Source organism: Salmo trutta, chromosome 14, assembly GCF_901001165.1.
Source record: "Salmo trutta chromosome 14, fSalTru1.1, whole genome shotgun sequence".
Taxonomy (NCBI): domain Eukaryota; kingdom Metazoa; phylum Chordata; class Actinopteri; order Salmoniformes; family Salmonidae; genus Salmo; species Salmo trutta.
Window position 1 is genome coordinate 61,327,685 of NC_042970.1, and position 70,660 is coordinate 61,398,344.

At 43.8% G+C, this 70,660-nt stretch overlaps 1 protein-coding gene across 2 annotated transcripts; it reads left to right on the plus strand.

Moving 5' to 3' along the window:
• The first annotated feature begins 17,645 nt into the window (after positions 1-17,645).
• Positions 17,646-49,270, plus strand: LOC115208522 (protein jagged-1b). 2 transcript variants are annotated; one of them, XM_029776650.1, is made up of 26 exons: positions 17,646-18,040; positions 18,494-18,796; positions 24,912-24,969; positions 27,191-27,448; positions 28,267-28,327; positions 29,597-29,727; positions 30,065-30,184; positions 32,213-32,326; positions 34,420-34,533; positions 35,805-35,918; positions 36,655-36,701; positions 37,307-37,480; positions 38,221-38,371; positions 39,272-39,436; positions 40,497-40,610; positions 41,686-41,799; positions 41,962-42,075; positions 42,451-42,567; positions 42,913-42,940; positions 43,336-43,421; positions 44,239-44,352; positions 44,752-44,861; positions 45,006-45,239; positions 45,450-45,581; positions 45,830-45,980; positions 46,269-49,270. In XM_029776650.1, exons 1-26 carry the CDS (start codon positions 17,969-17,971, stop codon positions 46,808-46,810), a joined length of 3,738 nt encoding a protein of 1,245 aa, XP_029632510.1. In that variant the 5' UTR covers positions 17,646-17,968; the 3' UTR covers positions 46,811-49,270. The 2 variants fall into 2 exon arrangements, with proteins under 2 accessions (XP_029632510.1, XP_029632511.1); XM_029776651.1 differs by having other exon boundaries at positions 32,216-32,326.
• The last annotated feature ends 21,390 nt before the right edge of the window (positions 49,271-70,660 follow it).

Consider the following 70,660-nt stretch of genomic DNA (forward strand, 5'->3'; position numbering starts at 1 on the left):
CAATTGACTCAACTGATGTCAATTAGCCTATCAGAAGCTTCTAAAGCCATGACATCATTTTCTGGAATATTCCAAAATGTTTAAAGGCACAGTCAACTTAGTGTATGTAAACTTCTGACCCACTGGAATTGTGATACAGTGAATTATAAGTGAAATAATCTGTCTGTAAACAATTGTTGGACAAATTACTTGTGTCATGCACAAAGCAGATGTCGTAAACGACTTGCCAAAACTATAGTTTGTTAGCAAGACATTTGTGGAGTGGTTGAAAACCGAGTTTTAATGACTCCAACCTAAGTGTATGTAAACTTCCAACTTCAACTGTATATGCTTTGACTGAAACAAAAAGAGGCCTACTAGTAAGGCTAGTAGTTTGTTAACACCATCTACACTAATTCGCTCACAAAACAGTAATTCAAGAAGATCTAAATGCATATTCCCATAAAACAAAGTGAGATCAATTGATGCAGTTTGGACATTTCACCGGTAAAACATGAAGACTTATCATTCACGTTTGACAGTGATGATGGCCTATTTTGAAATTAGGTATGCCTAACTTGATATTTGGGGGTATTAAAAATATAACATTTTCTTGGAATTCTATAAATAGGCCTATTCTACAATGATATTCAATAGGCTACATCTGTCAGTTCAAATGTTGATTGAGAAATTATGTCATAAAAAATAAATAATAATTTCCTCCCTCACCTAAAAACATAGCACTACACCACTGGTGGTTTTCCCTCTATCCATGCAGCTCTCCAGTTTGTACGAATGGAACAAGGTCGACCATCCCTATTCAAGTCTGAACTAGTAATGCTCCACCACTCACATGCGACTTTTATCAAGAATTTCTGGGAGAGATTCCCTGATCCTGTTCTTTTATTGGCTCAAGACAATGGATAACTCCCGCACTTTGAATCGGTTCCAACAACACGATGGTCACATTAAAACCCTGCATTTTTTTTCATCTTCTCGCCACTCAACTCTGCTCCTTTCTCCACCTTTGCTGGAATGACCAAGCCGGCAAGCTGCCGTAATGTGTAGCCATACCAGGTTCCCACACAAGTGGATGGTTGATCATGTGATTCTTCACGGTGCAGCTCGGAGACACAGAGAGGGGGCTTGTTGTTTCACGACCCCCCCCCCGTTCCCCCTTCTTATTGAGTTTTTTTTAAAAATGGCCACTTGCCACCGAATGCCTCTCCGTATAGACCATGGAGGGGGAAAACCCGGAATAGTGGCATGAGACGAGGAGAGAAGTTGGTAGGGGAAAGAGACCCATCTGCCAAGTTCAGAGAACGACCCTTCTTGAGTGCCTCCTTTACTCTTGAAATGAGAAGCAACATGTTGGCTAAGAATATTGCTCTCTACCTTTATCTCTCCATCTCACATTGACAAACCTTAAAGACCCTTAGGACATTTACAGTTGATTGCACCTCTTATTAGGTCATGCCACAACATCCAGGGCGTATATTATGGGAAGACTCAGTCATCCACATGAGATTGTTGAGTGAAATACATTGACAAGGCCAATTGAGAGAAACTGCCATGAAAGAAAGAGAATCTCAACAAACTGGATTAAGCTCCATTTCATTAAAGTATTACAGACGTCGGATCTTAACTTGATCACACTTTTGTCATGGATAATTTTCTTGCTGCATCATGATATTGCAAATGAGCCTCGTGAGCACTGAAAAATAGCAGTTCTCTTTCTCTCCATGCGGGGCAGTAAAGTCATTGCGATTAGGACGTGCAATCAAAATAATCTTCTCTCTCGCTCGCTCAAACGCTAGGCCTAGGTCCTATTACTGCAACATTCAAATGTACAAACATTTATCAAATGCAGCCATACATGTCAACAACCGTTGTTTTATATAGCTTAATAACACAAGATAGATAGATATTGGTCTCCACCAGGCTACGACATACAAGTGCCAAGTGCACGCTAAGGTCAACATTTTGTTCAATTGTGGCCTGGGGTGGTCTAGCGGCATGGCTTGTATGGCTCCCTGGGCGAATCCCCCTTCAGCGCCCCCCCCACCAACAAAAAACAAACCCACCATTCTGCACTAACTGTAAATATATAAAAAAATAAGACTCATCATATCAAAAAGTAGTAACAAGGACAAATAGAAACACATTTGTGTTGATTTGGCAATCGAGCATCAATAAATTACCCATCCCCCAACACTGTCAGCCAAGATTCAAGACTAAACCAATTCACCTTGGTGGTGTGCAGAATGGTTTTATATTATTCTTATGATTTTGCACAAACCACAAAAAAATGCAACTATGTCTGTGAAACTATATATTCACAGTATTATGAGTGAATTGTGGTTTATTTGGTAGCATTTCCTAGTGTGATTAATTTGACTAATTGCATTAGTACTGTACAAAGTTAGAGGTGCACTATTTGATAGATTCCCCCGCTCCCCCTACCTTGGGCTTCCAGTGGGGAGACCTGAGGTCAACCTACCCCCACCCCCCTCCCATTCTCGTACTTCTGAGTGGGAGACCTTCCCAGGCAGTAGCCTGCCTAGCTCACAAAATAGAAACAGGGCGCCCACTCCGACAAGGTTAATTGACCCACAGTCCCACACGGTGACATGATATCATTGACGTGACGTGCAAATGAGCGATAGCAAATGTCACCATTCCAAAAAAATTTGTGCAGGCCCCCGGCAAGACGCCGCACTGGGCGGCTGCCCATGTCGCCTATACCTAAATCCGCCACTGTCTAGTGGTTAGGGCTGCAGCCTTCAGCGCTTACAGACGGAAAAGACCTACCGTGTCAGCGTGGATTCGATTCCGGCCCACGCCCTTCCGGCACAAACAACTCAATCCCCCCGATTGACTAGATTTATTTACACATTTCAAATATGGACAGTCCAGGGATATTTTACCCTCGATCTTCATAAAAAATTACATACCAGACTTTTGGATAACATAAATAGGAAAATAATAAAATAATAATAGTCAGTAGGCTACACCAACATCAGTTTCCATTCATACAAAGTGTTGGGTAAATTGCCACAGTAGATTTGCCATGGTAAACAAGGTAATACTTGATTTCTATTGTTAGCTATGGAATGTTTGTCAACTAGATAAATCACCCTTAGTCTGTTCAAAAAGAACAAAATTGTTCCGATTAGAGGTGACCAATAATGGTTGCAATTGAGTTTACCTGTGCGGGTAAATTTAGCGTGTATTGATGGTTTAATGAGACATCAGCAGGCGATAATCTAGTGCCATTGATGGTTGTAATAGGCCCCTTGTTATTTGATTATCTTCCAATAGGCTACATTCTGTAGGTTAACCATTAGCCTATCCATTGTCACATAATGAAGGGTGTGAAAACCGATAACAGGCTACTGTTTGTGTTTCCCTGGCTGGGTTGAGCCATCAGTTGATTGACAGATATAGACTTACTGTAGTACGATAAACTGTCCTCCAGTGTGGATGCTCGTTCACGTTTTATAGTTAGGCTATGAATAATTTGTCAATTTAGTTCTGCTCTTTGGCGTGGATTGAAAGCCTGTATTGTGTGGCTTTAATATTTCATTTCGTAAAGCTGTCAAGATGTTTATGCATTTGAGCCTATCCAAAGACGATTTAGTTGTGCTGAGACACTTTTCTTTGATGGGTAAATGATCAGACTATTTGTTTTACTTCTTGAAAACATTAAAATAAATGCAATTAAATTGTGGACCTAATATAGGCTCGGGCTGGTCACTATATCGCCCAGCACTGGGAACAAACTCATGAGGTTCAGAGCGGACTGCTTAGACCACTGCGCTAAGGCAGTTCACAATGCTCTAGCAAGCACTAAGAATACTATGAACAATGATGACAAAGGCGCGTTGTTTTTTTATTATTTTGTTTTAACCCTTCCCCAAACCATAGCCCTAACCTTAGCCACTCGGAATTAATGGCTAAACTGTTAACCTTTGAGTTGTTTCTGATTGAACCCTGTAACCACGCGGAATTAACCATGTAACCATGCAGAATTAATGCGTCAAAAATAGACAATCATCCATGAGTCAAAGGGCAGTGGAACGGATTCAAACCCATGCCAACTCTGGAATATGTGTGCCGAGGTCAGTGACTGTAACTGCTGGACCACACAGGTACTGAGGAAGCCAATACTTTATTCTGTCTATTGCTTGCCTTCAACATATAATAAAACAATTCATCTAAAAAAAAAAATAATATGTCAATTTATTATAATCCACAGAAGAATTCACAGAAGCAGCCCCATAGCGGTGTCTCTAAATATTTCTTCAGATATTCAAATCCTCCTGCTACAGGATTATTTTCCTCCTGCGACGAAAGGGGTCCAAATAAGATCCAACATCTGTAGGAGGAAGTTGACATCGACAACGAAGGGCGACATCTTACAAGTTCCAACCCAACGTAGCTATTTATTGACCTTTTCGAGTTTATCTTTACTATTTTTGTGCAGAAATGTCATACCATTATCACAAATGACAGCCAAGCACTTCTGGACATCAGATCAATAGTTACTAACCTTGATTTCGACTTCAACTCCGACTCAACTGTTCCCTTGTTCATACCGGACCCCATTCCTTTGTTTCATGGGCTACCATAACGCTGCAGGTGTAGACCTGGTACACGAGCCGGCATCCTGGTGAAATTGAGACAAAGAGAAAACCGACCGGCACTCCCCTCCGTTCTATTGGCAAAACCTTCCCAGCTCTGCAGATTTTGCTGGGAAAAGACAGATTCATTAGATCATTTGTTTTGCTACTTTCCATATGTAGCTTGTCTTTGGTCGCCGGTTCAGGAATGGCTGAAGAATTGCAACATTTACCGGGAGCTAACTCTGCAAATAGCACTGCTGGGTGATTTGAAAATGCATAGTCAATCGATTAATATGATAATAATACTTTTAGAAGAAAAAAAATCTTTAATTTACAATCTGTAGAAACTATGAGAATCGAAAGGAATCACAACACAATTGAAAATATATGGCAAATAGAAATCAAAACTGGATGGTGTTCATGATAGATGGGAGGGGTTGAGTGGAGCTGGAGGATGGGATTAAAAACAAAGAAAAGATAATTATTCTAAAATACACTGTGTCCGTAAAATGTATATAGTATTTATAAGCTTGAAGTAGAAACCTAAGTGTTGTATTCTATTAGTTTACTCCAATTAGGGGAGGTAAACATTTATTTTTTAATTACGAAAACACATCTCCTGCACCACAGAAACACATACAAGGCCCTCGCTTTTCTCCCATCCGCAAATCTGACCATGCCTCTATTCTCTTGGTTCCTGTTAGCAAACAAAAGTTCTAACATGAAGTAGCAGTGACATGCTCGCGTCTGATGAAGCAGACGCGAGGCTACAATAGTGTTTTGCTAGCACAGACTGGGATATGTTCCGGGATTCATCCGATAGCATGGAGGAGTTTACCACGTCAGTCACAGGCTTCATCAATAAGTGCATAGACAACGTTGTCCCCACAGTCACTATACGAACATATCCAAACCAAAAACCTAAGTGTTTCAGCGCTTGGCTAAAGGCCGCTTACGACCTTGGACGAGACATCAAAGATGCAAAAGGACAAAATAGAAGGAAGGTGGAATCCGCCGATACTCGTCATATGCGGCAGGGCTTGCAGACGATAACGGATTACAAAGGAAAAGCCAGCCGTGAAATGCCCACTGATGCCCACTCCCAAATGTGCTAAATGCCTTTTATGCTAGCTTCAAGGAATACAACACTGTCTTGCATGAAAGCCCATGTTGTTCCAGATGACTGTGTGATCTCTCTCCATGGCCGATGTGAGTAAAACCTTTAAACACTCACAAGGCTGCTGGGCCAGAAGGAATACTAGAGCGCGTTCTCAAAGCATACGCAGACCAGCTGGTAAGTGTCTTCATGCACATTTTCAATCTCTCCTTGTCCAAGTATGTAATCTCAATATGTTTCAAGCTGACTACCATTGTCCCTGTTCCCAAGAACTCCAAAGTAACCTTCCTAAATGACTATCGCCCTGTAGCAGTCACATCTGTAATTACGAAGTGCTTTGAAAGGTTGATCATGACACACATCAACACCATCATCCCAGATACCCTGGACCCACTCCAATTCGCATACCGCCCCAACAGATCCACAGATGACGCGTTCAACACCACAGTCCCCTCCAAGCTCATCACCAAGCTGACTCCCTATTCACCCACGACTGCATGGCCACGCACGAATTCCACACCATCATCAAGTTTGCTGATGACACGACTGTGGTAGGCCTGATCACCGACAGCGATGAGACAGCCTACAGGTAGGTCAGCAGAGTGGTGCTAGGACAACAACCTCTCCCTTAACGTCAGTAAGACCAAGGAGCTGATCATGGACTATAGGAGAAAGAGAGGAGAGCACGCCCCCATCCACAAATACAATTACATCAACGGGGCTGTAGTGAAGCGGGTCAAGAGCTTCACATCACTAAGGACAAAAAATTGTCAAAGACTCCAGCCACCCTAGTCATAGACTGTTCTCTCTGCTATCGCACGGCAAGCGGTATTGGAGCACCAAGTCTAGGTCCAAGAGGCTTCTAAACAGCTTCTACCGCCAAGCCATAAGACTCCTGAACATCTAATCAAATGGCTACCCAGACTATTTGCACTACAGAGGGGGGTGCAGACAGCCCAGTACATCCCTGTGTCCGAGCTCCCTGCCATCCAGGACCTCTAAATCAGGCATTGTCAGAGGAAAGCACACACACTATTACACTCATCATATGCTGCTGCTACTCTGTTCTTTATTTTACTCGTATTATTATCTATCCTGATGCCTAGTTACTCTGCCTTCATGTACATATCTACCGCAAATACCTCATACCCCTGCACATTGATCTGGTACTGGTACTCCCTGTATATGTTGTTGTGCATTTAATTTTATTCCTTGTGTTCATTTTTTAAAAAACATTTTTTAACTCCGCATCAGCAAGCATTTCACACTAAAGTCTATACCTATTGTATTCGGCACATGTGACAAATACAATTTGATTTAATTTGATTTACCCTACATTAAGCTCCATACAGTATGTCATCCTATGTTGATACCATGAATACAGTTACATCAAGAACAATCCAAATTAGATCCAACAGCATCCATTTGGTTAATAACGGTTCCAAAGGAAACGTTTGGATTCTGTAATTCCCCCCTTTCTTTTTTAATTGGGGATTCTTAGTTCTGGTTACCAGATGCCTCCGTTTTTGAAGTCTCTGCTGCTCCGGCTCATCTTTTCCTCGTGTTTATTGTCTACAGCAGGCTAGCTTAAATCCTTTAAAAGGCAGGATAATAAGAAGAAACATGTTACGCCTGATCTGATTATTACAGATCTGGCCGTTTCTGTAGACTTACAAAGATAAGGCATCCACACAGTATTTCACACAAAAAGAGGGAAAATGCATCCTCTGGCTCGGAACCAAGGGGTCTGCATAATGACATAGATGGTGTGTCATGACAAAGATAATTTAAAGAATAGGAGTGTTGTGCCTCTTACGCTTTCCATTCCCTCATTAGGTTTCAACAGAGTAAACCTGGATTCTAGCTAGCGTTGCGGCCATCTGCACATCAGCAATGAGTGAAATTGAACTGGCTCAATATGTGAGTCAGTGGCACCCAAAATAACTATTTTGTTTTGTCCCTCGCGTGAATCTTTGAAGTGGAACATCTTGACTTTTTCCAGCATGAGTCTCTTCGCAAACAGACTTCGCAAGACAAATAAAGTAACCTACCCAACTAGAGGCCTTGCTGCTGTGTGTTTCGATACATCTCATTGACCATGTTGACGAAATCAAAGATACATAGTACAGTACTGAACATACCAAGAGAGCAAGGCGCTTAAATGCAAAAAAACAATTTGAGAAAATCTGTGCATCAAGTGTCTCAAAGTATCTAATATCAGGTGATTCGATTCTAGACTGGCAGTGTCCCAGACACCAGAAGATAAAGGACCTCAGACTGTCTCAAAGACACATACAGTGCCTTCAGAAAGTATTCACACCCCTTTTTCCACATTTTGTTGAATTACAGCCTAAATTTAAAATTGATTAAACACATTATTGAGTACCACTCTACATATTTTCAAGCATAGTGGTGGCTGCACAATGTTTTGGGTATGCTTGTAATCATTAAGGACTGGGGAGTTTTTCAGAATAAAAAAGAAACGGAATGGAGCTAAGCACAGGCAAAATGCTAGAGGAAAACCTGGTTCAGTCCATTTTCCACCAGACACTGGGAGATTAATTCACCTTTCAGCAGGATAATAACCTAAAACATAAAGACAAATCTTAAATGGAGCTTCTTACCAAGAAGACAGTGAATGTTTCTGAGTGGCCGAGTTACAGTTTTGACTTAAATCTACTTGAAAACCTATAGCAAGACCTGAAAATGGTTGTCTAGCAATGATCAACAACCAATTTCACAAAGCTTGAAGAATTTTTAAAAGAACAATGGTCAAATGTTGCACAATCCAGTTGTGGAAAGCTCTTAGTGACTTAGAAAGACTCACAGCTGTAATCGCTGCCAACGGTGCTTCTACAAAGTATTGAGTCAGGGATGTGAATACTTATGTAAAAGAGATATTTATGTATTTCATTTTCAATAAATTTGCAAACATTTCTAAAAACATGTTTTAATTTTTTCATTATGGGGTATTGAGTGTAGATGAGCGAGAATTATATATTTTTTTTAACCCATTTTGAATTAAGGCTGTAATAAAACAAAATGTAGAATAAGTTAAGGGGTATGAATACTTTATGAAGGCATTGTAGCTAATTCAAATGGCCCCAGGCACATTTGTCACCAGACATTCAAACAAACTGTGGGCTCCCTCTGTTAATGAGCAAGCTACACCAAGAGGGACTGATGTCACACACTAACATGCTGACCACACCACTCGTGTCACGTGCGCTCGCGTTGCTAAATAAATTTACACATACATGTTATTCAAACATTGGACCCACACTGCTCACCCACGTCTGCGTAGCAAGGCGCTAAAATAGAACTCTGTTCTATTTGTGACGCTTAGCACACTGCAAGTCCCACCTCTCCCATCTCCTCATTGGGTTTTAGGAGCATATACCCACGTGGGTGACTGAAAAAGCCCTTTGGGCCCTGGTCAAAAGTGTTGTCACTAAACATACTTGCCTCTATTTATACTGTACCAATACAACCGGGAAACCAGAGTACTATGTTATACAAAGAGTTGTCATTAAACAGATTATTTTATATACAGTGGCTTGCGAAGTATTCACCCGCCTTGACATTTTTCCTATTTTGTTGCCTTACAACCTGGACTTAAAAAAACATTTTTTTTGGGGGGGGGGGGGGGGGGGTTGTGTCATTTGATTTACACAACATGCCTACCACTTTGAAGATGCAAAACATTTTTTATTGCGAAACACACAAGAAATAAGACAAAAACTGAAAAATGGAGAGTGCATAACTATTCACCCCCCAAAGTCAATACTTTGTTAGAGCCACCTTTTGCAGCAATTACAGCTGCAAGTCTCTTGGGTTATGTCTCTATAAGCTTGGCACATCTAGCCACTGGGATTTTTGCCCATTCTTCAAGGTAAAACTGCTCCAGCTCATTCAAGTTGGATGGGTTCCACTGGTGTACAGCAATCTTTAAGTCATACCACATATTCTCAATTGGATTGAGGTCTGGGCTTTGACTAGGCCATTCCAAGACATTTAAATGTTTCCCCTTAAACCACTCAAGTGTTGCTTTAGCAGTATGCTTAGGGTCATTGTCCTGCTGGAAGGTGAACCTCCGTCCCAGTCTCAAATCTCTGGAAGACTGAAACAGGTTTCCCTCAAGAATTTCCCTGTATTTAGCGCCATCCATCATTCCTTCAATTCTGACCAGTTTTCCAGTCCCTTCTGATGAAAAACAGGGGTGGTGTTCTCGGGGTGATGAGAGGTGTTGGGTTTGCGCCAGACATAGCGTTTTCCTTGATGGAAAAAAAGCTCAATTTTAGTCTCATCTGACCAGAGTACCTTCTTCCATATGTTTGAGGAGTCTCCCACATGCCTTTTGGCGAAAACGAAATGTGTTTGCTTATTTCTTTCTTTAAGCAATGGCTTTTTTTCTGGACACTCTTCCATAAAGCCCAGCTCTGTGGAGTGTACGGCTTAAAGTGGTCCTACGGACAGATACTCCAATCTCCGCTGTGGACCTTTGCAGATCCTTCAGGGTTATCTTTGGTCTCTTTGTTGCCTCTCTGATTAATGCCCTCTTTGCCTGGTCCGTTCTCTTGGCAGGTTTGTTGTGGTGCCATATTCTTTCCATTTTTTAATAATGGATTTAATGGTGCTCTGTGGGATGTTCAAAGTTTCGGATATGTTTTTATAACCCATCCCTGATCTGTACTTCTCCACAACTTTGTCCCTGACCTGTTTGGAGAGCTCCTTGGTCTTCGTGGTGCCCCGTGCTTAGTGGTGTTGCAGACTCTGGGGCCTTTCAGAACAGGTGTTTATACTAAGATCATGTGACAGATCATGTGACACTTAGATTGCACACAGGTGGACTTTATTTAACTAATTATGTGACTTCTGAAGGTAATTTGTTGCACCAGATCTTATTTAGGGGCTTCATAGCAAAGGGGGTGAATACATATGCACGCACCACTTTTCCGTTAGTATTTTTTTTCATTTCACTTCACCTATTTGGACTATTTTGTGTATGTCCATTACATGAAATCCAAATAAAAATCCATTTAAATTACAGGTTGTAATGCAAGAAAATAGGAAAAATGTCAAGGGGGATGAATGCTTTTGCAAGGCACTGCAAATCCTCCATGTTACATTGAGCCAGGCAGTTGACACCTCATTATTATTGAAGTCCTGTGATGCCCTGGCACCATTCTTTAGCTACCCACTATGACTCCTCAAATGAATACGATAAATCTATAGTGAACCAAAAAGGGAAACCCTTTGTCGTAAGAATGCTATTTACCGATGGGTACTCGTGCCAAGCAATTTCATTTGACAAAACAAAGGAGCTTATTTTAATTGCATTCCTTTCAAACAGATTCGAAGGCTCTCTCTGCATTTGTCAGTAAACAGCGGCATATTAGTAAGCCCTGCCAAAATAGACAGAGCTTGAATGTTTTTTTCTAAAGGAGGGCTGGCCAGATTAATTTAGAACACACTATCTCAACTGAAACATTTTGGGGTCTCATTTTAGCATTGCAAATACAGAGTAGTACTGTTTTTATAAGGGAAATGAAGCCTGGGTTTCCTAAATTCATTGATAGTAGGCCTTTCTGAGAAACGTCTGAACTAGTATTAGAATTATGTGACTTTTATCAACACATTGAGAGTGGACTGATGTTCAGGGAACATCTGAAAAAGGCCAATGACCCAAAGTCCTGTACACAAACAGGCACCTTTCATCCAGAGACAGGCAGAGTTTAAACCTGTGTAGGTCCAACAAAGTACCTAATGGTCAATCCAGATGAGCAGCCAGTGTCCCTGTCAGTAAACACATGACTTATGACACGTAATTGAACGCAGATGGGGGATACTCTGAATGCCAATGCTAGCTAAACTAACATAACCCCCTGCAAGCATTGGTAGCATTTCAATCATCTATAGATATGCTGCTATGGTCAATAAAGTAGATCAAAAGCTGTTTTACTACTACACACCCTCTGGTGAATACATGACTACTTGAATGAATACTTGAGGAATGCATTTGTTTGACTTGCATGGGATACTTAACCTACATACTACAGTACCGACGACAGACCACATTAAGACTACACAATGATTTCCCAATGAGGTCAGCCATTCAGCCCTCACCCCTGGCTTTCAATGGGACAATCTGTCTGGCTATCTTGAGAAAGTGTGTTGGCTTCGTGAACCAGTAACTAACCAGTAACCGAATGAATCATTAAAGCGGTGCAGGCTGGAATACTACATGGTAGCTGATTAACCCACCTGTGGAGCCGCCGTTTCGCAACCCGCAGCCACCTCCCTACGGGAGGGAATGACACTGAGGTTATAGGCAGAGATGCGAAGTGGGAAAGCGTGGGAACTTTTCACACAGTCAAAGGGTTTGACCTTAGTGTAGAGAGAATCAGTCATTTATCTATGCACAGAGCCGGCCGCACTGCTCAGGTCTTAGAACGTAGCGCTGTCTCGTCTGGGGGTGGGGACGGAGGGAGGGAGGAGAGAGAGGGAGAGAGAGAGCGAGAGAGAGAGCGAGTGAGAGAGCGAGAGAGAGAGAGAGAGAGAGAGAGAGAGAGAGAGAGAGAGAGAGAGAGAGAGAGAGAGAGAGAGAGAGGGAAAAAAAGACAGAGAGCATGGATGACTGGGCCAAAATACAGAAAGCACTGGGCAGCGGAGATAGACAATTAGAAAATGATAGACCTGATGTACAAAGTTAAAAACTTTGTGGCGGCCCACCTCACATCAAATTTTTAGAAAATGTCCACTCTGTTGCTTCAAGGGACACTGCAATGATTACTAACTAAATCACAAAATTGGCAGGCCTAATGCCTAGTGGAAGAGACAAAAGGGACCGCATTCTTATTGACTGTTCATAAAAACAAGACCAGACACACACAGACATACTAAGAGTCAGCAATTGCGAATTTGTGACCTTTCAAATCCAGTGAGAGAATACTCGTTAATCCACCCTAAAGATTGTAAGGAAGGGTGGGATAGAGGGATGACTAAACAAAGAGGAAGGTGACCAAAAGGCCAGACAGTGGCTGTAAAGAGAGTGAGTCATCATTAGGAGACTTGAGTTATGGGAGTAAGACTCTTAAGCCGTGTTCACGTTTGCAGTTTGAAGTGACTCAAATCCTATTTGCATATCCGATTAAAATCTGTTATTTTCCCTGTAGTCTGAGCAACCGTAAAGCACATGGAATCTGATATTTCAAGCTACCTTAGTGGTTTGAAGTCAGATAGAAATCTGATTCCTGGCCATGTGACTTGTGTCTGAATGGTCAAATCTGATTTGTAGATTTGGATTTGAAGACAAAACTGATTTGAGCATTAAGGCCTGCAGTGTGAACAAGGCTTTAGTCTTTTGCAAAAGAAGAAAGCCCATCAATGATATTGTCCATCTAGCAATTTATGGACAATAAGGTATCTTTACACACCACCACTAGGGGGTGGTGTAAGTAAGGAGAATAGTTAAAAATAGACTCTTGGGGGTGCGCTCCCTCTCTTGAGAGTATGTCGCTTGGGGACATCGATATCTTTGACAATTGTGGAGGTGGCCAACAATGATATTTAAATTGTTATGGGGGGGTTGATTTGCTATGGGGGGGCTTAGCCTCGCTGTAATTCGAACCGTGGGGTAAGGAAGGTGAATAGAGAGCAACAGTAATGGCATCATTTTGTATGCACTAACTCCACCATGGTTCGTTGGACAAAGCCTATGTGGAAATTAATGGAGTTTTTGTAGGGTCTTTGGATAAACGCCGAAAATAAGGTCTGTGGTAAACACAGTCTTAAGAGATCTTATACATTTTGTTCTATGAGATAATCATCATCAGCTAACTTCACTTTTTGTGAATTTTGAAGTATTTAAAGCACATAAAGGCTTCATAATTCATAAAGGTCATGTTAACTTACTGATATTATCTAGGGGTGGCAGGTAGCCTAGTGGTTAGTGCATTGGGCCAGTAACTGAAAGTTTGCTGGATCGATTCCCCAAGCTGACAAGTAAAACATATGTGGTTCTGCCCATGAGCAAGGCAGTTAACCCACTGTTCTCTGGGTGCTGAAAACATGGATGTCAATTAAGGCAGCCCCCTGCACCTCTTTGATTCAGAGGGGTTGGGTTAAATGCAGAAGACACATATCAGTTGAAAGCATTCAGTTGTACAACTGACAGTTACCCCCTTTCCCTTCATAGAACAAAATATATAAGATCTCCTAAGCCTGTGTTAACCTCAGACCTTATTTTCGGCATTTATACCAAAACCTTATGCTTCCCCATTAATTTTCCCCATAGAAATGGCTGAACAAACCAGAGGTAAGTCATTTACGTTTTTTACGACTACAAACTGACGTGCTCTATACTGGACAACAAGCACATGAAATTAGAACAGCGATACCCAAACATTTCCTGGGTCTGGGATTATCAGTGTGCTGATGTGGGCGGCAAGTAGCCTAACAGTTAAGAGTGTTGGGCCAGTAACCAAAAGGTCTGGTTAGAATCCCTGAGCCGACTAGGTCAAAAATCTATCTATGTACCCTTGAGCAAGTCACTTAACCCTAATTGCTCCTGTAAATCGCTCTGGATAAGAGTGTCAGCTAATAACATAAATGCAATGTGGGAAGTAGGCCAAACCATTTCTGAAGCTTATTGGTTGATATATTTGGAACTGTCAAACATTTTTGCACAATCTTGTACAATGTAATGATGAGAAACCTTGACTTGGGAAACATAAATAAGGTAACAAAGGGTTACACAATTTGTTTAACAACTGCTCAGAAAAAGAAAAAAATCGCTCCTACACCATCTTGCCTCAGTTTCTCTCTCAGCTCGTAAAGCCACACACACTTGATGGAGCCATCTGAAAGCAACCACAACTACCTTCCGCTCCCCCTTGTGCGACACACTGGTTGCATGCATCTCAATAGTCTGAAGTGGCTTCCTTTCCTCGTCTCCTTTCTTTCATCAGCACTAAGGGGAAATAACTTGAGGGACGGTGAATGAAAGGAACTACGTGAAAGTCACCCTCCATATTGTGGATGAAGTGCAGATGAAGGAGAAGAGATGAGGAGTGTAAGCAACCTTACACTATTGAGATGCATCCATAGTTTTATGTGTGCTGATGAAACAGGCTTTTCCATTTTTCAGCAGGGACCTCCAGAGGCGTCAGGCCCATTGGGGGCACAGGGGCACGTGCCCCCTTATATTTGTCACGTTTAACTACAATATATATACAAAAGTATGTGGACACCTCTTCAAATTAGTGGATTTGGCTATTTTAACTTACAGGTGTATAAAATTGAGCACACAGTCATGCAATCTCTATGGACAAACATTGGCAGTAGAATGGCCTTACTGAAGAGCTCAGTGACTTTCAACGGGACACAGTCATAGGATGACACCATTCCTAAAAAGTCAGTTCATCAGCTTTCTACCCTGCTAGAACTGCCCCGGTCAACTGTAAGTGCTGTTATTGTGAAGTGGAAATGCCTTGGTGCAACAACGGCTCAGCCACGAAGTGTTAGGCCACACAAGCTCAGAGAATGGGATTGCACAGTGCTGAAGCGTGTAGCAGGTAAAAATCGTCTGTCCTCGGATGCAACACTCACGACCGAGTTCCAAACTGTCTTTGGAAGCAATGTCAGGGAGCTTTATGAAATGGGTTTCCATGGCCGAGCAGCCGCACACAAGCCTAAGATCACCATGCGCAATGCCAAGCGTCGGCTGGAGTGGTGTAAAGCTCTCCGCCTATTTTGTAAAAGACCACGTCCATATTATGGCAAGAACAGCTCAAATAAGCAAAGAGAAACGACAGTCCATTATTACTTTAAGACATGAAGATCAGTCAATGCGGAATTTTTCAATAACTTTTAAAGTTTCTTCAAGTGCGGTCGCAAAAAAACATCAAGCGCTCTGTAATACTACTAGCCATCTGCCAATATTATGAAGTTGGCTTTAGATAGCCCAGATAGGTTCCCAATCTCCCAACCTCATAACTAGCTACCAATGAAGTTAAAGTAGCTAACTTGTCAAACAATCTTAGCTGGCATGCCTGCTGGCAATGTTGGTAGACTTTAGAAAAGCAAGCAATTACTAAATGTATAAGACTCACATTCCTTTCAATCTTTTACCTAGATTTTAGCAGAGATGCAGAGAAGCATATTTAGGTTCTAGTCAGGAGGATACAGACAGCTCAAGATGTATGCTGAGATATATATTCAGAAAAATAAACATATTTTTTACATAGAATTAAGCATCATGACTATGGCTCTAGATGGTAGGAAAAAGGTGTTTCAGGTGTTTGAAAAATGCTAAACCATCCTCACATACTTTGTGGCCCCTCAGATTTTTGGGAGAATTTGAGGTCCTCGGGCATCATGCACCCAAAAAATCTGAGGGAGTCTACATCAATATGAGACAATGGGTCAAAATTCTCTGGTTTGTAAAAGAAGCCTGGGGACAAACAAAATCTATGGACAGGTCATACAGTATATTCAGACTTCTGGTTGTAGCACATGCTTACGTTGGATACAATTTTGTCATCATGCTTTTGTTCGCACATTGACGAGACTGAAGGGGCACTGGAAGGCCAAAAACACCAGATCCAAGTGGGCGCCATATCAGCTTAACCCCTAACCACTGGCTTCTGCTCCAATTACTTCTCTTTCTTCTTTGCCAGGAGCGAAGCAAAGCTTTCATCAGGATCATAGAGCACATGCTGTCTCCTTTCCCTAAGTAGATCGAGAACAGAGTGAATGGACAAATGACAACCGTCGCAGAGATTTGATCCCTGCGGGCAGCAGGTAGGCTGCCCGTCGTTTGGCCACAACCGTCGACTAAATCCATTGAAAACCTTTGGGGCCTATCTTTGCCTCATTAAACCATCCTTCTCTGTTGTTGTCGTCGGGTGAATGTCACGCAGTTATCCAAGCGACACTTTCCCCAATGCAAAAAGGGGGGGGGGTATCTCTATTGAAAAAAGGGGGTTGTCTTTATTGAGTTAAGGGGCCATAATCTATTCATGGGGCTCTTTAAGGGGGAAGAGCCCAGCTGCTCTAATGTGAGAATAAAGACTGTCCCACCTTTGTCTCTATTTCATACGAGAATCAATGACCCCCCCTACTACACCCCTCCACCCTCCCATCGCTCTCCAGTGCACTCCCCATTATGTGATTATTTTCATGCTCAAATTTGGAACGTTTGAAAAAGGGCTCTCACAGTCACCGCAATAGGTGGACCCGGCCATAAGTCTCCCCTTACCATCACGGGTGCCCTCCTGGTTTTTCAATCATAATTTGTGGCACCACCACAGAACAACAGCAAATCTCCTTATAGCACACAGCTGTCAGTTCGGGATTTGGCGATATAGCTTGGCTTTCTTTGTCGATGGGGCTCCACAATGGCCGTGTCAGTGGGGTCAACTATAGGGGTATCCGCGACATAATACGATATTAATGTGGATCATATGGATCCCAGCTCACTGAAAATAGGCAATAGACGTATGAGGATGCAGGCATGTTCCTTGCCAAACAAGACAATTTTGTTGGACATATCCCATGTACTTGTCAACAAGGGGTTTTCACATCCTTGCATCATCTTGGTCAGGTTTAGTAGCCCTATTAGAATATATAAATGTTGACCAATAAAATCAGAATAATTAACTATCTTGCTCATTACTACCAGATTGGTTAACACTACACAAGATCAATAGGCCCACTGCACGAGGGTTAACGTCAATGTATAACTATGAACCAAATGCTAAATACTTTTCTGTGTGCTCTATGGACTTATTTGAAAGTAGCATCGTTGTTTGATGGCACTTGCGCAGTTGATTGTGGAGTAAATACACGACGCACGACAGACATGCATATTAAACATTGGGTGTGGCTTCGATCTCAAGGCCTCTCCCACTTAGGAATATTAAACAGCGACTCATGTATTGCCCCCGCCCCCTCTTCCCCTGAACTTGCTGTAAAGTCTGGGACAGTCATTCGGACACAGACGTCGCTTTCTTAGCTCGTGGGTATTGTTGTATCAGAGGCGATCAGAAATATATAAAGAAAAAGAACAATAGTCGAAAGGACAAAAGAGTGAGACAAGGGGGCAGGTCATTTTGCAGTGGAAATCTATGCTCATTTGAAAAGGTGTTGTTCTCCACTCGTGCATGTTCAAATCGGAGGAGTATATAGAGCCGTAGGTCGGCCGGACTTTTAGTTTCGCAGCAAACGTCACTATCAAACAGAAGGCATGATTTTGAGACTGAGTTCAATCTGTGTTGCTTTTTCTATTAATGTTTTTTTGCAATGCATGTGGATTAAGGTACGTGGATATTCAAGCCGACTTCTTACCTTTTGTCCATACAGTAATGCTTTAATTTTACAGTTTTCAACAGGCACATTTTCAAGAACTGGTTGTGGATTTAGGAGGATGCACTGGAACACTTGAGCATGTTTTCATGTCGCCATCAATTTGAAATTCCAAAATAAAAACCAGTAACGCGTACCTCTAAAATAACAGTATGGGAATTTCTTTGCAATAGTTTGTTGCAAGTTAGTGACTACAAATCACACAATTAGCTATTGTCGATATTAGCTTGTTAACTTAAACATTAGCTACATACTTTAGCTTGATAAAATGTGTTGCAGTTAGCTACTTCTACAGTTGGAAACGTTCAAGCTTGCATAAATGTTGATTGACAGTTTGAAATGAAGGTATCAAAAGGCAAGACACATTGAAATAACAAAGTAATGTTGTTCTTTTTTTCCAAAACAGGTGGCTGTGGCATCTGGACACTTCGAATTGCAAATTGTATCGATGCAGAACGTGAATGGCGAACTGCAGACTGGCGAGTGCTGCGATGGATCTCGGAATGCCGCAGATCGCAAATGCACGAGGGACGAGTGTGATACCTATTTTAAAGTGTGTCTAAAGGAGTACCAGTTGAAGGTCTCTTCGGCGGGCCCATGCAGTTTCGGGACGGCTTCTACACCCGTGGTCGGAGGGAATACTTTTTCTTTGCGGAGCATGAGAAGTGACAAGTCGAGGATTGTATTACCGTTCAGCTTCGCTTGGCCGGTGAGTTGATTGCGTAGTTATGTTTATGTAACATGTTCTTCCTCTCGGGCGCGCGAGTTTGTTGAGAACTTGAACCACAAACATTTTTGGCTCAGCCAAATCCTATTTAGATTAATGGACAGGAATACGCAAATAAGTAACTTTTGCATATGTCAATGTCAGCATGTCATGTGAGGCTAGCAGGCTACACAATGCAAGTGCATGGTCCACGAGAAGACAGTAACGTTTTTTTTTTGGGGGGGGGGGGTTACATTATTCTTACAGATACAGTATATTATCGTTAAATCGGATTGGCAGAGAATATGTCAAGGTGAGGTCGTCCATAAATTTGCGCTGTCTGAATACTCATCACTAGTGTTGATGTGTCAGTTCTTGGGAATAGGCCGAGATTCTAAACCAAAATGGGCAATTCCAGAGAGGTTGAATCATTTATGAAGAACTGTAGGGTCGCATCATTTTACCAGTGACGCGCTGCCTAAACGAGATTCATTCCACAGTGTCTTTTCCTAAAGAGCGCGGCCAGTAGCCGACCGTCAAACAATGGCTTCTGCAAGAATAGGCAATAAAACAGCTGGGTTATCTAGCCACGGCGTTTACACACAATGCGCTCTCAGGAAGCAGAGAATTCACTCAATGAACTCTACGCATTCCTCTGGTTGACCGTTCTCGAGTGTGTGTGTGTGTGTGTGTGCGTACATTTTTTATTTTTTTACCATGCCACAATTTTAAGGACTTGAGCCATCCATTTTGACCATGTTTTGAGCTCATTTTTTTTCTGTGGCTGTGTGAGATTATACTGTCGTTTTGAGAATTGATTGAGAGGAAAAAGTTTGAATGAGGTAGGTTAGTTGTACACAGCAATTGTTTTCAATGATTAGGCTATAGTTGACCTAAGTACATGACAATTAAAGTGGACTGACAATATTTCAATGCAGGTAAGTTGCCCTGGCAGCATCAAAATATGTTTTGGACACAATGATGTGGCCCCCAAATGGTTTTCTAGACATGCTCCAATATCACTATGAAAAGACCTCGCTAAGAAGCCATTGTCCTATTGCATACTTCCTTTCCCATCCAATTTCTACCTAGCAATTTGGAAACATGTTTAATTACTCAAGCTTGTTCGCCCAGGATTACCACAAAGACAAGCTCAGGGGGAAATGTAATGAAAGATTGAATGGGGAATTGGCATTTTTTTCACACTTTAATTTGTTGTCATACAATAACCCCTGTTTTTGTATGAATTGTACGCTTTTAACTCATCAGCATTCAATGAAGAGGTGCCAGGTCATCAATGGGATGAAGTGATTGGATGTTTTGAGGGAGTTGCTAGGTAACGAGGCCTCCCACGGGGAGCAAGAGGGAGGAGTGCACCTGCAAGGGGGGCATAGTTGATGGAGCCAGCTTTTTTTCCCCCTCCAGACCCTTTGCTTACAGTGTTCTCCATGGCTAGACCTAATGGGTGAATAATGATGTGTGTTGTAGAAGGGCAATGTTGGATTTGTATAGATTTCCATATAGAATTTGGATTATTTTTAATTTAATCCATTTTTTGTGATTTATTATTTTTTTAATTCTAGGTGGATTGCAAAGAGGATATCCCTAGAAATAGGGGGCTTTTGGAACTATGCCATCATCTTGTTCTGTTTAGTTGGTGGCACAGGGCACACGTGTGGACACTTTTGAGATTCTTGAATATTCCCAAATATTCCATAAACTGGACAGTCAGCCAGCATCTATGCCACTACTGTATAGGGGCAGTCGACATTGCTTAATTCACAAAGGTCTGGCCGTGTACCCTCGCCCCTGACCTTAACACAGGCAGTATAAAGGCCTCTTGTTCCCCCACCGCCTTTTGTCAACCTGGGCCTGGGCGGTTGCGCTTGACTGGACCCAAGACATTCCATCTTTTAACCCTGCCACCCTATAGTAACTGGCGTGTTAAATGAAGCAGTCACCGTCCCCTTACTTCGAAGAAGCAGGGGCGTATTTATTAGTGCACGCTGTAGCAAAACATTTAACAACGGAAAACGCGTTGCAACAAAAATGTTTCTTATTGGATGACTTTAGATAGGTCCCTCCCCATTTTGGCCAGTTTGCTTCTGTTGGTTCCTATTGAAGAATACACCCCAGACTTGGCTAGACGTTTTGGGCTAGGCTAGAGTGGCCCTGGGTCTGTTTTATACGTCTCAACCCCGACCCCCAAATTGGCACGGGCGAACCAAAACAACCTCACTATGTGCGTCAGTCTGTTTATTGGGCCCTCGAATGGCAGCCTCTTGCCGTGGCCAAAAGTATCGCCAACAACATCTCACTTGCGGTTGTTGAACTTTCATTCCCCCTCTTTTTTTTTTTACTCTCGCATGTGACACAGGCCACTGTTCTCCTCTCTCTTTCTTTTTAGAGCTTGGAGAGAGGAGCTCTCTACTCTCTCTCTCTCTCTCGGCCCCTGGCTCGACGGCCCTAGCCAGACAGAAGCAGTGACAGCTTATGTTAACGGGGGGGCGGGGGGGGGCCTGAACAATAGCCTCGGCCCGGCCGGGCTGGCAGCGAGGATTATGGGAGATAATGGGAGGCCAGGACGGGAATAATGTGGCTGGGGGGGAAGCAACAGGATGCAGCAGTAGACTCAGCAGTGCCGCGGTTCGTTCGTGGCTCCCAGACTAAACCGTTGTGCTGAAGTTGCCATTATTTTGAAGTTCGGCCCCTATTGCCCATCGGTCGCCTTACTCACGTAATGCCAGTAGGCCTATTATTCCACCACCCGCCAGCCAGCAGTCCCCAAAGCCTAGAGAAGGATAGAGGCCAGTGGTGATAGTTGACTCTGACGGGACATCGACATAGACACCCCCCCCCCACCCACAGTCAAACAGCGGGCTGGAGTTCAGCCAGAGTGACAACGTTGATGCTTGTATTTTTTTCTCTGTTCATTTAGCGAAAGGATTATTCTTAGTCTCACTGCTCTCTCGTTCTGTCTTTTCTCTCTCCAATCCATCGGTCTGCCTCTGTTTCCCCTATCTCTTTTTCTGTTTCCCCTATCTCTTTTTCTGTTTCCCCTATCTCTTTTTCTGTTTCTCTCTATCTCCCTTACTGTCGTAAAAGCCTCATCTACCGTGGGGTGGGGGGGGGGGTGTTCAGGAGTGGCAGGGGGAATGTGTAATAAAGAGGGAGAGATGGAAAGAGGGATGAGCAGAGAGAGGTCCGACAGTACAGAACTGATAAGCACACAGTGACTTATGAGGTGAGGGTAATCAGAACAGCCTGCTTGTATCTTCTCTGTATTTCATCTGTGGACATTCAACACAACACGTCCAGATAGAAGTTTATTTTTAGTCTGTATGTCAAACTGGACATTTTCACCCAACATGTATCGGGGTGTCAGCGTAGCCTAGTGGTTAGAGCGTTGGACTAGTAACCGAAAGGTTGCGAATTCAAATCCCCGAGCTGACAAGGTACAAATCTGTTGTTCTGCCCCTGAACAAGGCAGTTAACCCACTGTTCCTAGGCCGTCATTGTAAATAAGAATTTGTTCTTAACTGACTTGCCTAGTTAAATAAAGGTAAAATAAATACAATGTATACTGGACATTTTAGGTTTCAGAAGCATTGAAAGCTAGTAAATGTCAAAACACTATGAGCCGGTTTCCTAGACACTGATTTAAGACCTAAAAAGGATTTCAATGGAGAATTTCTGTTGAATGCTTTTTAGTCCAAGACTAGTCTTAACCTGTGTCTGTGACACTGGCCCCATATCAGTTGACCTTTGATAAAGGGAGGTGAATAAAGCATGATTTAAATCCACTAATGTGGTCTGATTCAATGTGGGCAACTATGATTTTATCCTTTCTTCCCCCAAAAAGAATAGCCTTATATCAGTTTCCCTTTATAGGTAGAGACCAATCAGGCCACCATTGCGTGAGCCCTACTCCTACCGCTCTGCAAAACACAGGCACTTACTCAACCTGCCGACTCCCTTCCTGGACGTGCCCAGGCTTGTCTGCTTGTTTCACTTGCTTTTGAACTATTTTCCCACACTTATCTCAGCCTAGTGAAAGCGCTGGGCCGTGCCTCTGTCCTCAACCAAAACTGGGTACAGAACATGTAGTTAGGCACCGTTCCAAAAATACTCAATCAAATTGCAGCAAGAATGGAGTGACGTAGGGGAGAAAGTGGGACAATGTTTGGAGAGGCACCACTAGTCGGGGAAAGAAGGGATGGTGTGCTTTGGTTTCTTACCTGGCTGCTATTTACTGTTTTGGTAAACATTACTTTGGCACTGTCGGAAGGTGGCATGTACTAACCGAATGGGTTTGGGAGGTGGAAATGGTTTGAAAGTCTCTGATATTTGTGAGGAAAGGACCGTTTTGAGGGGAGTTGTTTTTTTAAATTTAAGGACCGTGCTTTTAAATTGTGAAGCTAACCAAGTGAAATTCCCATGCTTTGGATACTGAAAGAAACTTGAGTCGACTTGGCTACCACTGTTTTAGCTCGTCTCCATTTCAATGGTTATGATCATGAATCGTCACATGCAAAATGCCTGCACACACAGCTGGAGCTGCTGGGTGGTTTTCCCCAAATCTTGACATCATCTGGATTTCCTGTGAGTAATAACCAGTAATTAGACTGACATCCATATAAGATGGCGATCAGTGACTCAATGGAACAATGTAGCTAGCTGCAGCCGCTGCTAGGCTGTGCAGCGCTATGTGTGCCAGCGAACCAGCGTCGTGTTTGTTTAAATGGGACAAAGTGGCAAGGCCATAAGCCCCACACAAGAGGCCGGGCATGCCTCCAAGGGAGAGGGAGGGGAAAGAGCGAGCGAGTGCTGTCTGCCCCGACCGCCCCAACCCCCTCCCATCACCCTGTTTCCACCACCACACACTCTTTCCTCCCCCCTCTCATATTTTTGGAGCTTCATTGACAAGTGCTACAAGGAGTGCTCGTGTGAATGTTGGCAAGTGAGTGTCGCGAGTGGAGAGAGGCCCATGCACTCTGACTGGAGCCAAGTATGGACACACACACACTTGCATTCAGGCAAGCACGCACATTTATTTGTGCACACAAATCAATATATTTTGCACCCAGATGAAAACTCATGATACTGTACACAACAGTCTCAAATGAATGAAGGCACGCATACACACACTGGCACACACACTCCTCCCTCAACCCAGCCCTCCACGGCTCTCCGCTGTCCGTTATCCGATACCGGTGAGAGCGATGGGGGCCTTAAGAGAGACAGAGGTTCAAAGAGGTGCCGAAATAATGGACCCCCCCCCATCTCCACGACGCACACACTCAAGCATACACACACTGAAATGGCCTTTTTACACACACACACACACACACACAGCAGAGATCTCTATTCTAACTATTACAGCGCCCTCAAGTCGCTCCACACAACTACTCACGGTGCACTGGAAGGGAAAAATAAAGGAAAGGAACTCAGGATGTTTTTAAACAATGCCAGCGGTTTGCTCTCTTTATCGCCACCCTTGAATTATCTATCCCCATCCGGGGGGGGGGGGTAGGAAAGCGGTGGGTTTGTTTTGGGGTGGGTTGCTGTAAGGGAGAGTGGCTTAGCCCGACCGGATCAGAGGGCTGCTGGCGCCTTGGGGAGGGGGGGTGACCTGTAATGCGGTTACTTGCTGCGCTCTCGCTAATCTGCAACATATGGAGAACGGCCAATGGACAGACTGAGTTAAACGCCACCATACCCACTCACTTGCGGCTCTGGTGTGTTTGTGCTCACAAATGGGAAGGAGTTTGGCTGCATTTACACTATTCCCTGTGACTGTGTGCCTATAAAAAAAATTTAAAAAAATGTTTTATTGATAAAGGTACACACTGCGTTAATGTTATGCCAGATCTAAGAACAGTTATTACCTCAAATGGTACTTTCTCTCCCCCAATTCTTTAGATTTCTGCTAATATTTTATGTCCATTCAAACAGTAGGCTAAGTAAGAAGTAGCCTACAGCCAACTCTGTTAGCAGGAACTATGCAGAAAGGAATCTAAAAGTAAACTCGTATTAGCCAGGGGTGAAGGAGTTAATGCAGCTGTGACTTGTTTTACCTCACACCTCTCTCGATCTTATCTATCTTATCTCTCTCCAGAGGTCCTATACATTGATCGTGGAGGCCTTGGACTTCAACAATGACTCTTCTACGGGCAGTGAGTATTATCCCCCACCATTATGTTACATCTCTCACTCTCTCTGCTCCATTTGGTTTCACATTACAAAAGCAACACGACCCCGTGACCTGGAAGTGATGGTCCCAGGACAAAAATAAGGAACCTGTAATGCGGTTACTTGCGTGTGTGTAAAGGGGAAGAGGTGTGTGTGTGTGTTGGGTGGGGGGCTTAATTTATTGGTAAGGGACATTTAGGGGGCAGGGAAATTATACTTGTGCTTATAAAAATGTTTTTAAAGGCTTTATGACTGATGGCAGGTGTTGGCCATGGTCATGCCATGGCCTGCACCCCCCCCCCCCCCCCCCCCCCCCCCCCATTTGAAAAGCCATTGGTTGGCATTACTGACCAACGTTGGGCAGAACTATCAAGCATGAGTCTCTCGAACTCCCCTACTATCGATATGGCTCTCAATTGTAATGTTATGCAATAGTCTCATTCAGAAAACAATGACGATACTATAGACTGGTAAGGGAGTGAGTGAGGAGGAGATGGAAAGAGATCACTCTACAGATTTAAGCGTTTGTTTTCAGCCCGACTGTTAGGCAGTCAGTGGGAGTTATGGCTGTGTGTTGCATTTGGCATCCCTCAGGGAACCATTATAGTTCCAGTGTTAATTCGGCCCCAGGGTACGCTGACCCCTGTCCAGGTGTGCTTTGGCCCAGAAGGAGGGGAGGGCAGTTGTTCCACCACAGCCAAGTCTACATCGAGCATGAAACTAAGCATCGCATTCGGGCCAATAAAGGCCAAATGCGAAAAGGTTAGTGTGAGGTTGAAGACTTTATTTTTCAAAAGCCCTCCCACCGACAAGCACACACAACAAGCCAGCTAGATCAATGAAAACGTCTGCCAAGGAAGAGGGCCAAACGAGGACAGGCCAAATATTAACCGTCTCACTCAATGTCAACAAACTAAGTGCCCTGGGCACGTGGCCAGTTAGCCTCCAATAAGCAGACTCCTTAAAAGCCTATCACATTTGTGATGTTAATGCTAGCCAAATACACTGCTATGGCTAACCTTAGTCTAGAATTGGCGTCTCTAAATTGTGCATACGTAAGCTTAAACTACAAGTTACCGAGGTAACTATCATGTCGGTGCCGACTTGACTCGTTGCCCCGAGCAGTATTCACCACGAAACTGAGAGATTTGAATGTTTGGTCAAATCTCCAGGATGGTCCAGTACGGTTTTCTTGAGGTTGGCTATATTTTAAAAATATGCTACATTAGCTCTATTTGTCACACCGTCAACCGTCTAGGAATTTCCTGTTTGATATGGTGGGTCACAGTTTGCTTCCAGGTCATTTTTTTTGTATATATATTTGGTTTGAGGACCCTGGGTTCATTTTGTCCATTATTTTGCTAAACCACAACCCCCTCGCCTTCAAACTATTCCGGGCCTCAGGTAGTGAGAGGGTGTCACCTCACCCCGACCACACTTTGCACTCCACCGGCGAAATACCACATTGGAGCTCAGGATTCTAGAACGGCCTGGAATATTTCTACTACGGCCCGCCACTACAACTAACACTGCCGTAACAAAGCAGCTTTCCCTCCAAGAAAAGAGGAGTAAACAAACTCGAAGCTTACGTTTTTGTTCGTTTTCGTGCTCCCTTGTCAAAGCTCGCAGAGGCTGAACGGAATTTAAGTGGGCAGACTATTTTGGAAAAAAAACAATTCTATAAAAAAATTGCGTTGGGGTTTGCATTTCTGTATTTCTAGAGCACCAGAGGATTTTTTTAATGGAAAATGGGATTAGGAGGCAGCGACTGCCCTAACACAGTGTGACATAGCTGCGCTGGTATGGTAGGGATGGCGTCCTCTCTCCCTCGAGTGTTGACCCCGGTGAGGTCTAGTTTGTTTGGGTGCATGGGTAGCAGAGGGTGGCGAAGTGGGCAGGGACAGAAGGGGGCATCACTCATGTCTGTTGGCAGCAGTAGATTTGGATGGCAGTTCATGTTTGGGCATTTACCCACTGATATTTGGAGACCTTGTACTAGTAAAGACCGAGGAGTGTCCCAAAACAAGACGCTTGGTCTTGCTGAATGGGCATTCTCATACTCATGTGTTGACTTCTGTGTGTATGTATTGTCTGTCTGACTGCATTTATGTCTTTGCCTCCCCCTTATGCCCATGTGTTTCCTACCAGTCCTTCTGACTCCTCTCTCTCTCTCTTTCTCCCCCCCAATCCATTTCCCTCCATCAGGTGGGGGAGGCGAGATGATCGAGAAGGCCGTTCAGTCGGGCATGATCAACCCCAGCCGCCAGTGGCAGAGCCTGAAGCACAACGGGCCGGTGGGCCAGTTCGAGTACCAGATCCGGGTCAACTGCGATGAGCATTACTACGGTTTCGGCTGCAACAAGTTCTGCCGTCCGCGCGATGACTTTTTTGGCCACTACAACTGCGACCACAACGGCAACAAGACCTGCCTTGAAGGGTGGTCCGGACTAGAATGCAGCACTGGTAAGAGTGGGGTTTAACCAAAGTTGTTGTCTGTAATTTTACAGCAATGTGAAGCCAAACGCTAAGGTAATATTTTTCCTCGAGGTTAGACAGTTGAACAAAGCTCAAAAGGCGTTGATAAGTGACATTCATCAAGAATCAATTGGAATATATAATTTAAATTATCAAAATGTTCTATAAATAACAGTGGGCCTTTTTAAGGGCAAGTTGTGCTTTAGTGCCTTTCTGTTAGCATGCCACCATTAAGGCAAGGAAGGGAAGTCCAAAACTAGCGAAAGTGACAATGGACTGCAATTGTGTTGAGGTGAATCCGACCAGAGAGAGAATGAACACTAGACTAAATGATATCATTTAGGGGTGGGGTCAAGCTGGCTTCTTCACCCATTGACACCAGGGCATATTGTCTTAACGCAGCAGATTTTGGCCATGGCCGGCCCGGCAGGCTTGTACAAATAGTTAGCGTTGCCGTTTGGAATTTGGGCTGTTTGCAACGCACCAGCGCACCCCCTAGGCCCTAGTATCCTAGCGGGGAGCGATGGCAGAGCTCTGGGATAAGTCTTGGATTTTGTAGGATTACTGCCCCGGTTGGAGCTTAGGACATTCCCACGAGTTTGGAGATGAGATAGGGGAGGGGGAGCTGTCTGACATCATCATGCTGACTCTTTGTGTTTTCTCTCTCTTTCTCTCGTCACTCTTACTTTTTTTTTTTCCTGTGAATTTCTTGCTGACTCTCACTGTCACCCCACTTGGACTTTCTCTCTTTCTCCTTTACTTCCTCCCTCATTTTCTTTCTCTCTCTCTCTCTCTCTCTCTCTCAGCTATTTGCAGGCAAGGCTGCAGCACTGAACATGGTTCCTGTAAATTGCCCGGAGATTGCAAGTAAGCACCGATTTTTATTTTATTTTATTTTTTATTTTTTTACAGCTAACCTAAGTTAGTAAAACGCTCACTGGAAAGAGCCAGACTCAAAATCTTGCTGCAACTTGTGTTGTCACAGCAACATCCTTGTACCATATGGAAATAACACCATTGGCGGGGGGAATTCCCAACACCATGCGTTCTGCCCACTTTGGATTGGCACCAGACTCAATGGAGATATAGTCATTTTTGGAAGTGTCTTTGTTAGATAACACTATACATTCTATACTATACGTGGCAATCAGTCACAACCCTTGATTGTGATGTGCTCATTAGGCACCAAACAGAAGAAAACAGACTGAAGCAGGAAGTGACTGTTTTAAAAAGTTTTACATTGCGTGCCCTAATAAACACAATCCAATGAATCCCCCTCCAGAGCTGAGAAGGGCCCGAACCTTCGCGTGTTTTGGGAAGGGAGTGTATGTGGGGTGGTTGGAGATTATCGCGACCCTCTCGACCTCCTCTGCACACGTCTGCCAGGGGCCCCTAGAGTGGTGAGAGCTTAATGGCGGCGGTGGAATCTGGTCTCGAAGACCTCTGTCAAATTCAAAGGATTTTTTTCTTTCTTTCACCTGTCTGTTTCCCCACCCCCACCTTCTTTCACCTCCCTTCAGCGCCACGCTTTGATGTCGCGTTAGCCTTTTAGTCTCGCAGCCAAGAAACAATCAAAAGCGGCGCTAGGAGACATTAGCATGTTGTGGAGATTCTGGAGAAGCTTCTATGGCTTTATCTGAACTTGAACACACATCTGGTTCTTAAGGAAGGCTGGAGTGAAATGGGGACTTTTGAGGGTTTCACATCCTCCATTTTTGCTAGATTTTGCAGCTCTTATTCAAGCCTTTCAGAAGGCTTGAATTAGGTAGGAGGTATATATTGGGTGGCTGGGATAATTATCCATTGCCTCAAGCAAGGGTGGGCTGGGCATGGATACCAGGGATGAATTATAAGGGGGGGGTGGGGGGTGGGTGTGTGTTTTGATTCGCTCTGTTATGACTCATTGAGAAGCTTACCCCTGCTAGTTCACTGTCCAGACAAGCATTTTTACTTACTCAAGGAGCAGCCTTAGCCCTGCCCAACCCATTCCTGTGTGTGTTAAAAGATTGATACATTGTCTGTGTGTTTTTAAGTAGGATAGTGTTGAGCACTGAATACATGTTATTTTTTGTTTGTTGTTAAGATCGGTCGTCCCGGGTACTGAGTACTTATCGAGTGTGTGCGTGTGTCCTGCAGGTGTCTGTATGGCTGGCAGGGCGAGTACTGTGATAAGTGCATCCCTCACCCGGGCTGTGTGCACGGAACCTGCGTGGAACCATGGCAGTGCCTCTGTGACACTAACTTTGGCGGCCAGCTCTGCGACAAAGGTAAGCATACGCATGCAAGAATAGCAAACGCACACCAGAGAGGTATACTACAAAGCGTGATCATTGAGTTGACCAGCTAACTTTGAAAACAACCAGAAATAGCCCTACTGATTTTCTGGTTCATTAAGAAAGCTAAACTTTATGTTTTTGGTTGTTGTTTCAATCACGACATGCCCATTTCAAGCTTATCTTAAAGAAATATATGTATTTATTTGAGCAAGTTAGCAGGCTAACTCATTGATCCTGCTTTGTAGTATACCCCTTGGTCTGTAGATATACAGCTGATAAACTGGTGCGTGCCCTCACCCACTCACACTTTTCCCTCCCTGTCTTCCAGACCTGAACACATGTGGTACACTCCAGCCCTGTCTGAACATGGGGACCTGCAGCAACACTGGACCTGACAAGTACCACTGTGCCTGTCCTGACGGCTACTCTGGTGTCAACTGCGAAAAAGGTGAGTCGCCTGACACACACACACACACATGGGTGTACGTGCGTGTGTGTGTGTGTGTGTGTGTGTGTGTGTGTTTTTTAAGTCTCTTGTAGTGTCTAGGGTCTGGTTCCACTCAATGTTTCTTCCTTATGAGAGTGAAATTGGAGTAGAAAACAGAGGGAAGTCAGTCTTGGACACTCAAGCGCAGCTGATCTACTACACTGGAGAATACTTTTATTTTTTTCTGTCTCTCTCCTGTCTCCCACTCAATCTTTTTTATTTTGTGGTGAAGACTGAGAGAAAAAGGTATTTGTTTTCCCAAGACCGGTCTGTGAGATCCGAGTCATGTGGTGAGACGGGGTGGGAAGTCGAGGGGTCATAGTTCAGGGGGGGGGTCAGCCCCGTGCTTAACCTCATCCAGGGAGGTTCCGTTCGTAGGGCGGTCTCCCGCGTCACTCCGGCCAGGAGGTGACGACCTCATTAAGGCGTCGTCAAGGGAAACGGGAACGGGAGGAGACCCAGTAACGGAGCTAACCTTTCTAATGAGGGTGGATTGTATTCTACCTTCATCAACAAATCTAACAGTTACCTCACATCTTCAAGTTGTTTAAATGTGTCATTTGTTTGAATCAAGGTTGGTTTCTATAAAGTTTGAGTTTTGATCATAGGAATGATCGTATGTCATTATTTTTGAGTTGTGGACGTTTCGATGAAGTTGGGTCGGATTCCGTCATTAGGATAAGTAGATGGCCCTCGTTTTGTATGGGGGTCAATGGAGACATGACTCAGCTAATTGAGGAGGAAGCTCCCTGTAGGCGCTGGCAGTCAAACACGCCCGCTCTGTGTTTGTCTGGGACAGTTGCCACCTCTGTAGCGAGGGTTTGAAAACTATTGCCGGTCATCTTGAGAGCGAGGGAGGGAGGGAGTGGAGGAAGGAGGGAGGGAGAGAATGAGGGAAAGAATAGGGGGATTCCAGCTTCCAACCAAGCCTGAATTCTCCTTTTCTTTTTCTCTCCCAGCCAGACCCAACAACATTAAACCCCCCCTCCTGTGCTCCTCTCCCTCCCTCTATCCCTCTCCCTTCCTCCCCTGCCCCTAGCCCGCTGACACCAATCAACAGTCTTCTCCCTCTCGCCTCCCCCCTCGGGGGTAGTCCCAAATGGCACCCTTTTCAGTGCACTGCTTTTGACCAGGGCCAATAGGGCTCTGGTCAAACGTAGTGCATTATATAGTGACTAGGGTACCATTTGTGATGCGGGTCAGTCTGCCTGCCAAAGAATGCAGAGCACTAATTGATTTGAGCGGAGGAATCCGTCGTGACTTGTGAGTTTGCTATTCTCTTCCCTCCTGTCTTCTCTCGTCCTCCCGTGGAGGGATGGACAATGATTTGCGTTCGGGTGGAAGTCATGGCGCGTCGCTCTGCAGGTCAGTGTGCCATGACAGACGATTTCCTGCTAGCTGGCTAGAGTTAATGCTAAGACTATAGGGCTAGGGCCCTGGGGGGCTAGTGAAAGTGAAATGGGAGAGGGGATGTTTTTTTTTCTAACAAAGTAGGCCTAGTGGGGGAATGGACCCTGCCTTTCTGTCTCTTGCTTTCTCTCTGTGTATTTTATTCTTTGTCCGGTTGTCTTTTTCTCAGTGAGGAAATGTAATTCTTTCTCTTGTTCTGTTTATTTCTCTTGCACTCAGCACCTTTATCTTTCCCTATCTCTCCCTCCCTTGTCTGTCTCACTCTCTCGCTCCTCGTCTTGCGGTGTGGTCCAGAGCTGGTTAGTGAGAGGTCAAAGGGGCTTTCCACTCCACTGGCTGTAGCCTAGCTGGGCCAGAGAGCCGCTGGGAACCGACAGCAGCGAGGGGAAAACCCACCCCACCCTCCTGCAGTGTGAGAACAGTTTAGGAGTTTAACTCTCTCTCCCTCTCTCTCCTCTCCCTCTCTCTCTCATCTACCTTTTCTTCTGTTCTTTACCTTTCCCCTCTCCCTTTTACCCACTCGATCTACCTCTCTCTCTCTCTGTCTCGTTCCGTTTCGCTCCGTCTCTCGGTCCACAGCAGAGCATGCCTGTCTGTCGGAGCCCTGTTTTAACGGAGGGAGCTGTGTGGAGACCAGTCAGGGCTTCGAGTGCCAGTGTGCCCTCGGCTGGAGTGGCCCCTCCTGCAGCATCAGTAAGTAATACATTATAGTATGTAATACCTGAGGTTTAGGTGATTTTTGAATTCAATATTATACTCAGTGGGTTTACCCTTGTACATTCACCGGCCTCTAGCACTAGAAAAGCCTGGCCCCTTCGTACCAATGACATCTTTTGGACGTCAAAATTCTAACAGTCAAATAAATGTAATATATGCTATCGGAAAAATAATCATTGGGTTGCTGTTTATGAAGGTCTTAGGTAACATGAAAAAAAAATTGGGGTGGGACGAGAACACAACACAGAATTTCAAGTATAAAATCGATTTTATTTGTAGAGTGCCTTTTGTTAAATCTATGAAACAAAAAGCATGTGCATTGGAACACCGTACTGCTTCTTTTTATAACGACAAGACAAATTAAAATACCTAAACCAAGAAGACGCCCGGTCAATTGAAGAAAATATCAGTTGCATAAACATCAGTATTAGTGCCATTTCTGCTTGATAGTAGTGAAAATCTGCTTGAAGTAGTGAAAATCTGCTTGAAGTTTCTGCTTGAAGTAGTGAAAATCAGCACAAAAGCAATAATGGCATTATAATGAATGTGTCGATTTTATGGCGGCAGTCAAAAACGGTCAGTTATTGAACACATTATTTGCGGCCTCGCTCGCGCTTACGGTATGGTGCTCATCTTCACGTAATGGCATCAGTTGGATCTTATTTGGGTGCTATCCCTTGCTCTAACAGTCATCACAAACTGCCGTCGCCCGCTTGCAGCACTTGGCACAAACAAGTCGCTTGCAGCTAAAACGGGTTTCGTGGGTTTTGTTGCGAGCGCATCTGCCCACCTGGCAGTTTCTCCTCGGCTTGCGCAATTCCTCTAGTGGAATCTTTGCTGCTGCCTTGACCCTCATGTCACTCGCGTAGCCCGTGTGCTAGACTCATGATGAAGTCTCTCCTGCTCATGGGGTTCATGCACTGCTTAAACAACGTGTGTGTGTGTGTGTTGACGGCAGCCAAGTCAAGCGGGTTGTAGAACACAATGACAGGCCAGCGGCAAGTTCCTCCTTTCACTGTGTACAGCTGTGCCATTTGATCCCAAAAATCCACAACAACCTATGGAATAGAATAAAGTAGAAAACATTAGGATCTTTTTCTCATAGGAAAAACAACACGTGTGATACAGAAGAGCCTAATGCATTGTGTAAGTTGATTTTATTTATGGCGACGCGCACAGTGGTAGAAAAAATACCCAATTGTTATACTTGAGTAAAAGTAAAGATACCTTTTTTTAATAGAAAATTACTCAAGTTAAAGTCACCCAGTAAAATGCTACTAGTGTAAAAGTATCAAAGTATACTTAAGTATCAAAAGTACAAGTAAATGCTATACATTTTTTTTTAAATCCTTATATTAAGCGAACCAGACGGCATGATATTAAGCTCCCTCCTCGCTTTGTTCATGGTGCCAACCAAACTTGTTTTCTTTGCCAGCAACTTGTTCGCCAATGACGGTGACGTGAAGAAATTGTCCGTGTTGACATTTCTCTCCGCAACCGTTTTTGAGATTATCATTTGAATAGATGAATAGAATAGAATGGCCAGCTCTGTTCTTCATTCACAAACTGGTGATTGCATAGTTCGCTTCCCCTCGCTCATCAGCCCATTCTCCTACATCATCATTCACTTTTATTTTCTTCAGCTCTTATGTGTGAAATGAGTTTCCGTATAGTTCAGTTTCGAAGCAATTATCAGGCAGATTATCAACTAGGCACGGCGCCTCCCAACTGTCGAGTGGAGGAGGGGAGCAAGCCCTACTATCGGGAGAAAGAGGCGCAACGGGGGGGGGCATACAAACATGGCATACCCTCCAATAAACGGGTTCTAACTCCAGTTCTGTTTGTGATTATTAATAGGGGTTAAGATTATAACAACCACAGTGTGTTCTATAGACTTTATTTTGGAAAAGTCAATGACGGCGGGGACATTTAAAAAATAAATAAATAATTATTATTTTGGGTCATCAAGACACCATCAGCCTTTCAAGCACTAGAGACCTAGCCATAGTCATGGACTTCTGATTTGTCATTCCACGTATAGTCCTAACACACTTGTTTCCTCCCTCCAGATGTGGACGAGTGTTTCCCCAACCCCTGTGGCCACGGGGGCACCTGCCAGGACCAGGTCAACGGCTTCAAGTGCACCTGTCCCTCCCAGTGGAGCGGCAAGACCTGCCTCATTGGTCAGTCAGTCCTCTATCCCGTAACACCCTGCACCACCTCTATCATACGGTCACCCTATCATACAGCCACTGAGCTCTCATTCATCCTCTATTTACCCCCCTAAAAAAATATATATATATCCCACAAACCCCTGCACCTCTATCTACAACCACCTAGTTCGCTGTCATCCTCTATCCTAAAAAAAAACGTATACCTATATCCCACAAAACCCAACTCCTATTGTATCCCTTTTGACACAGAAACGACTGAGTACTCGTAAATCCTACAAACCTCTACCTTCTATCTCACAACAGCCTAGTCCTCTATCCCACTACCACCTATATATCCTATAACCTACTACCATAGAGAGGGTATTGATCTCTATGCCCACTATGGAGTTGGTACAGGGTCAAATATCTCCTCTCTCTAATGGTTAAAGTTAGTTTCCTAGATCTGTGGTTGAGGGCAACTTTTAACCACCTTGCTACAATTAGAGGATGTCCTTAGCGCACAGATCTAGAACCAGCTTACACTCTCCAAATCTGAACCTTATCCATTAGGGGGTGAAATCTCAAAACTGACCTTTAGAAAAGCTTCTAAGTGCAAATTCCTCTTCATCATACCACCCTTGACTTTTGATGGCGCTCTAGTGTGAATATTTGGAAGCGGGCATGCCGTAATGGGGAAAAATTCCTTCGGCATTCCATTCCATGGCTGCTTTTGGGAATCCTCAGGGCAGGGATAAAGTGGGGTTTCCTAAGCCGGGGGATCATCCTTTGAGGAATGGCAGTGTGTTTTAAAGGGCTTAGAATGAGGAGCGAGGGGATGGGTGCCACTAACTCTATTCACTTCTGCCTTAATTCTCTAACTACCCCCCCCCCACTCCTTCTCACCCTTGTCTTCTCTTACGCCTCCTCTCCCTCACCCCTTCTTAGTGTGAGGAGCAAGAAAATGGGTGCCACTAACTCTTCACTGCTGCCTTGATCCACTACCCTTCACCCCCCCGGCATATTTGTTTGTCCCCAATTGCCTTTTGCCATGGGGACAGGCCCCGACGCGGTTTGAATGCAAACCACAGCAGACCACCAGAAAAGACCATAGAAATATAATTTCTAGAATAGGCATCCCCAAGTCAATGGGTGGGTGACGGGGGGGGGAAACCATTTAAATGAGCTATTCCTATGGCTGCCGACCCCTCGCAATCTCATCCCAATCCCCTTTTACAGGAATGAAGGAATGAAATGTTTATTTTTCTCTGTCTTTCTGACCTGTTTGTTTTTATGCATTTCAGACGCCAATGAGTGCGAAGGCAACCCCTGCCTGAATGCCAACTCCTGCCGCAACCTGATTGGAGGGTACTTCTGCGAGTGCCTCCCCGGTTGGACGGGCCAGAACTGCGACACCAGTGAGTGTTTTCAATGAAAAGGCCTGTCACTTGTTCTAATGCAGGGGTGGGCAAGTCTGGTTCCAGGGAGCAGCGGGGGATGCAGGCTTTTGTTCCAGCACAGCGCTAACATGGGTAATTCAGCTAATCATCTAATCATGGTTGGCAATTGAAAGCATGATTAGTTGAAGTGTGTTGTTGCCTGTGGTAGGAAAAAAAACCTGCTCACCCTGCCATTCAATCTCGAGAGTCCAAAGTTGCACACCCCTGTTCTAAAATGAAGAAATGGCACTGTCAATTGCCAGTAGCAACTTTGAGTAACTGTTGTAGGGCCGGTTTTGGAAGTGAGTTCACGAGAATGAAGGCTAGGACTGAGGCTGGTACGGTGTTTCTCTGAAACTGGACAAGTAGTTCTGGAGTGGTCAGTCTGAAAATGGATGACAAAGAAAAAAAGAATCCACTTTTTTTTTTTATTTTTTTTTTTATCTCAAGTCATTGTCTGCTTGCACAGCCGGGCAGACGATAATGTGCAGATAACATGGGGGCTCAAACAATTGTGTGAAGCCCCAGTGCACGAGGCCCGCATGAATCGCACCTTTTTTTCCCTCCCCACTCGTTCTCGAACAAGGGTTATCTTGAGGAAGCTTGTCGGAAATCTTGACAAGAAAGCCTTATCAAGGCCTCGCCTCGGCGGAGCTCAAATTGTATACATTTTTTAAAAATTATTATTTATTCGATTGTTACATTGTTTCCGCAGATATCAATGACTGCCAGGACCAGTGTCAAAATGGGGGGAAATGCAAGGTATGTTTATTGGGTTTCTCCCAAATGGCATCTTATTCCCTATATAGTGCACTACTTTTGACCAGAACCCTATCATGGGGAATAGGGTTCCATTAGGGACACAGATGTTTTCTTATTTTTCCGTAATGTCCTGGTCTATATACATATTCCGGACACTTCCTGGCATATTGGAGTTGTTTTTTGCCTTCTTTCTCTCGCCCTTCCCCTCTTTCTCCCCCTTTTTCCTTTATGGCGGATTTAAAAATGGCAAACTGCTGAGACATGCTTTCAGAACACAGGCATGACAGAGTTGCTCGGGCAATGCTAACAAAGAGAGGGGCAGAAAGACATGAATGCTTGTGTAGGAGGGGAGGGAGGGAGGGAGGGACGGACGGAGGGAGGGAGGGAGGGAATAGGCGGAAGGTCTTCATGACTACAATAGATCAGATTACCATAAACATTCTCGTCCCCTGCCAGGAAAAATAAATCTTGCTTAATTCTTTTCCAACCCTTTCACAATGGCTTGTTTTCCTCACCGCCCTGTTCCGTACCTCCCACACTCACCCCCAACACCCTGTTCTCTCTGTATTTTTTTTCCCTTTCTTTTGTTTTCCTCCCCTCCCTAGGACATGGTGAATGGGTACCGTTGCTTTTGTCCGTCGGGCTTCGGCGGCGAGCACTGCGAGAAGGACGTAGACGAGTGCGCCAGTGGCCCGTGCTTGAACGGCGGCCGTTGCAAAGACGACGTCAATGGCTTCCAGTGCCTGTGCCTGCCTGGTTTCTCTGGCAACTTCTGTCAGGTGAGCAGAGATTGGCACCACACCCCCCTCACTGTGCCCAGAGCCCACCCAGAGTTGGTCCAAGTCACCTTAAACCACGACACTGATCCAGGAGCAGATATTGCTCTTCCTTGTAATGGTTTATGGTTAGAATTGGAGGTAGTATAAGCTGATCCTAGATATGGTGTTAGGGCCAACTTATCTTGAGTAAATCCAGAGTAAGTTGCAGTCACCTCAAACCACTGATCCACGGTCAGATACCATATTTCCCCATACCTTTTTTTAATGGTTTAACTTTAGGATCTGATCCTAGATTGGTAATCTGATCCTAGATCGGTGGTTAGGGCCAACTTTCCTTGACTACCACCCTCTCCTGCGTGAATCTCCTCACCATGATATGTTTTCATTGATATCCTCCTCTTCAATTGTTTCCCTCCTAATTTTTTTTTTTTAATTTTGTGCTACCTTTCGTTCCCCCCACTATAAACGCACCTGCGTTTCTCTCTGCGATCGTTTTTCTTTGCAACTCTAAACCGGAGCTTTGTCGCGCTTGTTAACACTTGTGAACCTTCCGTCTGGGCTAAGTCTGTCTTCTCTTTTCCCGCCACCTCCTCCCCACCGCTTAGTGTTTGTTTATGGTTCTTTAGCAGGTTTCCGTGGTGAAGTCCACAATGGGTTATTATGGATAAGGTAAAATGGCAGGTATTACTTTACATGACTTGTGTCTAAACCAATCTTTGTTTTTGTTCTTGCCTTCTCAGTTGGATATCGACTACTGCATGCCGAGCCCATGTCAAAACAGGGCCCAGTGTTTCAACCTGGCTACCGATTACTTCTGCAAATGTCCCGAAGACTACGAGGGCAAGAACTGTTCCCATTTGAAGGACCACTGTCGTACCACACCATGCAAAGGTTCATATTAGCGTTTTGATTTAGCCTTGTGCAGTCTTTACAGTGCTGTAGAAGTCTGTTGGTTTTCAGTGTTAGCCTAGCCAGTGTCGGCTAGCTTGGCTAATGAAAGCTAACCCCAAAAATTTGAGGTCACTTGTCTCCCTTTGCTTTTTTTATAACCAATTGTAAATCTGAGAGGGGGGCTTTTTAGCCCGCGGAGTCTGTAATCTAATCCGCTAACTCAAGGCCATTGTGCTGGGTGTGTGTCACACTATTGTGTGTGAAGACCTAGGGTTAGCAAGCCCGCACGGCACTAACCCGTTCTCCGCCGGTCCCCCAGGGCCTCGTTACCATGGGAAGGGTTAAGGTTTGGTTTCATGTTTTTGAGTCGCTACTGCTGCCAGACTACTTTTTTTGACAAGACACTCCCTTCAAGAACACCCCCCCCACGCCGCCCTCCTGCTTCTGACAAATTGCCTCAGCTTCTTAAAATGTTCCTCTCCTCCCTACTAGACTTTGTTCGTCTCTCCAAAACGCCTCAGAAAAATCTGGCAAACTGTGAAGTGCTCTGTGTGTGTTCTTCCTGCTAAATCCTCAATAGACTCCCTTAATTTTCTCGCTCTGTGGCGTGCGTGTGTCTGTGCGCATTTTTGAGCGTAATTACGACAGTCTGATAAGGGATTATACCCTTGTACTTAGTTTAACTACTTTTATCTATACACACCACAGATTGAAGAAATTAGGAGGGCCTTGGCATATGTTGTATCTGTTGAATATTTATTTACTGGGAGCTGTAGCACCCAAAGCGTTTGAAGGTTTTTACGATGTGTGGTAACGTCAGTTCTGTGCAATGGATATCAACATTTATGTTATTGCCATATATGCACACTGTCCTAACCTCGCCCTTTCTCTCTCCCTCAGTGATTGACAGCTGCACGGTTGCCGTGGCATCCAACAGCACCCCTGGGGGCGTGCGTCTGATTTCGTCCAATGTGTGCGGGCCCCACGGGCGCTGCCGGAGCCAGGCTGGTGGCCAGTTCAGCTGCGAGTGCCAGGAGGGCTTCACCGGGACATACTGCCATGAGAGTAAGTGACTTCCCCCAGTTCCAACAAGGAGTGAAGAACGGTAGATGAATGGAGGATGGCTAGGGAGTTGGATGGATGGAGCCTTGGATAGATGATGGATGGCTAATGTGTGAATTAAGGGGTCAATGTTTGGGGGTGTGATGGAGGCATGGATAGAGGGGGAAATGTGGCAGAATTGTGAGGTGGAGAGGGAATGTTATTGCAGGGGTGGTAGAGGACGGGGATGGGCCCTTGAGAAGCGGATCTTCTTTACAAACCCTGTTTTGTTTCCGACCATGAATACACCACAAGAATCTCCCTCCCCGTTATAACGATCTTTCCTGTTGCTTGACGATATCTCTCCGTCACGACACATGCATCCTTGGGTTCAAAGCGTGCTCTCGCTCCCTCCAAACCCGGCGACTTTGTTCTCACCACCAGTTCTTTCAGGGGAGAGTGGTGACCCCCTTGATGATAATTATTAGCTCCCTGTTTGATGGATGGCTGTTTTTAGCCGCTGGCTCCCTAGCTCAGAGAGGTCAGATGGGCTAGCCCTGGCCCTGCCAGTCACTGGGTTATCTAATGGAGGCCCCAGGCGAGGCCTATGCTGTCTCTGACACAGGCCTTGATTAATGACCCTGCCCAGCCTTCGCTAGCCTGTCAGGGGGTGGGGAAGTTGTTAAATGAGGGGGGGCTCCATGCCTTCCCACTCCTAACTCTCATTTTCTTAAGCCAGGAAGTCTGCCTATTCTTGCCTGGCCTTGTCTCTCCCACGCACACGCACACACACCCAACACCAAGCTCTCTGTTGTGGTTTTGGGTGACAGAAGGAGTTTTGGGAAGGGCTTTTGGTGGAAGGTTACTTGACTGGAGACGACAGTCAAAATAAATGGGACACTAGGGGAAACCGCAAGGCCTCTTGTATGTGGAAACAATGCGAGTTGTTCACAAAATTGTAATTGGAAATGGTAAATAAGTCCTTGAAGGGATTTCATGGTGCACACCTTGATTACATGGCTTGATATTGTTTATTTTCTCAGACTTTTGCTTATTTTTTTCCCCCTCTTTCACTCACTCTCAGATATAAATGACTGTGAAAGCGGCCCGTGTCAGAACGGGGGAACGTGTATTGACAAAGTCAGCCTGTACCAGTGCATCTGTGCCGAGGGCTGGGAGGGACCCAACTGTGACACCAGTAAGTACATTATGACAACAATGCTCTTATGTTGTCATATTTGTTTTATATGAATAATGGCTTTCACTTTCTTTGAACCACCGGTGGACAATACATTGTTATTGAAGTTATATACAAGTTATTTAGTTGCCTGTCACCCCACAACGTAGTACAAGTGTTCAAAAAGTGAATGGTTCTTTTGTTTGTATTATTTGAAAAGTATTCATACAGTGGTACACAAGTCTATACATGTGCTTATGCATTACATGCAGGTGGAACAGTGCACTGACTTTTTTTTTTTATCTGACTTGCTTCTTGATATTGAAGAGTTATCAGCATTATAACGCATGGTAGGCTAACCATAACTTTTCCATATTGCATTCCTAATGCATAGGCAACATACAGAAAGTGCTACCACATAATGTTCTCCCAACTGTTTCAAGCCTTCAAGTGACTGGGGATATGGATGATCATTAGGCCCATATTGAAACTTTTCTGGATCAAGAAAGGGATTAGGTGTTGGGGGTGGCAATGAGCGCGGTCGGCCGTCGGCGCGGCTACATTTTAGAGAAAATTGTAGATGTCCCCATCTTGTCACTGTAGAGACATTTTTGCATTTTTAAGCCAATTTCCTGCCATTCTACACATTTCTCCATGGAGCAGAGATTCTTTTTTGTTGTTGCAGTTTTTAAAGCTTATTTCCTGGAATTCTAGGCATTTTTCCATTGTGTTCTTTTGCTCAAACATAATAACAAAATAAATACTGCTAAGTTCATTCTTTTGGGAATTTTATTTTCTCCCGGACTGTCTAGCTTTTATTTTGGTGATTTTGAGAATTAACAAAGATCATGTTATGGAAAAAAAAAAAAATATATATATATATATATATATATATATTTTCTACATACTTTACATCTGGTTTTAGTCATTGAATTGTACACTTAAAGCGTTTTTCCATCCTGAAAATTTGACTTATGCGACCCCGGGGAGGGGGGGGGGTGCGTTTAGACAGCCCGCCAAGGACTAAAATGGCCTTGAAGATGCCGAACAGGCAGTTTTTATTTTTATTTTTGTAATTTCATGTTTGTCTCCTCAGACATTGACGACTGCAACACCAACCCCTGTCGCAACCGCGGCACGTGCCGGGACCTGGTGAACGACTTCTACTGTGAATGTAAGAACGGATGGAAGGGCAAGACATGTCACTCAAGTAAGCCCCCCTTACTACAGTATCGCACACTTTTTGTTATTTTCGCCCTGGGGCGGCCATGTGAAGTGTGTTGTGGTGTGAAGTATGCGTGTGGGTGGGATGTAATGGTTTCCTGACATTGACTATGAACAGTTACTAACATGTAGTATTTTTCGCTTCCAGAGGAGAGCCAGTGTGACGAGGCTACGTGCAACAATGGCGGAACGTGCTACGATGAAGGGGACACCTTCAAATGCATGTGTGCCGCGGGATGGGAGGGTGCCACCTGTAATATAGGTATGTAGCGTAGCCACCAGTGCTAAATTATTGCAGCTAATGCTATTCCAACTGAGCATTCACCACAACCACTATGATTTGGTTTTCCCTCAACATATGACAGTAATGCAATGCCCCCATTTTTTAAATTCCTAAAAATATACATTTTGAGTCTGACAAAACAGTTAGTTTAGATTTTCAATTGATAAACTGTGGTTTCTGAGGTAGCTGCCTCTGTTAACTGGTGGTATAGCTGAAGGCTTGGTCCAAAACTAGGCCAAAGGTTGCTTTTGCCCATGTAGCATTTGCTAGTTAGCAGGTAGGCTAAAGGTTGTGTTTGCCCATGTAGCATTGGGTGGCTAACAGGATGGCTAAAGGTTGTGTTTGCTTCTCCAGCTAAGAACAGCAGCTGTCTGCCTAGCCCTTGTGAGAACGGAGGCACCTGTGTAGTCAGTGGAGACTCTTTCACCTGCGTCTGCAAAGAGGGCTGGGAGGGCCTGACCTGCAACCAAAGTGAGTGACCCCAGAGTTTGTGTGTGTGTCCTCACTTGTCCCAGTGACTGGGGTAGCTAATACATCTTTAGTAGAGAATTATAGTCTTGTGCACTATTAGTTGTTCATAACTTGACAGTGTAATATTCACTGCCATAGTAGATAAGTACAGTTTGGCCTTCGTCCTTTTATGTAATGAATGTATCAAGTTAAATCTTAACTATAGGAAAAACATATACTTTTTTGGTTTTATTTCTTAGATTAATGGTATGTGGACTCTCAGCTAGCCACAAATTCATATTGAGTTAGTATTCTGACATGCACTCTGTGTCTAACCCAGCTTTCTTTTTATTTCAAATTTTACAGATTCCAACGACTGCAATCCCCACCCTTGGTAAGTCAATCCCAAGCCAAATTAGGCCCAGTAAACATATCTGCCCGTAGGAATGTCCTGCTGCTGATAGTACGCACACAGACTCGCATATACACTCCGCGTCAACAGAGCCACAAACAACTCACGTAACCTTGTTTGCTCAAGACTTCACAATCAAACATTTTACCTTGTTCCACTTCCTCCTCTACCCAACGCCATTTTTTTTAAGAATAATATAAATGTATCCGAAGAAACTATTTTTGTGGTGAAATAATTGAATAGAGAATTCTGAGTGATGCTTATTTAGATACTTTCTAAGACATGGAATTATATTTCCCATCCATTTAGTACTTTTTTTTTTTATTGGTTAAGAGCTATGACCCCTGACCTCTCTCTATCTATCCTTTTCTCTGCAGCTATAACAGTGGAACCTGTGTGGATGGAGATAACTGGTACCGGTGTGAGTGTGCCGCGGGATTCGCCGGACCAGACTGCAGGATTAGTGAGTATTAACCCTTTGCACCCCCCATCCCCCTCACTATTCTTTTTTTCCCCCTCACTATTCTTAAGCTGTGACAAAAGTCAGAGTTAAGTTGGGGCTAAATCGGGTTTAAGTCTTTTGGATTTGGTGATGCTTGTAGGACAACACAATGGAGGATGAGGCTTATAAATTGGCAAGATAAGTTCACTCTGCGGTTAGCCCTTTGATCCAGTTAAAGAGAGCTCAGATGGAGAAGTTGATCACCTGCACTCATTCCCAATGGTAACTTGACTACCCAGAGTTAGTCCAACTGTTAACTAGCACCAAGGACTAGGAATGAAACTAGGGTATAGTTTTGAATGCATTTGTTTTCTTGGAATGAAGTTACAAAGTAGTATAATTAGCCTAGTTTGATAGCATAGTTTGGGGTTGCAGGTAGCCTAGTGGTTAGAGCGTTGGACTAGTAACCGGAAGGTTGCATGATCGAATCCCTGAGCTGACACGGTAAAAAAAATAAAAAAAATCTGTCATTTTGCCCCTGAACAAGGCAGCTAACCCACTGTTCCTAGGCTGTCATTGAAAATAAGAATTTGTTCTTAACTGACTTGCCTAGTTAAATAAAGGTAAAAAAAATATATATATGTGTGTGTGTATATATGTATGTGTTTGTAGTTAGCACAGTTTGGTCTGTGGCTCTGGGAAATATCAGTCTAAGCAAAATGGTTCCAAGACATCAGTTAGTCAGTAGGATAGATGGATCGATGCATATAGATTGATGAACAGATGAAGTGACAGAAATGGACTAGTACCCTAACAGTTGCCAATCTTGTCCCCTCAGACATCAACGAGTGCCAGTCGTCGCCCTGCGCGTTCGGCTCCACCTGCGTAGACGAGATCAACGGCTACCGCTGCCTGTGTCCACCAGGGAGGGCCGGCCCCAGATGCCAAGAAGGTAAGACCGCTACCCTTCATGTGTTCCTTTGGAGCCTAGGCTCATACTTTCTTCAATAAATACATTTTCCATCATAATCATCCCTGTTGGGATTCTGCCATGACAATGGACTGTATTTTAGTCAGAAACTTGGTCTGAATTTTTGTTCCTTGTGCTATAGCTCTTTAGGTGCTGTTTACCTAACTATAAACAGGACATCAGATAAACAATGTATAAGTGCATGGTACAATAGCTTTATTACCATAACATCACAAGAACATAAGTCTTAACAAGAGTTAATGTAGGTGTAAACAGTCAACCTGAATAAAACACAATACATCTATGATTTTGGGCATCTATAGCAAATGTTTCAGGTTCAATCTTGACGAGAGACTAAAATGGCCGCCTCTTGCTTTGCAGTTACTGGGAGACCCTGTGTTGTCAACAATCTGGTGGCTGTGGACGGGACCAAATGGGATGACGATTGCAACACCTGCCAGTGCCACAATGGGAAGGTCACCTGTACAAAGGTACGAAACCACAGGTTTTATGACAAGCTTTTTTTCTTTGTACCATATTAAATACCCATTGTAATGTGAGCTAACTATGCAATTAATGACCACAAATTATCACCACCACTGACCACAGTTAACCATATTCCTGTCTCCCTCCAGATCTGGTGCGGTCCCAAATCCTGCCGGGTCCACAGTAAAAGTCACAGCGGTGGCGAGTGCCCAGTTGGTCAGACATGTGTGCCCGTCCGGGACGAGCGCTGTTTCGTCAAGCCATGCCCCAGCCAGGGCGAGTGCTGGTCGGCCTCCCACAGTCTCCCGCCCCACGCAAAGTGCCACCCTGAGAGCAACTGTGCCAACGTCACCTTCACCTTCAACAAGGACACCATGCCACAGGTGAGTTGGTGCAAGCCACATCATTGAAACATTTATTCAAACTTAAACTAGGAAGTCACTTTAGCCAATGGCAAAACATTGTCACATCCAGTTTGGCAGTATTTCTTATACCTTGGTAAGACTAGGAGCAGTATGCAGTTTTGGATAAACTGATTTTGATACTTGTGAACTTATACATTGAACCTTTTGACCTGTCTGTGTGTGTGGCAGGGCTTGACTGTTGAGCACATCTGCAGTGAGCTAAGGAGTCTGTATGTGGTGAGGAACCTCTCGTCGGAGTACTCCGTGTCCATGACATGCGAGCCATCGGCCACCGCCAACAACGAGATCAATGTAGCCATCGTAAGTACCTTTTTGGCTCAAATCTTGCTCTCAATTCCATGATTATCAAGAACAAGCAAATGGCCATTTTGAAACATTAGTCATTTAGCAGACACTCTTATCCTAAGAATAACTACATTCGCATAATGATTAATTTGTCCTGTTCTCACAGTATACTCAATTATTTTAATGCGATGTAGGAAAGTTAGTTTACATAGTTATTTTGCTTGTACGAAGAACTTAGAACTCAATTAGTATTTATTTTTTAGTCAACGGAGGACCCCAGAAGAGGCAAGGCCCCTATCAAGGAGATCACGGACAAATTCATAGACCTGGTCAGCAAGCGAAACGGCAACAGCACTATCATCACAGCCATCGTTGAAGTCCGTGTCCAGAGGAGGCAGAGCCACAACCCCAATGGTGAGAGCACAGGCAGCCATTTTGTTTTTGCAAAGACATTGACCTTCACTAGTGGTGGGATGGTTGTATGTACCTAGGTTTTAAAAATTCCTGAACGTTTTCCAGAAATCCTGGTTGAAGGATTTGGGGAATTTTGCAGTTTAAAATTGTTAATGGGAAGAGGGAGAATATCACATTGCTGCTGCTGTCAACTTCTGCTTGGAGTATAGTTTTTGATATCCGAGTCTCCCTCGTTTGTTATAGTCTTCGATAACTGACGCCTTCCCTCCCTCCCCTTTCTCCTTCCAGCGGACTACTTGGTCCCCCTGCTGGTGTCCGTAGTCATCGTCATCTGGCTCCTGGCTGTGGCCTCTGCGTTTATCTGGTGCCTCAAGCGGCGCCGGAAGCCCAGCACCCACACGGGTGTCAACACCCAGTCGACGTCCCCTGCGACGACCGCCGAAGACACCAACAACGCAGTCAACAACGTGCGTGAGCAGCTCAACCAGATCAAGAACCCCATCGATAAACACGGTCCGACCAACGGCCTACCCCCAGTTAAAGAACACCCCAACCACTATCACTACGAGGACAAGAACTCTCTTATCAACGCCAAAATTAGAACAAACAACTCAGATGTGGGTAGCCACCATTCGGATGACGAGGAGTCTGAGAAGAGGCTTCAGAAGGCTAGGTTCCCCAGGCAGACGCCGTATACTCTAGTGGACCGGGAGGAGCGGAGCCCACAGCCACTCAGCACGGCTGGCAAACACCCCAACTGGACTAACAAACAGGATAACAGAGACTTGGAGTCGACGCAGAGCTTAAACCGAATGGAATTCATTGTATAGCGCACAGCTTGGCGACCTTGGCCCGACCACTTCAACCGGTTTATCATTGTTGAAAGGTCAACTGAGGGGCGCTCCAAAGTTGTTGACACTGTTGTCATATTTTTGAATCAAAAAGTTGTGATTTACCCTTCACAAAGAAGACAAATTTCCATGTGTTTAATTTATGTTTCGACAAGCTGGCTCACACTGGCAATAACGGTTGGTTGTGGTTTGGCTGGATTTCCGGGTGCTGCGTTTGCTTGCAGTCTTTTGCAAAACCAGTTAACTTCGAGGCGGCACTTCTGTAAATGGTGATATCGATGTACATGTAAGAACGTCTCTACGTTGTTCGGTAAGCTGCTTGCAAGCTTTTTCCCAGTAGTCTTGTGTACGATGAATATTAATGTGGGTTTAGCCTCATAACTGGTTTTGTATTTGTACGCGCTTCCGCATCACCATACCACAGCAACCATCAAAAAATATTATTTATTTTTGTTTGGGGCAGGTTGAGTCTGTCAGCAGTTGCTGCCAATATGAAGAATTTGTGTCAATGTAGAATGTTGTATAGATCTGTAAATATTTTTTTTTTATTAATCATTGTTTATATTTGATTTATTAACTTAATAATCAAGATCCTTAAAATATCATTCCTTTTATTTATATGCATTGTTTAGATTTGAAGGTTTGACAGCTTTGTAAGCTTACAACTTATTTTTGAAAATATTGTTTCAATATATACAGTCAGGTCAAAGTATTTGGACATTGAATATTTTTGTTTTGTACTTTGGATTTGAAATGATACAATGACTGAGGTTAAAGTGCAAATGGTCGGTCAGCTTTAATTTGAGGATATTTTCATCGATGTTAAAAATTACCACTTTATGAACATGGTCTACCCATTTTTCAAGGAACCAAAAGCATTTGGACAAATCCACTTATGTGTATTAAAGTAGTTAAAAGTTTAGTATTTGATCCGATATTCCTACCACGCAATGGCTACATCAAGGTTGTGACGCTACAAACTTGTTGGATGCGGTTACAGTTTCTGTTTGTTTCAGATTTTGTGCCCAATAGAATTGAGTGATAAATAATGTCCCATGTGGCTCAGAGTATGGTGCTTGCAATGCCAGAGTTGTGGTTTCGATTCCCATGGGTGGACCAGTACAAAATAGTACGAAAATGTATGCACTCACTACTGTAAGTCGCTCTGGTTAAGAACGTCTGCTAAATGAATTAAATGTTAATGTAATGTCATTTCGGTGTCACTTTTATTGTAAATAAGAATAGAATGTTTCTGAACACTACATTTAATGTGGATGCTACTATGATTACAGATAATCCTGAATGAATAATGAGTGAGAAAGTTGGAGGAATAAAGACCTTTCACCATTACCAATAATGGGAGAATAGCATCTTTTGGGAGGGTATGATGTTTGTGCCTCAAACTTTCTCACTCAGTTTTTCACGATTCATTCATGATTTTCTGTAATCATGGTAGCATCCACATTAATGGATGGAAATACCCTCAAATTAAAGCTGACAGTCTGTAATTTAACCTCAGTCATTGTATAATTTCAAATCTAAAGTGCTGGAGTACAGAACCAAAACAACAAAATGTTTCACTGTCCAAATACTTTTGGACCTCCCAGTTTGTTTCATAAATGCCAAAAGTGTTCTTGAAAGAATAGTTTATTTTTTAACAATTTGGATGGGCATTTTTGTCCCCCAAAAAAATACAAAAAACATGTTTTTGTACGATGTCTGTTTGAAACCATTTCTATGGTAGTTTTGCCAGGACTCTTTTGTAAGTACTTAAATGTAAGTGGGATGGCAGGGGAAAGGACAAAATAACATGGAGGATGATATTGCTGCTGCAGCGTCATTTGAAACAACTAAATGTGGCAGACTCATTGCTTGCCAATTAAATACTTTTAAGGGAACAGAACTTTTTTTTGTTAGCTTGACGTTTGCATGTACAGCATAAAATAACGTGTCAAGAACAAGGACAGGAAAAAATTATATTCCTAGATACTTTGGAAAAAATTTAGCTGTTTTTGATGTATTTGTGATTACTTTGCATCTTATTTGCATATATGGTAATGAACTCTAATATATGGTGGAATTGGTTTTGCGTGCCCTGGGTGGGAATGGTCTGCAATGTGCAAACTCGGGTCCCCAGGCCATGCAAAACGAACTCGACCAATGAGATACTTGAAGAGAGGAGGTCCAATAAGAACACTGTAGAACTGTCATGTGCCACACAGCCTTTCTAGATCAGAGACCACAAGGCTGTAAACTTTAAATTGAATTTTTCGTTTGCCCTTAAGATCATGACATAAGAGAAAGTATTTGTGTACATTTCACTTTAGTCTGTTAACTTGAGAATTAAAGTATTTGGGGGGGGGGGCAGTTGTTCCTGGCAAGTCTTTGTTTTGTTTTGGAAAGTAATATTTATTAAAATATTTTGTACAAAAACAGAAATTGGTCTTTGGTGTGTTTTCCATTGCTTTCTGAGGCAAAGGGTCTGTCTGGTGGCGTAAGTCGGCGGGTGTTGACTAGACGACATGCCGGGTGAGCCGCATTTGCTGTTGAGTGTCAAACAATGACGACTTTGTCCAAGGCTCGACCATCCCTGTCCTCTCTCACACATGCACGAACAGTCTCAGCAGACCCGTGAGAGAGTTTAAAAGGCCTGTACACAGCCCTAACCTGCGTGGGAACAAGCCTGTCTTTCACCTAAATAAACAGCATGAGACACTTGCAAATGCATTTATAGAGGAATCACTCCAAATGGAAAAAACAAGCAAGCTTTTTCCTCCCACTTGACTTCGAGATTTGTCTCTACCTATTACGCTGCGGTTGAAAAATGGGAAAGTAGCATTTGTGTGTTTTTATTTAAGCAATAAGGCACAAAGGGTTGTGGTATATGGCCAATATACCACGGCTAAGGGCTGTTCTTAGGGGCAATGCGGCGTGCCTGGATACAGCCATTAGCCGTGGTATATTGGCCATATACCGCAAACCCCCGAGGTGCCTTATTGCTATTCTAAACTGGTTTCCAATGTAATTAGAGCAGTAACAAGAAATGTTTTGTCATCCCGTGGTATGAAGTCTGATATACCACGACTGTCAGCCAATCAGCATTCAGGGCTCGTTCCCGCAAGTTTACAATTATACAAATTACACAAACGTTGTCATTGGGAGGAGAGGGATAGCCTACTTCTACAAAATGGAGTCAGACACTAGTGAGTTTTCTTCAGGATTTGGAGATTATTTGGGGTATAAGCAGAGAATGTGGATGTTTAGTCTTTTCGAGATTTCGGCCTCCCCTGTTTTTATTCTTTTGGGATGCAAAACTTCAGAGTTCATCGGTCCCAACTCTCAAAGTATGTCCCAAATGGCACGCTATTCCTTATATAGTGCACTTAAGTTTGTATTGCCTCTGTCTACTTAAGTAGTGCACTTTATAGGGAACAGGGTGCCGTTTGGGATGCACACTCCACTGTGGTCTCTCAGCTGACACCCAGCCAACGAATGCCAATTCCTCTCTTCCTGGTTTCTCAGCCAGTGGGAGACTCAGCAAAATGTGCTTTTATTGCCCCTGTCTCACTTTAAAGGGGGTGAGGTTTGTGGGTGGTTGGGTGTGTATGTGTGTCTTTGTTTATGCATATGTGTGTTTGTGTCTATTTATGCATCTGGTGTATGTATGTATGAACGGAAGCTCTATCAAAACATTCATGACACACCCTGTCTTGTCCTCGGTCCCTATAGTCCTGTATAAAACCCGAGACAACCCAATTGATCCCATGTCTGATATCGACATTGGGAAACCCGTTTCATGGCTACTAGGTCATGAAATCAAAACCGCTCGGCTATAACCATTTCAAAGCCCCTTAAGAAAATCAAGCTAACAACATAGTTATGATCTGTAACATAGCACTCTGTGTACTTTCCACAGGGTCGGTAGAAAGCGGATGTTTCCGGTTTTCAAAGACACAGATTTTCAACCAATGTGGGGACTCCGCTCAGGTGTCTTTTTATGCTTGCTACATTAGGTTACACCAGGGTTTTTTTTTTTTTTTTTTTTTTTAACTGTGTAGAAATGATAATGGACCTACAGTTTCTTGACTATGTCCAGCTCGCTAATAATCACCCAAATGAAAGCTAGACAGTCAGGTAGCATTGAATTTTTTTATATATATGGATAGATTTTGACGAAGAAATATAACCAATTCTCAATGCGGCCCTCCGGACCTCATTGAAGACTGAATGCGTCCCCCGGGGCAAAATGAGACACCCCTGCATTTACCGAGGTAAAGTAGATTTTATATCAGACATTCAACAGACATTCGCCGTTAGCCTATTTAAACGTTGACAACTATTTCCATTCCTCTCTGATTACTATGACGGATCTTTCACGGGCAAATTATTTATTTTGACATTTTTTTGACTGTGGTGAAAGTGCAATTGCTATAAGGGCCGTTGAATCAAATCATTTTATTTGTCACATGCGCCGAATACAACAGGTGTAGACCTTACCGTGAAATGCTTACTTACAAGCCCTTAACCAACAATGCAGTTTAAAAAAAAATAAGAGTTAAGAAAATGTTTTTAATAAATAAACTTCAGTAAAAAATAAAAGAGCAACAATAAAATAACAATAACAAGGCTATATACAGGGGGTACCAGTACCGAATCAATGTGCGGGGGTACAGGTTAGTCGAGGGAATTGAGGTAATATGTACATGTAGGTAGGGGTAAAGTGACTATGCATACATAATAGATAATAAACTGTGAGTAACAGCAGCTTCAAAAAAGTGGAGTAGGGTGGCGTCAATGCAAATAGTCCAGGTAGCCATTTGATTAGCTGTTCAGCTTTCTTATGGCTTGGGGGTAGAAGCTGTTAAGAAGCCTTTTGGACCTAGACTTGGCGCTCCAGTACCGCTTGCCGTGCGGTACCAGAGAGAACAGTATATGACTAGGGTGGCTGGAGTCTTTGCTAATTTTTAGGGCCTTCCTCCGACACTGCCTGGTACAGAGGTCCTGGATGGCAGGAAGCTTGGCGCCAGTGATGTACTGGGCCGTACGCACTAGCCTCTGTAGCGCCTTGCGTCGGAGGCCGAGCAGTTGCCATACCATGCGGGGATGCAACCAGTCAGGATGCTCTCGATGGTGCAGCTTTATAACATTTTGAGGATCTGAGGACCCATGCTAAATCTTTTCAGTCTCCTCATGGGGAATAAGCATTGTTGTGCCCTCTTCACGACTGTCTTGGTGTGTTTGGTCCATGATAATTTGTTGGTGATGTGGACACCAAAGAATTTGAAGCTCTCAAGCTGCTCTACCACAGCCCCGTCGATGAGAATGGGGGCGTGCTTGGCCCTCCTTTTCCTGTAGTCCACGATCATCTCCTTTGTCTTCATCACATTGAGGGACAGGTTGTTTTCCTGGCACCACACTTATAGGCTGTCTCATTATTGTCGGTGAACAGGCCTACCACCGTTGTGTCGTCAGCAAACTTAATGATGGTGTTGGAGTTGCACTTGGCCACGCAGTCATGGGTGAACAGAGAGCACAGGAGGGGACTAAGCACGCACCCCTGAGGGCCACCCGTGTTGATGATCAGCAAGGCAGATGTGTTATTGCCTACTCTTACCACCTGGGGGCGGCCCGTCAGTAAGTCCAGGATCCAGTTGCCGATGGAGGTGTTTAGTCCCAGAGTCCTTAGCTTAGTGATGGACTTTGAGGGCAGTATGGTGTTGAATGCTGAGCTTTAGTCAATGAACAACATACTCACGTAGGTGCTCCTTTTGTCCAGGTGGGAAAGGGCATTGTTGAGTGCAATAGAGATTGCGTCATCTATGGATCTGTAAAGGCAGTATGCAAATTGGAGTGGCTCTAGGGTTTCTGGGATGATGGTGCTAATGTGAGCCATGACCAGCCTTTCAAAGCACTTCATGGCTACAGACATGAGTGCTACGAGTCGGTAGTCATTTAGGCAGGTTACCTTGGTGTTCTTGGGTACAGAAACTATGGTGGTCTGTTTGAAACATGCAGGTACTACAGACTCGGCCAGGGACAGGTTGAAAATGTCAGTGGAGACACTTACCATTTGGTCAGCGCATGCTCAGAGTACAAGTCCTGGTAATCCGTCTGGCCCTGCGGCCTTGTGAATATTGACCTGTTTAAAGGTCTTACATCGGCTACGGCGAGTGTGATCACACAGTCGGTCCTGAACAGCTGGTGCTCTCATGCATACTTCAGTGTTGCTTGCCTTGAAGCGTGCATAGAAGTAATTTAGCTTGTCTGGTAGGCTTGTGTCACTGGCAGCTCGCGGATGGGCTTCCCTTTGTAGTCCGTAGTAGTTTGCAAACCCTGCCACATCCAACGAGCATCGGAGCCAGTGTAGTAGGATTCAATCTTAGTCCTGTATTTACGCTTTGCCTGTTTGATGGTTCGTCAGAGGGCATAGCGGGATTTCTTATAAGCATCCAGGTTAGAGTCCCGCTCCTTGAAAGCGGCAGCTCTAACCTTTAGCTCAGTGCGGATGTTGCCTGTAATCCATGGCTTCTGGTTGGGGTATGTACGTACGGTCACTGTGGGGACCACGTCATCGATGCACTTATTGATGAAGCCGGCCACTTATGTGGTATACTCCTCAATGCCATCGGATGAGTCCCGGAACATATTCCAGTCTGTGCTAGCAAAACAGTCCTTTAGCTTAGCATCTGCATCATCTGACCACTTCCGTATTGAGCAAGTCACTGGTACTTCCTGCTTAATTATTTTGCTTGTATGCAGGAATCAGGAGGATAGAATTATGGTCAGATTTTCCAAATGGACGGCGAGGGAGAGCTTTGTACCCATCTCTGTGTGTGGAGTAAAGGTGGTCTATAGTTTTCTCCCCATCTTGTTGCACAAGTAACATGCTGGTAGAAATGAGGTAAAATGTATTTACGTTTTTCTGCATTAAAGTCCCCGGCCACTAGGTGCCCCGCCTCCGGATGAGCATTTTCTTGTTTGATTATGGCTTTATTCAGCTCATTGAGTGCGGTCTAAGTGCCAGTATCGGTTTATGGTGGTAAATAGACAGCTACGAAAAATATCTTGGTAAATAGATGAATGTCTCAGTAGGTGGGTTTCCATTCAATTGGCAACACATTTTCATGCAAATATTCTAAAATCTGCATAAAGAAAATGTGCAAATTTTGTGTTTCCATCAAACGGAGTAGTTGCATATAAAAATCAGTGTGTGATCACGTAGTGCACACAAAATGTACTTTATCGCTTAAGTTTTCATGTACCAAATACAAATCTAAAGTTCAATGTGTTTCCATCGCATTTTCAACTCTACGGATAGTTTTGTAACGAAAACTGTTGCATTAAATAGCAAGAGTGCCTACTCTGGGCTTGGTACGTTACGTGCGCCCTAGCCATCAGTTTACAGATACAGGTAGTCTACATGATGAGATTATTATGGATTAGAGCGATACTTTTTTGGGGGGGTCAAAAGTCGGTCAAGCATCGATCATCAAGTCAAGAGAAATAAGCATCAAGATCACCATGCACTTTCACTTTCACCAATCTGTAGCCTAATAAACTGCATGGTTTCCCGAGTTATAGTGGGAGGACCACACAACATATTATGTGACTCCAACTTTATTTCGATATGATGGTTATTATATCAACATTTGCGCATAAAGGCGTTTCCAGACACAAAAAGATTCCACCATGTCGAGCGAAGGAATTATCTGTCGGCATTTATAAAATTGTACCGAAACTTCTTTTTCCCATCACAGCTGTCTGATTTTAAAAATAAATGGTATGTATGACTTCACTCGCATAAAAACAACTGTGGATGGAAATGTGGTTAGTGATGTGGTTAATTTAATTTTTATTTTTTATTCATCTTTTAACTGCAATAACTTTCTTATTGATTGTTACAAAAACCTCAAATAAATTTAAATGATAAGCAAAAAGCCTGGCCTACTTTTACAACATTTGATTTGCATAAACAGTTGCATAAACAGTTGATATAAATAATCAAATCATATCAAATACATTTAAATCTCTTATCTTCAATCCATTTTTCATGGCTTGTCAAAGAAACATCAAAACAAGTGCAAATTTTTGTAAAAATGTCCGGCCTACTTTTACAACCTTTGATTTGCATAAAAGTTTAGTTTTTATTTGAGAAATGCATTTCAATCTCTTGTTGGCAAAAAAAAACATAAATTGTCATAGAAACATCAAAACAAGTGATTTGATAGAAATAATCAAATCATATAAAATTGAATTTAAATCTCTTATCTGCAATAACTTTTTCATAGATTGTCATAGAAACATCAAAGTCAATCCAAATTATTCAAACCCTCAGTGGAACTGACGCACGTAATCATCCACCTCAAAGGCCCTTATAGCAATTGCACTTTCATGCCAGTGAACTAAAACATTGGCTTGTGAAAGATCCTTTGTAGTAATCAGAGAGGAATGGAAATTGTTGTCAACGTTTAAATTGGCTAATGGTGAAAGTCAGCTGAATGTCTGGTCTGTTTTACCTCGGTGGGTTACTGTTTGTGAGAAGCAAATGCTGTTGTGGCTGTATTACCAACCTGGTCTCAGAGCATTTCGTATTATTCTGTATGTAAATCCAAGACCCTCCATTTAGTATGATAGGTTACATTTTGTATTGTATGTAATCATTTGTGGATATCCATCACCCATTTCATATGATATGTAACGAATTACAATTTGTATTATATGTTACGAAATTGCAAAACATACAATATGTCACGAATTTTCAAAGATGCTATATGTCATGAATTTGCAAAACGTATGATGTATTACGAATTCTAGCTAGGTGACTAGGTGGATAACGTTAGCTAGCTGGCTAAGGTTAGCTAGGTGAAGGGTTAGGGTTAAGGTTAGGGTTAAGTTTAGGAGTTAGGTTAAAGGGTTAAGGTTAGGGGAAGGGTTAGCTAAAAGGGTTAAGGTTAGGGGAAGGGTTACCTAAAAGGGTTAAGGTTAGGGGAAGGGTTAGCTGAAAGGGTTAAGATTAGGGATGGTTAGCTAACATGTCAAATGGAAACATGTAGTAAGTAGTTGAAAAGTTGCTAATTAGCTAAAATGCTAAAGTTGTCTTTGATGAGATTTGAACTCACAACCTTTGAGTTATATGCTTAACCCTCAACCCCGACCAATCACCCTACTTTAGTTTTTTGTCTTATGTAACCATCTGTCTTATGTAACCATACCTTACCTAACATATCATACTAATTTAGGTGTTCCGGATTTGCTTTTACTATGTTACGTCTAGTCTATGAGACCAGGCTGATATTACAATACTTTAATTGTCACAGAAACCTGATTCTGGTATACTCAATTACAAGAGCAAAGATGTTAAGATGCTCGACATATCTGGCTTGATGATAAATTAGCTCCTTACATTTTGATAAGGACATCAAACTAAGTCACTTCTTCTTAGCAATGCTTTGGCTGAGAAAAGAGTGGGTTTGAAGTTGTTGAAGGAAAATGCCTACTCAGAAAGATACACACACACACACACACACAAAAACTGCGCCCCTCATAGAGCAGTCTGTGTTATGAAAACACAGTTGTGTGCATGGATTCATGTGTGCAAGTATGTGTGCACGCTTGTGCGTGTGTGGCAATACATACTGTATGACTCAATCTGGGACAGAGTGTGTGGGAACTGCAGGAGTCGGAGAGAGGAGAGACTCATGATGTCAACTCTCCCTCAGGCTGGAACTCACCCAGAAAGAGAGGGAAGGAGAAAGAGAGGAGAGAGAAAGAGAGGGAGGGAGTCATAAACAACAGACAATGACCATCCTCGGTGCCAACAACTGCTTTCAAAGCTTGTGTCTTCCACTTAGCATTTTAAATGTGATTTCACATGGTTTCACAAACACGCCCCATATATTTTTGTAAGCGAGCATCTCTTTTCTTTGTTGAATGAATGAAGCTTGGATGTTGTGGTGTTATGTTATGGTTTTGTTATGGTAAAATGTAATATTATGATGGCTTGACTGACCTACATTTCGAAGTGCGGTATTACTGGACTGTATCTCACAGTGAGGTATAAATATTTCAGAAATTGATTACTGAAATGTAATTAAAGCTCACTAAACAAATCAGTAGTAACAATTTAGTAACAATTTCAAACCTGCAAAGGTATCCAAAACAATATCAAAACAAAGGGTATGTGTCACGTTCGTCTGAAGAATGGGACCAAAGCGAAGCGTTATCGTTCCAAATTTTATTTAAACTGTGAAACTATGCAAGACATACAAATAAACAAAACAAACCATGACGAAGGGGTGCGACATACACTTACTCAAAATAATCTCCCACAAAACCTAGTTGAAAAAACAACAACTTAAATACACTGCTCAAAAAAATAAAGGGAACACTTAAACAACACATCCTAGATCTGAATGAAAGAAATAATCTTATTAAATACTTTTTTCTTTACATAGTTGAATGTGCTGATAACAAAATCACACAAAAATAATCAATGGAAATCCAATTTATCAACCCATGGAAGTCTGGATTTGGAGTCACTCAAAATTAAAGTGGAAAACCACACTACAGGCTGATCCAACTTTGATGTAATGTCCTTAAAACAAATCAAAATGAGGCTCAGTAGTGTGTGTGGCCTCCACGTGCCTGTATGACCTCCCTACAATGCCTAGGCATGCTCCTGATGAGGTGGTGGATGGTCCCCTGAGGGATCTCCTCCCAGACCTGGACTAAAGCATCCGTCAACTCCTGGATAGTCTGTGGTGCAACGTGGCGTTGGTGGATGGAGCGAGACATGATGTCCCAGATGTACTCAATTGGATTCAGGTCTGGGGAACGGGCGGGCCAGTCCATAGCATCAATGCCTTCCTCTTGCAGGAACTGCTGACACACTCCAGCCACATGAGGTCTAGCATTGTCTTGCATTAGGAGGAACCCAGGGCCAACCGCACCAGCATATGGTCTCACAAGGGGTCTGAGGATCTCATCTCGGTACCTAATGGCAGTCAGGCTACCTCTGGCGAGCACATGGAGGGCTGTGCGGCCCCCCAAAGAAATGCCACCCCACACCATGACTGACCCACCGCCAAACCGGTCATGCTGGAGGATGTTGCAGGCAGCAGAACGTTCTCCACGGCATCTCCAGACTCTGTCACGTCTGTCACGTGCTCAGTGTGAACCTGCTTTCATCTGTGAAGAGCACAGGGCGCCAGTGGCGAATTTGCCAATCTTGGTGATACCTGGCAAATGCTAAACGTCCTGCACGGTGTTGGGCTGTAAGCACAACCCCCACCTGTGGACGTCGGGCCCTCATACCACCCTCATGGAGTCTGTTTCCGACCGTTTGAGCAGACACATGCACATTTGTGGCCTGCTGGAGGTCATTTTGCAGGGCTCTGGCAGTGCTCCTCCTGCTCCTCCTTGCACAAAGGCGGAGGTAGCGGTCCTGCTGCTGGTTTGTTGCCCTCCTACGGCCTCCTCCACGTCTCCTGATGTACTGGCCTGTCTCCTGGTAGCGCCTCCATGCTCTGGACACTACGCTGACAGACACAGCAAACCTTCTTGCCACTGCTCGCATTGATGTGCCATCCTGGATGAGCTGCACTACCTGAGCCACTTGTGTGGGTTGTAGACTCCGTCTCATGCTACCACTAGAGTGAAAGCACCGCCAGCATTCAAAAGTGACCAAAACATCAGCCAGGAAGCACAGGAACTGAGAAGTGGTCTGTGGTCCCCACCTGCAGAACCACTCCTTTATTGTGGGTGTCTTGCTAATTGCCTATACTTTCCACCTGTTGTCTATTCCATTTGCACAACAGCATGTGAAATGTATTGTCAGTCAGTGTTGCTTCCTAAGTGGACAGTTTGATTTCACAGAAGTGTGATTGACTTGGAGTTACATTGTGTTGTTTAAGTGTTCCCTTTATTTTTTGGAGCAGTGTATGATCCCCAATTAGAGACAACGATGACCAGCTGCCTCTAATTGGAGATCATCCCAAAAAACAACAACATAGAAATAGAGAAACTAGAACCCCACATAGAAATACAAAAACTAGACAAAACCCCCAACATAGAAAAAACAAACTAGAACCAACATAGAAATAAATAAACTAGACAAAACCCGTCACGCCCCTACTCTACCATAGAAAATAAAAGCTTTCTATGGTCAGGACGTGACAGTACCCCCCCCCCCCAAAGGTGTGGACTCCGAACGCACAACCTTAAACAACAACAAAAAAACAGGGAGGGTTAGGGTGGGTGTCTAATGTCGGTGACGGCTCTGGTGCAGGACGAAGAACCTTCACATCCCGCGGAGCCTCCTGCATCGGAGGCGGTTCTGGTGCGGGACGAAGAACCCTCACATCCTGCTTATCCGCCAGCATAGGAGGCGGCTCCGGTTCGGGGTGTAGCCCCCGCTCCGCCAGCTGATCCCTCCGCTTTTGTGTCACCGGACTGAGGAACATCGCCGGAGGCTCCGGACTGCGGGACCGCCGCAGGAGGCTCCGGACTGGGGGACCGCCGCCGGAGGCTCCGGACTGGGGGACCGCCGCCGGAGACTCCGGACTGGGGGAACGTAGCCGGAGGCTCCGGACTGGGGGCCGTCGCCGGAGGCTCCGGACTGGGGGCCGTCGCCGGAGGCTCCGGACTGTGGGCCGTCTCAGGAGACTCCGGACTGTGGGCCGTCTCAGGAGGCTCCGGACTGTGGGACGTCTCAGGAGGTTCCGGACTGTGGGCCGTCTCAGGACGCTCCGGACTGTGGGCCGTCTCAGGAGGCCCCGGACTGTGGGCCGTCTCAGGAGGCTCCGGACTGTGTGCCGTCTCAGGAGGTTCCGGACTGTGGGCCGTCTCAGGATGTTCCGAACTGGGAACTGTCGCTGGAAGCTCCGGATTGGGAACTGTCGCCGGAAGCTCCGGACTGGGAACTGTCGCCGGGAGCTCCGGACTGGGAACTGTCGCCGGAAGCTCTGGACTGGGAAGGCGCACTGGAGGCCTGATGCGTGGGGCTGGCACAGGTGGCGCCAGACTGGTAACACGCACCTCAGGGCGAGTGCGGAGAGCAGGAACAGGACACACTGGACTGGGCAGGCACACTGAAGGCCTAGTGCGTGGAGCCGGGACAGGTGTCACCAGAGTGGTGACACGCACTTCAGGGCGAATGCGAGGAGCAGGCACAGGACGTACTGGAGACCTGGTGCGTATAGCCGGTATCAATCGTTCCGTAACTTCAACACACTTCTCAGGACGAGTACGGGGAACTGACTCAGGTGGCACCAAACTGACAACACGTTCCTTTGGGGAAAATTAGTGCATCTTCCACCAACTCAACATCTCTCCCATTTCTCTCTTCTCCAAATTCTCCCTCTTCTCCCGGATTGGCTCTGGTTCACTCCTCGGCTCCACCGACTGCTCCATGTGCCCCCCCCCAAAAAAAAATTGTTGGGGGGTTTCTGTGGCCTTCCTTCCCGACTTCGTAGCTGTCCCTCCTTCTCTGCTTCCGCCTGCTTCCCTGGCAGGCTCTTGTCTCCTGCCACTATTTCATCCCATGCCCCGGATATACTCCTAATCTCCTCATAAGACCAGGATGCCATTACCTCCTGGGTACACTGCTTGGTCCTGTGTTGGTGGGAGATTCTGTCACATTCGTCTGAAGAATGGGACCAAAGCGCAGCGTGTGTATCGTTCCACATTTTATTTAAACTGTGAAACTATGCAAGACGTACAAATAAACTTATAAACAAAACAACAAACCATGACGAAGAGGTGCAACATACACTTACTAAAAAATAATCTCCCGCAAAACCTAGTTGGAAAAACAACAACTTAAATATGATCCCCAATTAGAGACAACGATGACCAGCTGCCTCTAATTGGAGATCATCCCCCCAAACAACAACATAGAAATACAGAAACTAGAACCCCACATAGAAATACAAAAACCAGACAAAACCCCCAACATAGAAAAAAGAAACTAGAACCAACATAGAAATAAATTAACTAGACACAACCCCCTGTCACGCCCTGACCTACTCTACCATAGAAAATAAAAGCTTTCTATGGTCAGGACGTGACAGTATGTCTGCAAAACACCACTTGAATATTGCCCCACAGTGTTGTTGAATGGTAGTAAGTATTGTAATTAAGATAAATACTTAATTATAAACGGAGTGGTTCGAGCCCTGAATGCTGATTGGCTGACAGCTGTGGAATATCAGACCATATATCACGGGTATGAAAAAACATTTATTTTGAATTATCTAATTTCATTGGTAACCAGTTTATAATAGCAATAAGTCACATCGGGGGTTTGTGATATATGGCCAATATACCACGGCTAAGGGCTGTGTCCAGGCACTCCGCGTCGCGTTGTGCGTAAGAAAAGCCATTAGACGTGGAATATTGGCCATGTATCACACCACCTCGGGCCTTATTGCTTAAATATACTTATTTTCATGTAGTGAATTATACCATTTTAATATGATTCAGTTGTATGATTCAGATTATAAAACCTGTTCTAAAAGTTTCATTTTCTACTGGATGTGAAATCAAAGGACATTTAGAAAAAACTATAAAAGAATATATGTCATCACCGTAGAAAGTATTACAGCTAAATCAACAGACAGAAAGGGAAAATACATCAGGCAGTCATGGCTCATAAGATCTCTTTCAAGTGAAAATGAGAGCTTTGGTTACGGAGATGAGAACCTACACACAACATCAAAGCTATAGACTTCCGAGAAAATCTTAAATATTTGTGTTTAACGTATTATACATCTAGGGGGCCAGTGAATCTACAGTATACAGACTCAGATTAAGTTTAGTCCTGGACCTTCAAAGGAGAATCTCCACTGTTTTTTAGACCAGTATTTGTCTTAATCTGTGTCCAGGAAACCAGCAGATATTGCAATGAGCAAGATGCAAGACTTCGCTCCCACACAGTCACACACAGTATCTGCGCATGTGCACGGGTTCTCTTCTCGCTTTTAAAACATGGTAGCCACACGGGCAGTGGTGGGGGAAAAAATCCAGAAATTAAAGATTAAATTAAAGAATCCAGAAATTAAAGAAAATGACTGAAGTAAAATACACTGCTCAAAAAAATAAAGGGAACACTTAAACAACACAATGTAACTCCAAGTCAATCACACTTCTGTGAAATCAAACTGTCCACTTAGGAAGCAACACTGATTGACAATACATTTCACATGCTGTTGTGCAAATGGAATAGACAACAGGTGGAAAGTATAGGCAATTAGCAAGACACCCCCAAAAAAGGAGTTCCTATGCTTCCTGGCTGATGTTTTGGTCACTTTTGAATGCTGGCGGTGCTTTCACTCTAGTGGTAGCATGAGATGGCGTCCACAACCCACACAAGTGGCTCAGGTAGTGCAGCTCATCCAGGATGGCACATCAATGCGAGCTGTGGCAAGAAGGTTTGCTGTGTCTGTCAGCGTAGTGTCCAGAGCATGGAGGCGCTACCAGGAGACAGGCCAGTACATCAGGAGACGTGGAGGAGGCCAATAACCCAGCAGCAGGACCGCTACCTCCGCCTTTGTGCAAGGAGGAGCAGGAGGAGCACTGCCAGAGCCCTGCAAAATGACCTCCAGCAGGCCACAAATGTGCATGTGTCTGCTCAAACAGTCAGAAACAGACTCCATGAGGGTGGTATGAGGGCCCGACGTCCACAGGTGGGGGTTGTGCTTACAGCCCAACACCATGCAGGACGTTTGGCATTTGCCAGAGAACACCAAGATTGGCAAATTCGCCACTGGCACCCTGTGCTCTTCACAGATGAAAGCAGGTTCACACTGAGCACGTGACAGACGTGATACATTTTACATTTACATTTTAGTCATTTAGCAGACGCTCTTATCCAGAGCGACTTACAGTGGTGAATGCATACATTTCATTCATTTAATTTCATACATTTTTATTTATTTTTTTCACCGTACTGGCACCCCGTGGGAATCGAACCCACAACCCTGGTGTTGCAAACACCATGCTCTACCAACTGAGCCACAGGGAAGGCCGGATAGAGTCTGGAGACGCCGTGGAGAACGTTCTGCTGCCTGCAACATCCTCCAGCATGGCCGGTTTGACGGTGGGTCAGTCATGGTGTGGGGTGGCATTTCTTTGGGGGGCCGCACAGCCCTCCATGTGCTCGCCAGAGGTAGCCTGACTGCCATTAGGTACCGAGATGAGATCCTCAGACCCCTTGTGAGACCATATGCTGGTGCGGTTGGTCCTGGGTTCCTCCTAATGTAAGACAATGCTAGACCTCATGTGGCTGGAGTGTGTCAGCAGTTCCTGCAAGAGGAAGGCAATGATGCTATGGACTGGCCCGCCCGTTCCCCAGACCTGAATCCAATTGAGCACATCTGGGACATCATGTCTCGCTCCATCCACCAACGCCACGTTGCACCACAGACTGTCCAGGAGTTGGCGGATGCTTTAGTCCAGGTCTGGGAGGAGATCCCTCAGGAGACCATCTGCCACCTCATCAGGAGCATGCCCAGGCGTTGTAGGGAGGTCATACAGGTACGTGGAGGCCACACACACTACTGAGCCTCATTTTGACTTGTTTTAAGGACATTACATCAAAGTTGGATCAGCCTGTAGTGTGGTTTTCCACTTTAATTTTGAGTGTGACTCCAAATCCAGACCTCCATGGGTTGATAAATTGGATTTCCATTAATTATTTTTGTGTGATTTTGTTGTCAGCACATTCAACTATGTAAAGAAAAAAGTATTTAATGAGATTATTTCATTCATTCAGATCTAGGATGTGTTATTTTAGTGTTCCCTTAATTTTTTTGAGCAGTGTATAAAGAAATAAAATAGTGAAGTTCAGATACCCCCCAAAAAAAACGACTTAAAGATGCACTCCACAACTTTTGTATAATTTCAGCCAGTAGTTTTGAAAGTGGTGTTCACGAACCAAAATGGGTCTGGTCATATTTATTTTACAGTTATAAGATGAAATCTTATAGTAAATTGTTTATAATTTTATTGTTGCTATATTTAGAAAGCATTTCAGTCATTTCAAGATCTATTGCCCGCCTTTTGTTGAATAGAATTGTATTTATTTTTAATTAAAAAAAAGAAGATATATACTGTATGATTATTCATATTTTTATAATATTTGTACTATGTCCTCAACAATTAGTACACCTCAGCAATGTATAACTATTTTTACCAGAAAGGTGAGTTCCTGACCTTTCTAAAACTATGTAACATTACCAGTTATTGTTTATGGCCATCTTATGAAAAATATTACGTTTGGGTATGTCTATTTAAGTGGAAATCTACATTTTGCGCTATCATTCAAGACGTAACCTCTGACCTGCATGATGTCAATCCACTCCTTCTTTCACAGTCTCAATTCATCTTTTGGCAAGTCCTCGCATCTTATCTCCTCACCTCCTCCTCAACCATATTGGAGGAGAAGGTCCAAGGTCCCTCCCCTTGAACCTTCTCCTCCAATATGTTTTAGGAAGGAGTTGAGGACAGAGGATGTGAGGCATTGAAGAAAGATTAATTGAGAGGAGACAGTTTCACCTTAGAGTTACCTTACATTCAGTGCCTTCAGAAAGTGTTCATACCCCTTGACTTATTCCGCATTGTTACAGTCTGAATTCAAAATTGATTTAAAATATTTTTTTCACCCATCTACACACAATACCCCTTAATGACAAAGTGAAAACATGTTTTTTGAAATGTGTGCAAATTTATAAAAAATGAAATACAGAAATATACATAAGTATTCACACTCCTGAGTCAATACCTTGTAGAAGCACCTTTGGCAGCAATAACAGCTGTGAGTCTTTCTGGGTAAGTCACTAAGAGCTTTCCACACCTGGATTGTGCAACATTTGCCCATTATTCTTTTCAAAATCCTTAAAGCTCTGTCAAATTGGTTGTTGATCATTGCTAGACAACCATTTTCAGGTCTTTACCATAGGTTTTCAAGTAGATTTAAGTCAAAACTGTAACTCGGCCGCAAGATTTGGTATTTTAGGTTATTGTCCTGCTGAAAGGTGAATCTCCCAGTGTCTGGTGGAAAGCAGACTGAACCAGGTTTTCCTCTAGGATTTTGCCTGTGCTTAGCTTGTTAAAACTATGAGTATTTATAACGTCTTAAAACGGTGTTTATAAACCTGTTAACATTCCTGTAACACTGACATTTTATGAATAATTTAACTAAAACACATCACAGTTTTTGCTCTGCAGTAAACTTTGGAATAATGAACAAAATACTCAAATATTGTTTTTGAGTGAACTATCCTTTTAAAGCCTGTAGGTAAAATGTATTATGATGCGTTATAATGTAGAGTTAGAATTGCCATGAAGATGTATGACCCCCTTATAAGGTCTGATGACCACCTCATAATTAAACTTCTTATTATGTAAACATCCTGACATGGAACTTGGTGATGGAACACTTTTTCTCAAAACCCCTACCTAATGAAGGCTAACCGCACAGGTTGCTAAGCCACAGGAAATCCTGGTACATACGTAGATTGTGAGACCGCACCCTAATTGACCGTAACGTGCATGCAGGGTCATGCAGGAGGAAGACTCAAAGGAACGTTAGAGGAGTGTATTAGCAACGTTAGCAATGCGTTGAATGAACGGAACCTCGGAATGGGTGGAGGTATTTCAAATGATTCTAGGAGTAAGAAGACTACAACAGAAATAAGTCTTTGTGCTTTATTGTGCTTTATCCTCAATACGTTTTGATGTATTTTTGCTTCATGCCGAAGCAGTTTTATATACACTCAGGTGGCCAGTTTATTAGGTACACTCATCTAGTACCGGGTCAGACCCCGTTTGCCTCCAGAACAGCAGGAATTATTCTGGGAATGGATTCTACAAGGTGTAGAGTTTAAACGTTGCTCAATTGGTATCAAGGGACCTAACGTGTGCTAGGAAAACATTCCCCACACCATTACACCACCGCCACCCGCCTGTACCGTTGACACCAGGCAGGATGGGCCCAAGTCCTGACTCTGCCATCATCATGACGCAATAGGAACCGTGATTCGGACCAGGCAATGTTTTTCCACTCGTCAATTGTCCAGTGTTTGTGATCATGTGCCCAATGGAGCCGCTTCTTGTTTTTAACTGACAGGAATGGAACCCGGTGTGGTCGTCTGCTGCAATAGCCCATCCGTGACAATGACTGATGAGTTGTGCATTCCAAGATGCCCTTCTGCACACCACTGTTGCACTGCGCCGTTATTTGCCTGTTAGCTTGCACGATTCTTGCCATTCTCCCTCGACCTCTCATCAAAGCGCTGTTCTCGCCCACAGGACTGCCTCTGACAGGACTGCCACTGAGTCTATATTTTTAATTGTCAAATAAATCGAATCAAAAGTCTCTGAGAATCCTAAATAATGAATCATTCCCAAGTCATTCCGAGTCATTTTTTTCCGGGAACACCGCCCGTCAGGTGTGGCAGGATTCGGGATGTCATCATCTGCATCTATTACCTCCATTTAAGGAGCTACTTGGGCTTTACTGGAAGAAGATCACACACACACTGACACACCCAACCACGTCTGCAGCCTCAGACACCCACCTACACACACCTTAGTTGGAAACATACACACAGACACAGACAACTAGACAAACATGCAAGTGCACGCACACATTTCGAGACATACACACACACACCATTTCCCATGTATCCGTCATGGCACAGCTGTTAGTATAATGCTTAACCTGCCAGTACAAGTATATGGGTGTAACCTGTGTGAGCAGACACAAGATTGGGAACCTGTCTGAGTAACATTTCTCTGTTTGGTTGCTAGAAATATAAAATGCACAGAATAATTTTATAATGTAAGATGAATTTACTGTGTCTAACCCCAACAGGTATAATTCACAATGATACAATCATAATGCATTATAAGACTTGTCATAAGCATGTATGAACAACTTTACAGTGTCTATAAGGAGTAGCAGATAGTGTAGCATGTAACACTGTGGACTGATTTCCCAGACACAGATTAAGCCTGCCAGAGAACCCGAGGGGGGCCGAAACTGTGGACATTTGAAAAGAGATCTTAAAACACACCTTTGTAGCTTTGCATTTCCTTAGCATGCTTTTTAGTCATTCAGTTTTTATTGTTATTCTTTTCTTTTTTCTCTCTTTTGTTTGTTGTGTAGTAAATATTTCAGTTTTTATTTTCATTGTTTTCATTTGTTTTTTCCTGTGTAGCACATTGTGTTGCATTCCATGTCTGAAATGTGCTGTATAAACAAAGCTTGATTTGATTTAGTCCCTGACTAAAAAAAGGGTGCTCAATGGATAATCTCCAGTGAAAGTTGGGCTTGAACTGCAAATGTAAAGTCCCGACATTAACTGGAATCATGCATTGATGCCAGCAGGATTTTTGCACGTAAATTCAAGTAACAGTCCTTGTCTTTATCCCAACTTCCCAAGTCAAGATTCCACTCCTAACAACTACCATATGTCGCTCGCTGTACTCTGGACCTGTCCAGTTGTGTGGTCCGTCACTCTAAAATGAAAGAACCTACCTTGTGCTAGCTGAGTCACCCAAACCAGGTTTATACAAATTTGTGTGTGTGTGTCTGCCTGACTGTGTGTGTGTGTGTGTGTGTGTGTGTGTGTGTGTGTGTGTGTGTGTGTGTGTGTGTGTGTGTGTGTGTGTGTGTGTGTGTGTGTGTGTGTGTGTGTGTGTGTGTGTTTATGTGTTTGTGTGTGCGCATGGGTGGGTGCAAAGTAAACACTTCTGTAAGTGTGTGTGTCTGGTGGCATTTTGTAAACATGACTCTATCCAAACAACTCCAGGTCGTGAGGCTGGAGCGAGCCCCAGTGCTGGGCAGTGTGGAAATGAGTTAAATGACCTTGGGGAACCACGGTAGAGAGGCAGGAGGCTAAAGTGATTCAAAGCCAATACTTTTGACCATTAGCAGCAGAAGCAGTGTTGTCACGGTGGAGTTGCTCTTTCCTCGATTTCCACGCTCTGCTCTCTCCCTCCCCGCATTTTGAAATCCAAACCTCTGGCGAGACCTGAAGAGCCTGTCGATATCGAATTATCCAAATTGGAAAATGTGCTCCGATTTTTACGGAACGTTAATGTTCCAACTACGTGAGACTAATATCTTCATCTGATTTGAATTGAGAGAATAATTTTTTCGGTGCGGGGGGGGTGCATACTTGAATGTCATTAGCTCGTTTTGTGTGTTTTGCTTTCTTTTCGACCAAAGAAAATGAACTCGCTCATGTTGTTGTAGTTGCACTGGGGATCAAGAGCTGTGTTTGCAATTGACATGCAGGGCTTTCGTTATGAGCCTTAGGTAAAAAAGAAAGTGCGAATGTAAGAGGGCACTGAAATTCCTGGTACTTATGTACTTCTTAAATTGTTTTATCACCTATTTCACGTTAGCTCTATAAACACTTACTCACTTTAATACTTTAACACTTGAACCCTTACATTCAACTCTGCAAATCTCTCTCTCTCTCTTTCTCTCTGTCTAATTTAAACCTATCGAGGACCGCTTGTTATTTTCCACCAGGGGTTACAGCCAAGGGAATGGCTTAAGCCCTCACAAGACTGCCAAGCTGGGAGTCAGCAGTGCCGCACCGTGCTGTGCTGAATACTGGGGCTGCTCTGAGGGAAAAGCCGTCTCCCACGGATATTAGTGACCATTCATCCAGGAGCCTGGGAAAGTGGCTGCGAGTCGTTCCTCTATCAGGGACCAGCCGAGGGCCCTGGCAGGTGTTCCACTCCCCAGTCCCAAGCAGTGATCCCCCACCCCCGCCCCCCCATTGGCACCTGGTGACTAGTCCCAAGCCTTAGGCGCTGGTCAGTCAGATGATCAATCCCTGCAAAGGACGGTTGGGTCAGGTGTTGCTATCTGGTCTTGCTAAAAAGTATTTTTTTTTGGAAGGTAGTTGGCCAAGTAGCTCACCAGGGTTGTATTCATGAGTTTGCACGGTAGCAAAACAGTTTGCAGTAAAAAACTAAACAAGATTTTCTTATTGGACAAATGTAGGTAGGTCCCTCCCTGTTTCAGCCATTTGCTTCCTTGAGTTTTTTTTGCCGCTTTTGTCCTTTCAAACATGAGGACACACTCTTTTCACTCCATTTCGCCCAGTGGCCGGTGCTATACGTCACCGTGGGTGTCGATTTTCAGCGTGCATATGGGTGCACACAGTGTTGAGAACAAGCCAAGCACACAACCGCTAAACCATAGAGTACAGGTTGGCTAAACCTAACTACAGTAATGGATGTTACTGTTTCATCAGGGAGCCACAAAGATGAAGTAAACAAATGTAATCGTTGAATATTATTCATTCAAAGTATTGAAACTGGGTGTGTAAGTATGCCTCCAGGATAATGTGGTAAAGCTAGCCTCATGTATAGGCCCTTGAACAAATAAATAAGACCAAGGATACCCAAAATCAATCAGATGAACAGTTTTTAATGAAGCCAGCAACGCAATTCATTAATCTCACTGATTGACAGTATATAGGTATTATTGCATGTTGACTAACCAATCACATTGAAATTAGATTAAATCTAGTCATGATCAGTTTCATATATTTTATTCAGTTAAATTTAGTAGATTGGCTTGATAGCGGCATTGACATTGTTGGTTGGGGAAAGTGGTCCAGACAGTTTTTAGTTCAAATAAAGCAAAAATTATGAACTAATGTGAAAGTGCAATTATAAAGTATAAACCCACCACCCATTAATGAATGTGGTCTCAGGCGGAGGGTTCACAGGAGAACGTGGCAGTCCTTGCACTTTGAAACCCACGCCCACCGTGACGTATAGCACCGCCCACCGGGTGAAGTGAGAAGAGTATGTCCCTTGAAGCATGGTGAGTGATTGCCAGTAAAGGACTCAGTGGATCAGCCTATCAGGCAAGGGGTGGGCATAGCTCTCTGGTCAGGGCTGAAGTCAAGCCCGGACTTTCTGCCCATTTAATCACCTACCCTTACCGTCTCTCACCCTCACCCTCCTCACCCTTCCTTATCCTCTTTCTCACTCTTGAACAGGGTTGAGTGAGATCCATTTCAACCCATTTAATGCAAGACATTAATACACTAATTGGAAATTGCCCATAACTTTAAGAATAGGATTTATGCTTAACAATAAGATGTATTCCTCACAATAATATTTTTTAACAATAAGGTTTTATTTCTCAGTTCAAACATATTGAATTTCAATTAATTTGCTGTATTGACTCAGTTCAAATGGAATTCACCGCAACCGAGCTCTTTAGGCCCTGAAAGTTCTGCTTCCCATATAGATAAGTTGTGATAATAATTGATGTGAGTGGAAACGTATGCATGTGCTGCTGGTGCACTAAGGTCATTGACCTTCTGCTCGCTTTTCTAAATCCATGGGAACTCCAAGTTTACATACCAGAGGAAAACCTTTACACAGTCTCGGGGAGTTTTAGGGAGTCAGTGGGTCCATCAGCTTGGATTGGACAGATACATCTCTGGCTTTCTGGTCAGTACTTTTTCTTTTTGCCCCTTTAGGGGATCAATTTGATGTCCATGATATCAACACAAAGTCAGTCACCTCTGGCCTTAATTATGCTTTATGTACAAAATGTACATATTGTACGGCATCCATATTAGGTAGTTGTCAGACAAAACTCTGACAACTGACAACTTCCTAATATGGATGCCTTAGTATTGTGTTTTCACCTTCCTCTATGGCCCAGCAGGATGTTCTATGCTGATAAAATATGAATTAAAAGTATTGGATCCAGAGTGACTTCCTTGTGCAAAACATGCAATAAAAGCAATTAAAATGCAAGTCTGCTAAAGAGGAGCTTGATCATTA

Coding starts and splice junctions, on each gene's coding strand:
- LOC115208522 (XM_029776650.1), top strand. CDS start 17,969: ATGATTTTGAGACTGAGTTCAATCTGTGTTGCTTTTTCTATTAATGTT. Junction 38,372..39,271: donor TCGTACCACACCATGCAAAG/GTTCATATTAGC, acceptor TCTCTCCCTCAG/TGATTGACAGCTGCACGGTT. Junction 44,862..45,005: donor GGAAGGTCACCTGTACAAAG/GTACGAAACCAC, acceptor GTCTCCCTCCAG/ATCTGGTGCGGTCCCAAATC.